The following is a 72,089-nucleotide window of genomic DNA, read 5'->3' as shown; positions in this document are numbered from 1 at the left end:
ATGAGTGTCAAAGAGTAGTGATAGACATTGGTTTTAAAGAAATAAGCTTGAAAAGAATTCAAACTACTTTTTTTGTGGTAGTTGCATGTATTTATTTTATATATTTAATAGATGAGTCTCATTAGTAGTGATAAACATTGGTTTTCAAGAAATTAGGATGAAAAGACTTGAAACTAGTTCTTTTGTGATAGTTGCATGAATTTATTGATATATATTATAGTAGTAATAAACATTGGTTTTCAAGAAGTTAGCATGAAATGACATGAAACTAGCTTTTTTCTGGTAGTTGCCTGAATTTATTGTATAAATTTGATAGAGGAGTGTCAAGGAGTAGTGATAGACGTTAGTTTTCAAGAAATTAGCTTGAAAAGACTTGAAACTACTTTTTTTTGTGGTAGTTGCATGTATTTATTGTATATATTTGATAGATGAGTGTCTATAGCAGTGATAAACATTGGTTTTCTAGAAATTAGCATGAAAAGTCTTGAATGTAGTTTTTTTGAGGTAGTTGCATGAATATATTGTATATATTTGATAGATGAGTGTCAAAGAGTAGTGATAGACATTGGTTTTAAAGAAATAAGCTTGAAAAGAATTCAAACTACTTTTTTTGTGGTAGTTGCATGTATTTATTTTATATATTTAATAGATGAGTCTCATTAGTAGTGATAAACATTGGTTTTCAAGAAATTAGGATGAAAAGACTTGAAACTAGTTCTTTTGTGATAGTTGCATGAATTTATTGATATATATTATAGTAGTAATAAACATTGGTTTTCAAGAAGTTAGCATGAAATGACATGAAACTAGCTTTTTTCTGGTAGTTGCCTGAATTTATTGTATAAATTTGATAGAGGAGTGTCAAGGAGTAGTGATAGACGTTAGTTTTCAAGAAATTAGCTTGAAAAGACTTGAAACTACTTTTTTTTGTGGTAGTTGCATGTATTTATTGTATATATTTGATAGATGAGTGTCTATAGCAGTGATAAACATTGGTTTTCTAGAAATTAGCATGAAAAGTCTTGAATGTAGTTTTTTTGAGGTAGTTGCATGAATATATTGTATATATTTGATAGATGAGTGTCAAAGAGTAGTGATAGACATTGGTTTTAAAGAAATAAGCTTGAAAAGAATTCAAACTACTTTTTTTGTGGTAGTTGCATGTATTTATTTTATATATTTAATAGATGAGTCTCATTAGTAGTGATAAACATTGGTTTTCAAGAAATTAGGATGAAAAGACTTGAAACTAGTTCTTTTGTGATAGTTGCATGAATTTATTGATATATATTATAGTAGTAATAAACATTGGTTTTCAAGAAGTTAGCATGAAATGACATGAAACTAGCTTTTTTCTGGTAGTTGCCTGAATTTATTGTATAAATTTGATAGAGGAGTGTCAAGGAGTAGTGATAGACGTTAGTTTTCAAGAAATTAGCTTGAAAAGACTTGAAACTACTTTTTTTTGTGGTAGTTGCATGTATTTATTGTATATATTTGATAGATGAGTGTCTATAGCAGTGATAAACATTGGTTTTCTAGAAATTAGCATGAAAAGTCTTGAATGTAGTTTTTTTGAGGTAGTTGCATGAATATATTGTATATATTTGATAGATGAGTGTCAAAGAGTAGTGATAGACATTGGTTTTAAAGAAATAAGCTTGAAAAGAATTCAAACTACTTTTTTTGTGGTAGTTGCATGTATTTATTTTATATATTTAATAGATGAGTCTCATTAGTAGTGATAAACATTGGTTTTCAAGAAATTAGGATGAAAAGACTTGAAACTAGTTCTTTTGTGATAGTTGCATGAATTTATTGATATATATTATAGTAGTAATAAACATTGGTTTTCAAGAAGTTAGCATGAAATGACATGAAACTAGCTTTTTTCTGGTAGTTGCCTGAATTTATTGTATAAATTTGATAGAGGAGTGTCAAGGAGTAGTGATAGACGTTAGTTTTCAAGAAATTAGCTTGAAAAGACTTGAAACTACTTTTTTTTGTGGTAGTTGCATGTATTTATTGTATATATTTGATAGATGAGTGTCTATAGCAGTGATAAACATTGGTTTTCTAGAAATTAGCATGAAAAGTCTTGAATGTAGTTTTTTTGAGGTAGTTGCATGAATATATTGTATATATTTGATAGATGAGTGTCAAAGAGTAGTGATAGACATTGGTTTTAAAGAAATAAGCTTGAAAAGAATTCAAACTACTTTTTTTGTGGTAGTTGCATGTATTTATTTTATATATTTAATAGATGAGTCTCATTAGTAGTGATAAACATTGGTTTTCAAGAAATTAGGATGAAAAGACTTGAAACTAGTTCTTTTGTGATAGTTGCATGAATTTATTGATATATATTATAGTAGTAATAAACATTGGTTTTCAAGAAGTTAGCATGAAATGACATGAAACTAGCTTTTTTCTGGTAGTTGCCTGAATTTATTGTATAAATTTGATAGAGGAGTGTCAAGGAGTAGTGATAGACGTTAGTTTTCAAGAAATTAGCTTGAAAAGACTTGAAACTACTTTTTTTTGTGGTAGTTGCATGTATTTATTGTATATATTTGATAGATGAGTGTCTATAGCAGTGATAAACATTGGTTTTCTAGAAATTAGCATGAAAAGTCTTGAATGTAGTTTTTTTGAGGTAGTTGCATGAATATATTGTATATATTTGATAGATGAGTGTCAAAGAGTAGTGATAGACATTGGTTTTAAAGAAATAAGCTTGAAAAGAATTCAAACTACTTTTTTTGTGGTAGTTGCATGTATTTATTTTATATATTTAATAGATGAGTCTCATTAGTAGTGATAAACATTGGTTTTCAAGAAATTAGGATGAAAAGACTTGAAACTAGTTCTTTTGTGATAGTTGCATGAATTTATTGATATATATTATAGTAGTAATAAACATTGGTTTTCAAGAAGTTAGCATGAAATGACATGAAACTAGCTTTTTTCTGGTAGTTGCCTGAATTTATTGTATAAATTTGATAGAGGAGTGTCAAGGAGTAGTGATAGACGTTAGTTTTCAAGAAATTAGCTTGAAAAGACTTGAAACTACTTTTTTTTGTGGTAGTTGCATGTATTTATTGTATATATTTGATAGATGAGTGTCTATAGCAGTGATAAACATTGGTTTTCTAGAAATTAGCATGAAAAGTCTTGAATGTAGTTTTTTTGAGGTAGTTGCATGAATATATTGTATATATTTGATAGATGAGTGTCAAAGAGTAGTGATAGACATTGGTTTTAAAGAAATAAGCTTGAAAAGAATTCAAACTACTTTTTTTGTGGTAGTTGCATGTATTTATTTTATATATTTAATAGATGAGTCTCATTAGTAGTGATAAACATTGGTTTTCAAGAAATTAGGATGAAAAGACTTGAAACTAGTTCTTTTGTGATAGTTGCATGAATTTATTGATATATATTATAGTAGTAATAAACATTGGTTTTCAAGAAGTTAGCATGAAATGACATGAAACTAGCTTTTTTCTGGTAGTTGCCTGAATTTATTGTATAAATTTGATAGAGGAGTGTCAAGGAGTAGTGATAGACGTTAGTTTTCAAGAAATTAGCTTGAAAAGACTTGAAACTACTTTTTTTTGTGGTAGTTGCATGTATTTATTGTATATATTTGATAGATGAGTGTCTATAGCAGTGATAAACATTGGTTTTCTAGAAATTAGCATGAAAAGTCTTGAATGTAGTTTTTTTGAGGTAGTTGCATGAATATATTGTATATATTTGATAGATGAGTGTCAAAGAGTAGTGATAGACATTGGTTTTAAAGAAATAAGCTTGAAAAGAATTCAAACTACTTTTTTTGTGGTAGTTGCATGTATTTATTTTATATATTTAATAGATGAGTCTCATTAGTAGTGATAAACATTGGTTTTCAAGAAATTAGGATGAAAAGACTTGAAACTAGTTCTTTTGTGATAGTTGCATGAATTTATTGATATATATTATAGTAGTAATAAACATTGGTTTTCAAGAAGTTAGCATGAAATGACATGAAACTAGCTTTTTTCTGGTAGTTGCCTGAATTTATTGTATAAATTTGATAGAGGAGTGTCAAGGAGTAGTGATAGACGTTAGTTTTCAAGAAATTAGCTTGAAAAGACTTGAAACTACTTTTTTTTGTGGTAGTTGCATGTATTTATTGTATATATTTGATAGATGAGTGTCTATAGCAGTGATAAACATTGGTTTTCTAGAAATTAGCATGAAAAGTCTTGAATGTAGTTTTTTTGAGGTAGTTGCATGAATATATTGTATATATTTGATAGATGAGTGTCAAAGAGTAGTGATAGACATTGGTTTTAAAGAAATAAGCTTGAAAAGAATTCAAACTACTTTTTTTGTGGTAGTTGCATGTATTTATTTTATATATTTAATAGATGAGTCTCATTAGTAGTGATAAACATTGGTTTTCAAGAAATTAGGATGAAAAGACTTGAAACTAGTTCTTTTGTGATAGTTGCATGAATTTATTGATATATATTATAGTAGTAATAAACATTGGTTTTCAAGAAGTTAGCATGAAATGACATGAAACTAGCTTTTTTCTGGTAGTTGCCTGAATTTATTGTATAAATTTGATAGAGGAGTGTCAAGGAGTAGTGATAGACGTTAGTTTTCAAGAAATTAGCTTGAAAAGACTTGAAACTACTTTTTTTTGTGGTAGTTGCATGTATTTATTGTATATATTTGATAGATGAGTGTCTATAGCAGTGATAAACATTGGTTTTCTAGAAATTAGCATGAAAAGTCTTGAATGTAGTTTTTTTGAGGTAGTTGCATGAATATATTGTATATATTTGATAGATGAGTGTCAAAGAGTAGTGATAGACATTGGTTTTAAAGAAATAAGCTTGAAAAGAATTCAAACTACTTTTTTTGTGGTAGTTGCATGTATTTATTTTATATATTTAATAGATGAGTCTCATTAGTAGTGATAAACATTGGTTTTCAAGAAATTAGGATGAAAAGACTTGAAACTAGTTCTTTTGTGATAGTTGCATGAATTTATTGATATATATTATAGTAGTAATAAACATTGGTTTTCAAGAAGTTAGCATGAAATGACATGAAACTAGCTTTTTTCTGGTAGTTGCCTGAATTTATTGTATAAATTTGATAGAGGAGTGTCAAGGAGTAGTGATAGACGTTAGTTTTCAAGAAATTAGCTTGAAAAGACTTGAAACTACTTTTTTTTGTGGTAGTTGCATGTATTTATTGTATATATTTGATAGATGAGTGTCTATAGCAGTGATAAACATTGGTTTTCTAGAAATTAGCATGAAAAGTCTTGAATGTAGTTTTTTTGAGGTAGTTGCATGAATATATTGTATATATTTGATAGATGAGTGTCAAAGAGTAGTGATAGACATTGGTTTTAAAGAAATAAGCTTGAAAAGAATTCAAACTACTTTTTTTGTGGTAGTTGCATGTATTTATTTTATATATTTAATAGATGAGTCTCATTAGTAGTGATAAACATTGGTTTTCAAGAAATTAGGATGAAAAGACTTGAAACTAGTTCTTTTGTGATAGTTGCATGAATTTATTGATATATATTATAGTAGTAATAAACATTGGTTTTCAAGAAGTTAGCATGAAATGACATGAAACTAGCTTTTTTCTGGTAGTTGCCTGAATTTATTGTATAAATTTGATAGAGGAGTGTCAAGGAGTAGTGATAGACGTTAGTTTTCAAGAAATTAGCTTGAAAAGACTTGAAACTACTTTTTTTTGTGGTAGTTGCATGTATTTATTGTATATATTTGATAGATGAGTGTCTATAGCAGTGATAAACATTGGTTTTCTAGAAATTAGCATGAAAAGTCTTGAATGTAGTTTTTTTGAGGTAGTTGCATGAATATATTGTATATATTTGATAGATGAGTGTCAAAGAGTAGTGATAGACATTGGTTTTAAAGAAATAAGCTTGAAAAGAATTCAAACTACTTTTTTTGTGGTAGTTGCATGTATTTATTTTATATATTTAATAGATGAGTCTCATTAGTAGTGATAAACATTGGTTTTCAAGAAATTAGGATGAAAAGACTTGAAACTAGTTCTTTTGTGATAGTTGCATGAATTTATTGATATATATTATAGTAGTAATAAACATTGGTTTTCAAGAAGTTAGCATGAAATGACATGAAACTAGCTTTTTTCTGGTAGTTGCCTGAATTTATTGTATAAATTTGATAGAGGAGTGTCAAGGAGTAGTGATAGACGTTAGTTTTCAAGAAATTAGCTTGAAAAGACTTGAAACTACTTTTTTTTGTGGTAGTTGCATGTATTTATTGTATATATTTGATAGATGAGTGTCTATAGCAGTGATAAACATTGGTTTTCTAGAAATTAGCATGAAAAGTCTTGAATGTAGTTTTTTTGAGGTAGTTGCATGAATATATTGTATATATTTGATAGATGAGTGTCAAAGAGTAGTGATAGACATTGGTTTTAAAGAAATAAGCTTGAAAAGAATTCAAACTACTTTTTTTGTGGTAGTTGCATGTATTTATTTTATATATTTAATAGATGAGTCTCATTAGTAGTGATAAACATTGGTTTTCAAGAAATTAGGATGAAAAGACTTGAAACTAGTTCTTTTGTGATAGTTGCATGAATTTATTGATATATATTATAGTAGTAATAAACATTGGTTTTCAAGAAGTTAGCATGAAATGACATGAAACTAGCTTTTTTCTGGTAGTTGCCTGAATTTATTGTATAAATTTGATAGAGGAGTGTCAAGGAGTAGTGATAGACGTTAGTTTTCAAGAAATTAGCTTGAAAAGACTTGAAACTACTTTTTTTTGTGGTAGTTGCATGTATTTATTGTATATATTTGATTGATGAGTGTCTATAGCAGTGATAAACATTGGTTTTCTAGAAATTAGCATGAAAAGTCTTGAATGTAGTTTTTTTGAGGTAGTTGCATGAATATATTGTATATATTTGATAGATGAGTGTCAAAGAGTAGTGATAGACATTGGTTTTAAAGAAATAAGCTTGAAAAGAATTCAAACTACTTTTTTTGTGGTAGTTGCATGTATTTATTTTATATATTTAATAGATGAGTCTCATTAGTAGTGATAAACATTGGTTTTCAAGAAATTAGGATGAAAAGACTTGAAACTAGTTCTTTTGTGATAGTTGCATGAATTTATTGATATATATTATAGTAGTAATAAACATTGGTTTTCAAGAAGTTAGCATGAAATGACATGAAACTAGCTTTTTTCTGGTAGTTGCCTGAATTTATTGTATAAATTTGATAGAGGAGTGTCAAGGAGTAGTGATAGACGTTAGTTTTCAAGAAATTAGCTTGAAAAGACTTGAAACTACTTTTTTTGTGGTAGTTGCATGTATTTATTGTATATATTTGATAGATGAGTGTCTATAGCAGTGATAAACATTGGTTTTCTAGAAATTAGCATGAAAAGTCTTGAATGTAGTTTTTTTGAGGTAGTTGCATGAATATATTGTATATATTTGATAGATGAGTGTCAAAGAGTAGTGATAGACATTGGTTTTAAAGAAATAAGCTTGAAAAGAATTCAAACTACTTTTTTTGTGGTAGTTGCATGTATTTATTTTATATATTTAATAGATGAGTCTCATTAGTAGTGATAAACATTGGTTTTCAAGAAATTAGGATGAAAAGACTTGAAACTAGTTCTTTTGTGATAGTTGCATGAATTTATTGATATATATTATAGTAGTAATAAACATTGGTTTTCAAGAAGTTAGCATGAAATGACATGAAACTAGCTTTTTTCTGGTAGTTGCCTGAATTTATTGTATAAATTTGATAGAGGAGTGTCAAGGAGTAGTGATAGACGTTAGTTTTCAAGAAATTAGCTTGAAAAGACTTGAAACTACTTTTTTTTGTGGTAGTTGCATGTATTTATTGTATATATTTGATAGATGAGTGTCTATAGCAGTGATAAACATTGGTTTTCTAGAAATTAGCATGAAAAGTCTTGAATGTAGTTTTTTTGAGGTAGTTGCATGAATATATTGTATATATTTGATAGATGAGTGTCAAAGAGTAGTGATAGACATTGGTTTTAAAGAAATAAGCTTGAAAAGAATTCAAACTACTTTTTTTGTGGTAGTTGCATGTATTTATTTTATATATTTAATAGATGAGTCTCATTAGTAGTGATAAACATTGGTTTTCAAGAAATTAGGATGAAAAGACTTGAAACTAGTTCTTTTGTGATAGTTGCATGAATTTATTGATATATATTATAGTAGTAATAAACATTGGTTTTCAAGAAGTTAGCATGAAATGACATGAAACTAGCTTTTTTCTGGTAGTTGCCTGAATTTATTGTATAAATTTGATAGAGGAGTGTCAAGGAGTAGTGATAGACGTTAGTTTTCAAGAAATTAGCTTGAAAAGACTTGAAACTACTTTTTTTTGTGGTAGTTGCATGTATTTATTGTATATATTTGATAGATGAGTGTCTATAGCAGTGATAAACATTGGTTTTCTAGAAATTAGCATGAAAAGTCTTGAATGTAGTTTTTTTGAGGTAGTTGCATGAATATATTGTATATATTTGATAGATGAGTGTCAAAGAGTAGTGATAGACATTGGTTTTAAAGAAATAAGCTTGAAAAGAATTCAAACTACTTTTTTTGTGGTAGTTGCATGTATTTATTTTATATATTTAATAGATGAGTCTCATTAGTAGTGATAAACATTGGTTTTCAAGAAATTAGGATGAAAAGACTTGAAACTAGTTCTTTTGTGATAGTTGCATGAATTTATTGATATATATTATAGTAGTAATAAACATTGGTTTTCAAGAAGTTAGCATGAAATGACATGAAACTAGCTTTTTTCTGGTAGTTGCCTGAATTTATTGTATAAATTTGATAGAGGAGTGTCAAGGAGTAGTGATAGACGTTAGTTTTCAAGAAATTAGCTTGAAAAGACTTGAAACTACTTTTTTTTGTGGTAGTTGCATGTATTTATTGTATATATTTGATAGATGAGTGTCTATAGCAGTGATAAACATTGGTTTTCTAGAAATTAGCATGAAAAGTCTTGAATGTAGTTTTTTTGAGGTAGTTGCATGAATATATTGTATATATTTGATAGATGAGTGTCAAAGAGTAGTGATAGACATTGGTTTTAAAGAAATAAGCTTGAAAAGAATTCAAACTACTTTTTTTGTGGTAGTTGCATGTATTTATTTTATATATTTAATAGATGAGTCTCATTAGTAGTGATAAACATTGGTTTTCAAGAAATTAGGATGAAAAGACTTGAAACTAGTTCTTTTGTGATAGTTGCATGAATTTATTGATATATATTATAGTAGTAATAAACATTGGTTTTCAAGAAGTTAGCATGAAATGACATGAAACTAGCTTTTTTCTGGTAGTTGCCTGAATTTATTGTATAAATTTGATAGAGGAGTGTCAAGGAGTAGTGATAGACGTTAGTTTTCAAGAAATTAGCTTGAAAAGACTTGAAACTACTTTTTTTTGTGGTAGTTGCATGTATTTATTGTATATATTTGATAGATGAGTGTCTATAGCAGTGATAAACATTGGTTTTCTAGAAATTAGCATGAAAAGTCTTGAATGTAGTTTTTTTGAGGTAGTTGCATGAATATATTGTATATATTTGATAGATGAGTGTCAAAGAGTAGTGATAGACATTGGTTTTAAAGAAATAAGCTTGAAAAGAATTCAAACTACTTTTTTTGTGGTAGTTGCATGTATTTATTTTATATATTTAATAGATGAGTCTCATTAGTAGTGATAAACATTGGTTTTCAAGAAATTAGGATGAAAAGACTTGAAACTAGTTCTTTTGTGATAGTTGCATGAATTTATTGATATATATTATAGTAGTAATAAACATTGGTTTTCAAGAAGTTAGCATGAAATGACATGAAACTAGCTTTTTTCTGGTAGTTGCCTGAATTTATTGTATAAATTTGATAGAGGAGTGTCAAGGAGTAGTGATAGACGTTAGTTTTCAAGAAATTAGCTTGAAAAGACTTGAAACTACTTTTTTTTGTGGTAGTTGCATGTATTTATTGTATATATTTGATAGATGAGTGTCTATAGCAGTGATAAACATTGGTTTTCTAGAAATTAGCATGAAAAGTCTTGAATGTAGTTTTTTTGAGGTAGTTGCATGAATATATTGTATATATTTGATAGATGAGTGTCAAAGAGTAGTGATAGACATTGGTTTTAAAGAAATAAGCTTGAAAAGAATTCAAACTACTTTTTTTGTGGTAGTTGCATGTATTTATTTTATATATTTAATAGATGAGTCTCATTAGTAGTGATAAACATTGGTTTTCAAGAAATTAGGATGAAAAGACTTGAAACTAGTTCTTTTGTGATAGTTGCATGAATTTATTGATATATATTATAGTAGTAATAAACATTGGTTTTCAAGAAGTTAGCATGAAATGACATGAAACTAGCTTTTTTCTGGTAGTTGCCTGAATTTATTGTATAAATTTGATAGAGGAGTGTCAAGGAGTAGTGATAGACGTTAGTTTTCAAGAAATTAGCTTGAAAAGACTTGAAACTACTTTTTTTTGTGGTAGTTGCATGTATTTATTGTATATATTTGATAGATGAGTGTCTATAGCAGTGATAAACATTGGTTTTCTAGAAATTAGCATGAAAAGTCTTGAATGTAGTTTTTTTGAGGTAGTTGCATGAATATATTGTATATATTTGATAGATGAGTGTCAAAGAGTAGTGATAGACATTGGTTTTAAAGAAATAAGCTTGAAAAGAATTCAAACTACTTTTTTTGTGGTAGTTGCATGTATTTATTTTATATATTTAATAGATGAGTCTCATTAGTAGTGATAAACATTGGTTTTCAAGAAATTAGGATGAAAAGACTTGAAACTAGTTCTTTTGTGATAGTTGCATGAATTTATTGATATATATTATAGTAGTAATAAACATTGGTTTTCAAGAAGTTAGCATGAAATGACATGAAACTAGCTTTTTTCTGGTAGTTGCCTGAATTTATTGTATAAATTTGATAGAGGAGTGTCAAGGAGTAGTGATAGACGTTAGTTTTCAAGAAATTAGCTTGAAAAGACTTGAAACTACTTTTTTTTGTGGTAGTTGCATGTATTTATTGTATATATTTGATAGATGAGTGTCTATAGCAGTGATAAACATTGGTTTTCTAGAAATTAGCATGAAAAGTCTTGAATGTAGTTTTTTTGAGGTAGTTGCATGAATATATTGTATATATTTGATAGATGAGTGTCAAAGAGTAGTGATAGACATTGGTTTTAAAGAAATAAGCTTGAAAAGAATTCAAACTACTTTTTTTGTGGTAGTTGCATGTATTTATTTTATATATTTAATAGATGAGTCTCATTAGTAGTGATAAACATTGGTTTTCAAGAAATTAGGATGAAAAGACTTGAAACTAGTTCTTTTGTGATAGTTGCATGAATTTATTGATATATATTATAGTAGTAATAAACATTGGTTTTCAAGAAGTTAGCATGAAATGACATGAAACTAGCTTTTTTCTGGTAGTTGCCTGAATTTATTGTATAAATTTGATAGAGGAGTGTCAAGGAGTAGTGATAGACGTTAGTTTTCAAGAAATTAGCTTGAAAAGACTTGAAACTACTTTTTTTTGTGGTAGTTGCATGTATTTATTGTATATATTTGATAGATGAGTGTCTATAGCAGTGATAAACATTGGTTTTCTAGAAATTAGCATGAAAAGTCTTGAATGTAGTTTTTTTGAGGTAGTTGCATGAATATATTGTATATATTTGATAGATGAGTGTCAAAGAGTAGTGATAGACATTGGTTTTAAAGAAATAAGCTTGAAAAGAATTCAAACTACTTTTTTTGTGGTAGTTGCATGTATTTATTTTATATATTTAATAGATGAGTCTCATTAGTAGTGATAAACATTGGTTTTCAAGAAATTAGGATGAAAAGACTTGAAACTAGTTCTTTTGTGATAGTTGCATGAATTTATTGATATATATTATAGTAGTAATAAACATTGGTTTTCAAGAAGTTAGCATGAAATGACATGAAACTAGCTTTTTTCTGGTAGTTGCCTGAATTTATTGTATAAATTTGATAGAGGAGTGTCAAGGAGTAGTGATAGACGTTAGTTTTCAAGAAATTAGCTTGAAAAGACTTGAAACTACTTTTTTTTGTGGTAGTTGCATGTATTTATTGTATATATTTGATAGATGAGTGTCTATAGCAGTGATAAACATTGGTTTTCTAGAAATTAGCATGAAAAGTCTTGAATGTAGTTTTTTTGAGGTAGTTGCATGAATATATTGTATATATTTGATAGATGAGTGTCAAAGAGTAGTGATAGACATTGGTTTTAAAGAAATAAGCTTGAAAAGAATTCAAACTACTTTTTTTGTGGTAGTTGCATGTATTTATTTTATATATTTAATAGATGAGTCTCATTAGTAGTGATAAACATTGGTTTTCAAGAAATTAGGATGAAAAGACTTGAAACTAGTTCTTTTGTGATAGTTGCATGAATTTATTGATATATATTATAGTAGTAATAAACATTGGTTTTCAAGAAGTTAGCATGAAATGACATGAAACTAGCTTTTTTCTGGTAGTTGCCTGAATTTATTGTATAAATTTGATAGAGGAGTGTCAAGGAGTAGTGATAGACGTTAGTTTTCAAGAAATTAGCTTGAAAAGACTTGAAACTACTTTTTTTTGTGGTAGTTGCATGTATTTATTGTATATATTTGATAGATGAGTGTCTATAGCAGTGATAAACATTGGTTTTCTAGAAATTAGCATGAAAAGTCTTGAATGTAGTTTTTTTGAGGTAGTTGCATGAATATATTGTATATATTTGATAGATGAGTGTCAAAGAGTAGTGATAGACATTGGTTTTAAAGAAATAAGCTTGAAAAGAATTCAAACTACTTTTTTTGTGGTAGTTGCATGTATTTATTTTATATATTTAATAGATGAGTCTCATTAGTAGTGATAAACATTGGTTTTCAAGAAATTAGGATGAAAAGACTTGAAACTAGTTCTTTTGTGATAGTTGCATGAATTTATTGATATATATTATAGTAGTAATAAACATTGGTTTTCAAGAAGTTAGCATGAAATGACATGAAACTAGCTTTTTTCTGGTAGTTGCCTGAATTTATTGTATAAATTTGATAGAGGAGTGTCAAGGAGTAGTGATAGACGTTAGTTTTCAAGAAATTAGCTTGAAAAGACTTGAAACTACTTTTTTTTGTGGTAGTTGCATGTATTTATTGTATATATTTGATTGATGAGTGTCTATAGCAGTGATAAACATTGGTTTTCTAGAAATTAGCATGAAAAGTCTTGAATGTAGTTTTTTTGAGGTAGTTGCATGAATATATTGTATATATTTGATAGATGAGTGTCAAAGAGTAGTGATAGACATTGGTTTTAAAGAAATAAGCTTGAAAAGAATTCAAACTACTTTTTTTGTGGTAGTTGCATGTATTTATTTTATATATTTAATAGATGAGTCTCATTAGTAGTGATAAACATTGGTTTTCAAGAAATTAGGATGAAAAGACTTGAAACTAGTTCTTTTGTGATAGTTGCATGAATTTATTGATATATATTATAGTAGTAATAAACATTGGTTTTCAAGAAGTTAGCATGAAATGACATGAAACTAGCTTTTTTCTGGTAGTTGCCTGAATTTATTGTATAAATTTGATAGAGGAGTGTCAAGGAGTAGTGATAGACGTTAGTTTTCAAGAAATTAGCTTGAAAAGACTTGAAACTACTTTTTTTGTGGTAGTTGCATGTATTTATTGTATATATTTGATAGATGAGTGTCTATAGCAGTGATAAACATTGGTTTTCTAGAAATTAGCATGAAAAGTCTTGAATGTAGTTTTTTTGAGGTAGTTGCATGAATATATTGTATATATTTGATAGATGAGTGTCAAAGAGTAGTGATAGACATTGGTTTTAAAGAAATAAGCTTGAAAAGAATTCAAACTACTTTTTTTGTGGTAGTTGCATGTATTTATTTTATATATTTAATAGATGAGTCTCATTAGTAGTGATAAACATTGGTTTTCAAGAAATTAGGATGAAAAGACTTGAAACTAGTTCTTTTGTGATAGTTGCATGAATTTATTGATATATATTATAGTAGTAATAAACATTGGTTTTCAAGAAGTTAGCATGAAATGACATGAAACTAGCTTTTTTCTGGTAGTTGCCTGAATTTATTGTATAAATTTGATAGAGGAGTGTCAAGGAGTAGTGATAGACGTTAGTTTTCAAGAAATTAGCTTGAAAAGACTTGAAACTACTTTTTTTTGTGGTAGTTGCATGTATTTATTGTATATATTTGATAGATGAGTGTCTATAGCAGTGATAAACATTGGTTTTCTAGAAATTAGCATGAAAAGTCTTGAATGTAGTTTTTTTGAGGTAGTTGCATGAATATATTGTATATATTTGATAGATGAGTGTCAAAGAGTAGTGATAGACATTGGTTTTAAAGAAATAAGCTTGAAAAGAATTCAAACTACTTTTTTTGTGGTAGTTGCATGTATTTATTTTATATATTTAATAGATGAGTCTCATTAGTAGTGATAAACATTGGTTTTCAAGAAATTAGGATGAAAAGACTTGAAACTAGTTCTTTTGTGATAGTTGCATGAATTTATTGATATATATTATAGTAGTAATAAACATTGGTTTTCAAGAAGTTAGCATGAAATGACATGAAACTAGCTTTTTTCTGGTAGTTGCCTGAATTTATTGTATAAATTTGATAGAGGAGTGTCAAGGAGTAGTGATAGACGTTAGTTTTCAAGAAATTAGCTTGAAAAGACTTGAAACTACTTTTTTTTGTGGTAGTTGCATGTATTTATTGTATATATTTGATAGATGAGTGTCTATAGCAGTGATAAACATTGGTTTTCTAGAAATTAGCATGAAAAGTCTTGAATGTAGTTTTTTTGAGGTAGTTGCATGAATATATTGTATATATTTGATAGATGAGTGTCAAAGAGTAGTGATAGACATTGGTTTTAAAGAAATAAGCTTGAAAAGAATTCAAACTACTTTTTTTGTGGTAGTTGCATGTATTTATTTTATATATTTAATAGATGAGTCTCATTAGTAGTGATAAACATTGGTTTTCAAGAAATTAGGATGAAAAGACTTGAAACTAGTTCTTTTGTGATAGTTGCATGAATTTATTGATATATATTATAGTAGTAATAAACATTGGTTTTCAAGAAGTTAGCATGAAATGACATGAAACTAGCTTTTTTCTGGTAGTTGCCTGAATTTATTGTATAAATTTGATAGAGGAGTGTCAAGGAGTAGTGATAGACGTTAGTTTTCAAGAAATTAGCTTGAAAAGACTTGAAACTACTTTTTTTTGTGGTAGTTGCATGTATTTATTGTATATATTTGATAGATGAGTGTCTATAGCAGTGATAAACATTGGTTTTCTAGAAATTAGCATGAAAAGTCTTGAATGTAGTTTTTTTGAGGTAGTTGCATGAATATATTGTATATATTTGATAGATGAGTGTCAAAGAGTAGTGATAGACATTGGTTTTAAAGAAATAAGCTTGAAAAGAATTCAAACTACTTTTTTTGTGGTAGTTGCATGTATTTATTTTATATATTTAATAGATGAGTCTCATTAGTAGTGATAAACATTGGTTTTCAAGAAATTAGGATGAAAAGACTTGAAACTAGTTCTTTTGTGATAGTTGCATGAATTTATTGATATATATTATAGTAGTAATAAACATTGGTTTTCAAGAAGTTAGCATGAAATGACATGAAACTAGCTTTTTTCTGGTAGTTGCCTGAATTTATTGTATAAATTTGATAGAGGAGTGTCAAGGAGTAGTGATAGACGTTAGTTTTCAAGAAATTAGCTTGAAAAGACTTGAAACTACTTTTTTTTGTGGTAGTTGCATGTATTTATTGTATATATTTGATAGATGAGTGTCTATAGCAGTGATAAACATTGGTTTTCTAGAAATTAGCATGAAAAGTCTTGAATGTAGTTTTTTTGAGGTAGTTGCATGAATATATTGTATATATTTGATAGATGAGTGTCAAAGAGTAGTGATAGACATTGGTTTTAAAGAAATAAGCTTGAAAAGAATTCAAACTACTTTTTTTGTGGTAGTTGCATGTATTTATTTTATATATTTAATAGATGAGTCTCATTAGTAGTGATAAACATTGGTTTTCAAGAAATTAGGATGAAAAGACTTGAAACTAGTTCTTTTGTGATAGTTGCATGAATTTATTGATATATATTATAGTAGTAATAAACATTGGTTTTCAAGAAGTTAGCATGAAATGACATGAAACTAGCTTTTTTCTGGTAGTTGCCTGAATTTATTGTATAAATTTGATAGAGGAGTGTCAAGGAGTAGTGATAGACGTTAGTTTTCAAGAAATTAGCTTGAAAAGACTTGAAACTACTTTTTTTTGTGGTAGTTGCATGTATTTATTGTATATATTTGATAGATGAGTGTCTATAGCAGTGATAAACATTGGTTTTCTAGAAATTAGCATGAAAAGTCTTGAATGTAGTTTTTTTGAGGTAGTTGCATGAATATATTGTATATATTTGATAGATGAGTGTCAAAGAGTAGTGATAGACATTGGTTTTAAAGAAATAAGCTTGAAAAGAATTCAAACTACTTTTTTTGTGGTAGTTGCATGTATTTATTTTATATATTTAATAGATGAGTCTCATTAGTAGTGATAAACATTGGTTTTCAAGAAATTAGGATGAAAAGACTTGAAACTAGTTCTTTTGTGATAGTTGCATGAATTTATTGATATATATTATAGTAGTAATAAACATTGGTTTTCAAGAAGTTAGCATGAAATGACATGAAACTAGCTTTTTTCTGGTAGTTGCCTGAATTTATTGTATAAATTTGATAGAGGAGTGTCAAGGAGTAGTGATAGACGTTAGTTTTCAAGAAATTAGCTTGAAAAGACTTGAAACTACTTTTTTTTGTGGTAGTTGCATGTATTTATTGTATATATTTGATTGATGAGTGTCTATAGCAGTGATAAACATTGGTTTTCTAGAAATTAGCATGAAAAGTCTTGAATGTAGTTTTTTTGAGGTAGTTGCATGAATATATTGTATATATTTGATAGATGAGTGTCAAAGAGTAGTGATAGACATTGGTTTTAAAGAAATAAGCTTGAAAAGAATTCAAACTACTTTTTTTGTGGTAGTTGCATGTATTTATTTTATATATTTAATAGATGAGTCTCATTAGTAGTGATAAACATTGGTTTTCAAGAAATTAGGATGAAAAGACTTGAAACTAGTTCTTTTGTGATAGTTGCATGAATTTATTGATATATATTATAGTAGTAATAAACATTGGTTTTCAAGAAGTTAGCATGAAATGACATGAAACTAGCTTTTTTCTGGTAGTTGCCTGAATTTATTGTATAAATTTGATAGAGGAGTGTCAAGGAGTAGTGATAGACGTTAGTTTTCAAGAAATTAGCTTGAAAAGACTTGAAACTACTTTTTTTGTGGTAGTTGCATGTATTTATTGTATATATTTGATAGATGAGTGTCTATAGCAGTGATAAACATTGGTTTTCTAGAAATTAGCATGAAAAGTCTTGAATGTAGTTTTTTTGAGGTAGTTGCATGAATATATTGTATATATTTGATAGATGAGTGTCAAAGAGTAGTGATAGACATTGGTTTTAAAGAAATAAGCTTGAAAAGAATTCAAACTACTTTTTTTGTGGTAGTTGCATGTATTTATTTTATATATTTAATAGATGAGTCTCATTAGTAGTGATAAACATTGGTTTTCAAGAAATTAGGATGAAAAGACTTGAAACTAGTTCTTTTGTGATAGTTGCATGAATTTATTGATATATATTATAGTAGTAATAAACATTGGTTTTCAAGAAGTTAGCATGAAATGACATGAAACTAGCTTTTTTCTGGTAGTTGCCTGAATTTATTGTATAAATTTGATAGAGGAGTGTCAAGGAGTAGTGATAGACGTTAGTTTTCAAGAAATTAGCTTGAAAAGACTTGAAACTACTTTTTTTTGTGGTAGTTGCATGTATTTATTGTATATATTTGATAGATGAGTGTCTATAGCAGTGATAAACATTGGTTTTCTAGAAATTAGCATGAAAAGTCTTGAATGTAGTTTTTTTGAGGTAGTTGCATGAATATATTGTATATATTTGATAGATGAGTGTCAAAGAGTAGTGATAGACATTGGTTTTAAAGAAATAAGCTTGAAAAGAATTCAAACTACTTTTTTTGTGGTAGTTGCATGTATTTATTTTATATATTTAATAGATGAGTCTCATTAGTAGTGATAAACATTGGTTTTCAAGAAATTAGGATGAAAAGACTTGAAACTAGTTCTTTTGTGATAGTTGCATGAATTTATTGATATATATTATAGTAGTAATAAACATTGGTTTTCAAGAAGTTAGCATGAAATGACATGAAACTAGCTTTTTTCTGGTAGTTGCCTGAATTTATTGTATAAATTTGATAGAGGAGTGTCAAGGAGTAGTGATAGACGTTAGTTTTCAAGAAATTAGCTTGAAAAGACTTGAAACTACTTTTTTTGTGGTAGTTGCATGTATTTATTGTATATATTTGATAGATGAGTGTCTATAGCAGTGATAAACATTGGTTTTCTAGAAATTAGCATGAAAAGTCTTGAATGTAGTTTTTTTGAGGTAGTTGCATGAATATATTGTATATATTTGATAGATGAGTGTCAAAGAGTAGTGATAGACATTGGTTTTAAAGAAATAAGCTTGAAAAGAATTCAAACTACTTTTTTTGTGGTAGTTGCATGTATTTATTTTATATATTTAATAGATGAGTCTCATTAGTAGTGATAAACATTGGTTTTCAAGAAATTAGGATGAAAAGACTTGAAACTAGTTCTTTTGTGATAGTTGCATGAATTTATTGATATATATTATAGTAGTAATAAACATTGGTTTTCAAGAAGTTAGCATGAAATGACATGAAACTAGCTTTTTTCTGGTAGTTGCCTGAATTTATTGTATAAATTTGATAGAGGAGTGTCAAGGAGTAGTGATAGACGTTAGTTTTCAAGAAATTAGCTTGAAAAGACTTGAAACTACTTTTTTTTGTGGTAGTTGCATGTATTTATTGTATATATTTGATAGATGAGTGTCTATAGCAGTGATAAACATTGGTTTTCTAGAAATTAGCATGAAAAGTCTTGAATGTAGTTTTTTTGAGGTAGTTGCATGAATATATTGTATATATTTGATAGATGAGTGTCAAAGAGTAGTGATAGACATTGGTTTTAAAGAAATAAGCTTGAAAAGAATTCAAACTACTTTTTTTGTGGTAGTTGCATGTATTTATTTTATATATTTAATAGATGAGTCTCATTAGTAGTGATAAACATTGGTTTTCAAGAAATTAGGATGAAAAGACTTGAAACTAGTTCTTTTGTGATAGTTGCATGAATTTATTGATATATATTATAGTAGTAATAAACATTGGTTTTCAAGAAGTTAGCATGAAATGACATGAAACTAGCTTTTTTCTGGTAGTTGCCTGAATTTATTGTATAAATTTGATAGAGGAGTGTCAAGGAGTAGTGATAGACGTTAGTTTTCAAGAAATTAGCTTGAAAAGACTTGAAACTACTTTTTTTTGTGGTAGTTGCATGTATTTATTGTATATATTTGATAGATGAGTGTCTATAGCAGTGATAAACATTGGTTTTCTAGAAATTAGCATGAAAAGTCTTGAATGTAGTTTTTTTGAGGTAGTTGCATGAATATATTGTATATATTTGATAGATGAGTGTCAAAGAGTAGTGATAGACATTGGTTTTAAAGAAATAAGCTTGAAAAGAATTCAAACTACTTTTTTTGTGGTAGTTGCATGTATTTATTTTATATATTTAATAGATGAGTCTCATTAGTAGTGATAAACATTGGTTTTCAAGAAATTAGGATGAAAAGACTTGAAACTAGTTCTTTTGTGATAGTTGCATGAATTTATTGATATATATTATAGTAGTAATAAACATTGGTTTTCAAGAAGTTAGCATGAAATGACATGAAACTAGCTTTTTTCTGGTAGTTGCCTGAATTTATTGTATAAATTTGATAGAGGAGTGTCAAGGAGTAGTGATAGACGTTAGTTTTCAAGAAATTAGCTTGAAAAGACTTGAAACTACTTTTTTTTGTGGTAGTTGCATGTATTTATTGTATATATTTGATAGATGAGTGTCTATAGCAGTGATAAACATTGGTTTTCTAGAAATTAGCATGAAAAGTCTTGAATGTAGTTTTTTTGAGGTAGTTGCATGAATATATTGTATATATTTGATAGATGAGTGTCAAAGAGTAGTGATAGACATTGGTTTTAAAGAAATAAGCTTGAAAAGAATTCAAACTACTTTTTTTGTGGTAGTTGCATGTATTTATTTTATATATTTAATAGATGAGTCTCATTAGTAGTGATAAACATTGGTTTTCAAGAAATTAGGATGAAAAGACTTGAAACTAGTTCTTTTGTGATAGTTGCATGAATTTATTGATATATATTATAGTAGTAATAAACATTGGTTTTCAAGAAGTTAGCATGAAATGACATGAAACTAGCTTTTTTCTGGTAGTTGCCTGAATTTATTGTATAAATTTGATAGAGGAGTGTCAAGGAGTAGTGATAGACGTTAGTTTTCAAGAAATTAGCTTGAAAAGACTTGAAACTACTTTTTTTTGTGGTAGTTGCATGTATTTATTGTATATATTTGATAGATGAGTGTCTATAGCAGTGATAAACATTGGTTTTCTAGAAATTAGCATGAAAAGTCTTGAATGTAGTTTTTTTGAGGTAGTTGCATGAATATATTGTATATATTTGATAGATGAGTGTCAAAGAGTAGTGATAGACATTGGTTTTAAAGAAATAAGCTTGAAAAGAATTCAAACTACTTTTTTTGTGGTAGTTGCATGTATTTATTTTATATATTTAATAGATGAGTCTCATTAGTAGTGATAAACATTGGTTTTCAAGAAATTAGGATGAAAAGACTTGAAACTAGTTCTTTTGTGATAGTTGCATGAATTTATTGATATATATTATAGTAGTAATAAACATTGGTTTTCAAGAAGTTAGCATGAAATGACATGAAACTAGCTTTTTTCTGGTAGTTGCCTGAATTTATTGTATAAATTTGATAGAGGAGTGTCAAGGAGTAGTGATAGACGTTAGTTTTCAAGAAATTAGCTTGAAAAGACTTGAAACTACTTTTTTTTGTGGTAGTTGCATGTATTTATTGTATATATTTGATAGATGAGTGTCTATAGCAGTGATAAACATTGGTTTTCTAGAAATTAGCATGAAAAGTCTTGAATGTAGTTTTTTTGAGGTAGTTGCATGAATATATTGTATATATTTGATAGATGAGTGTCAAAGAGTAGTGATAGACATTGGTTTTAAAGAAATAAGCTTGAAAAGAATTCAAACTACTTTTTTGTGGTAGTTGCATGTATTTATTTTATATATTTAATAGATGAGTCTCATTAGTAGTGATAAACATTGGTTTTCAAGAAATTAGGATGAAAAGACTTGAAACTAGTTCTTTTGTGATAGTTGCATGAATTTATTGATATATATTATAGTAGTAATAAACATTGGTTTTCAAGAAGTTAGCATGAAATGACATGAAACTAGCTTTTTTCTGGTAGTTGCCTGAATTTATTGTATAAATTTGATAGAGGAGTGTCAAGGAGTAGTGATAGACGTTAGTTTTCAAGAAATTAGCTTGAAAAGACTTGAAACTACTTTTTTTTGTGGTAGTTGCATGTATTTATTGTATATATTTGATAGATGAGTGTCTATAGCAGTGATAAACATTGGTTTTCTAGAAATTAGCATGAAAAGTCTTGAATGTAGTTTTTTTGAGGTAGTTGCATGAATATATTGTATATATTTGATAGATGAGTGTCAAAGAGTAGTGATAGACATTGGTTTTAAAGAAATAAGCTTGAAAAGAATTCAAACTACTTTTTTTGTGGTAGTTGCATGTATTTATTTTATATATTTAATAGATGAGTCTCATTAGTAGTGATAAACATTGGTTTTCAAGAAATTAGGATGAAAAGACTTGAAACTAGTTCTTTTGTGATAGTTGCATGAATTTATTGATATATATTATAGTAGTAATAAACATTGGTTTTCAAGAAGTTAGCATGAAATGACATGAAACTAGCTTTTTTCTGGTAGTTGCCTGAATTTATTGTATAAATTTGATAGAGGAGTGTCAAGGAGTAGTGATAGACGTTAGTTTTCAAGAAATTAGCTTGAAAAGACTTGAAACTACTTTTTTTTGTGGTAGTTGCATGTATTTATTGTATATATTTGATTGATGAGTGTCTATAGCAGTGATAAACATTGGTTTTCTAGAAATTAGCATGAAAAGTCTTGAATGTAGTTTTTTTGAGGTAGTTGCATGAATATATTGTATATATTTGATAGATGAGTGTCAAAGAGTAGTGATAGACATTGGTTTTAAAGAAATAAGCTTGAAAAGAATTCAAACTACTTTTTTTGTGGTAGTTGCATGTATTTATTTTATATATTTAATAGATGAGTCTCATTAGTAGTGATAAACATTGGTTTTCAAGAAATTAGGATGAAAAGACTTGAAACTAGTTCTTTTGTGATAGTTGCATGAATTTATTGATATATATTATAGTAGTAATAAACATTGGTTTTCAAGAAGTTAGCATGAAATGACATGAAACTAGCTTTTTTCTGGTAGTTGCCTGAATTTATTGTATAAATTTGATAGAGGAGTGTCAAGGAGTAGTGATAGACGTTAGTTTTCAAGAAATTAGCTTGAAAAGACTTGAAACTACTTTTTTTTGTGGTAGTTGCATGTATTTATTGTATATATTTGATAGATGAGTGTCTATAGCAGTGATAAACATTGGTTTTCTTAGAAATTAGCATGAAAAGTCTTGAAAGTAGTTTTTTTGAGGTAGTTGCATGAATATATTGTATATATTTGATAGATGAGTGTCTAGAGTAGTGATAGACATTGGTTTTAAAGAAATAAGCTTGAAAACAATTGAAACTACTTTTTTTTTGTGGTAGTTGCATGTATTTATTTTATATATTTGATAGATGACTCTCACTAGTAGTGATAAACATTGGTTTTCAAGAAATTAGGATGAAAAGACTTGAAACTAGTTCTTTTGTGATAGTTGCATGTATTTATTGATATATTATAGTAGTAATAAACATTGGTTTTCAAGAAGTTAGCATGAAATGACATGAAACTAGCTTTTTTCTGGTAGTTGCCTGAATTTATTGTATAAATTTGATAGAGGAGTGTCAAGGAGTAGTGATAGACATTGGTTTTCAAGAAATTAGCTTGAAAAGACTTGAAACTACTTTTTTTGTGGTAGTTGCATGTATTTATTGTATATATTTGATTGATGAGTGTCAAAGAGTAGTGATAGACATTGGTTTTAAAGAAATTAGCTTGAAACTACTTTTTTTTGTGGTAGTTGCGTGTATTTATTGTATATATTTGATAGATGAGTGTCTATAGCAGTGATAAACATTGGTTTTCTAGAAATTAGCATGAAAAGTCTTGAAAGTAGTTTTTTTGAGGTAGTTGCATGAATATATTGTATATATTTGATAGATGAGTGTCTAGAGTAGTGATAGACATTGGTTTTAAAGAAATAAGCTTGAAAACAATTGAAACTACTTTTCTTTTGTGGTAGTTGCATGTATTTATTTTATATATTTGATAGATGACTCTCACTAGTAGTGAGAAACATTGGTTTTCAAGAAATTAGGATGAAAATACTTGAAACTAGTTCTTTTGTGATAGTTGCATGAATTTATTGATATATTATAGTAGTAATAAACATTGGTTTTCAAGAAGTTAGCATGAAATGACATGAAACTAGCTTTTTTCTGGTAGTTGCCTGAATTTATTGTATAAATTTGATAGAGGAGTGTCAAGGAGTAGTGATAGACATTGGTTTTCAAGAAATTAGCTTGAAAAGACTTGAAACTACTTTTTTTGTGGTAGTTGCATGTATTTATTGTATATATTTGATTGATGAGTGTCAAAGAGTAGTGATAGACATTGGTTTTCAAGAAATTAGCTTGAAACTACTTTTTTTTGTGGTAGTTGCATGTATTTATTGTATATATTTGATAGATGAGTGTCTATAGCAGTGATAAACATTGGTTTTCTTAGAAATTAGCATGAAAAGTCTTGAAAGTTGTTTTTTTGAGGTAGTTGCATGAATATATTGTATATATTTGATAGATGAGTGTCTAGAGTAGTGATAGACATTGGTTTTAAAGAAATAAGCTTGAAAACAATTGAAACTACTTTTTTTTTTGTGGTAGTTGCATGTATTTATTTTATATATTTGATAGATGACTCTCACTAGTAGTGATAAACATTGGTTTTCACGAAATTAGGATGAAAAGACTTGAAACTAGTTCTTTTGTGATAGTTGCATGAATTTATTGATATATTATAGTAGTAATAAACATTGGTTTTCAAGAAGTTAGCATGAAATGACATGAAACTAGCTTTTTTCTGGTAGTTGCCTGAATTTATTGTATAAATTTGATAGAGGAGTGTCAAGGAGTAGTGATAGACATTGGTTTTCAAGAAATTAGCTTGAAAAGACTTGAAACTACTTTTTTTGTGGTAGTTGCATGTATTTATTGTATATATTTGATTGATGAGTGTCAAAGAGTTGTGATAGACATTGGTTTTCAAGAAATTAGCTTGAAACTACATTTTTTTGTGGTAGTTGCATGTATTTATTGTATATATTTGATAGATGAGTGTCTATAGCAGTGATAAACATTGGTTTTCTTAGAAATTAGCATGAAAAGTCTTGAAAGTAGTTTTTTTGAGGTAGTTGCATGAATATATTGTATATATTTGATAGATGAGTGTCTAGAGTAGTGATAGACATTGGTTTTAAAGAAATAAGCTTGAAAACAATTGAAACTACTTTTTTTTTGTGGTAGTTGCATGTATTTATTTTATATATTTGATAGATGACTCTCACTAGTAGTGATAAACATTGGTTTTCAAGAAATTAGGATGAAAAGACTTGAAACTAGTTCTTTTGTGATAGTTGCATGAATTTATTGATATATTATAGTAGTAATAAACATTGGTTTTCAAGAAGTTAGCATGAAATGACATGAAACTAGCTTTTTTCTGGTAGTTGCCTGAATTTATTGTATAAATTTGATAGAGGAGTGTCAAGGAGTAGTGATAGACATTGGTTTTCAAGAAATTAGCTTGAAAAGACTTGAAACTACTTTTTTTGTGGTAGTTGCATGTATTTATTGTATATATTTGATTGATGAGTGTCAAAGAGTAGTGATAGACATTGGTTTTAAAGAAATTAGCTTGAAACTACTTTTTTTTGTGGTAGTTGCGTGTATTTATTGTATATATTTGATAGATGAGTGTCTATAGCAGTGATAAACATTGGTTTTCTAGAAATTAGCATGAAAAGTCTTGAAAGTAGTTTTTTTGAGGTAGTTGCATGAATATATTGTATATATTTGATAGATGAGTGTCTAGAGTAGTGATAGACATTGGTTTTAAAGAAATAAGCTTGAAAACAATTGAAACTACTTTTTTTGTGGTAGTTGCGTGTATTTATTTTATATATTTGATAGATGACTCTCACTAGTAGTGATAAACATTGGTTTTCAAGAAATTAGGATGAAAAGACTTGAAACTAGTTCTTTTGTGATAGTTGCATGAATTTATTGATATATTATAGTAGTAATAAACATTGGTTTTCAAGAAGTTAGCATGAAATGACATGAAACTAGCTTTTTTCTGGTAGTTGCCTGAATTTATTGTATAAATTTGATAGAGGAGTGTCAAGGAGTAGTGATAGACATTGGTTTTCAAGAAATTAGCTTGAAAAGACTTGAAACTACTTTTTTTGTGGTAGTTGCATGTATTTATTGTATATATTTGATTGATGAGTGTCAAAGAGTAGTGATAGACATTGGTTTTCAAGAAATTAGCTTGAAACTACTTTTTTTTGTGGTAGTTGCATGTATTTATTGTATATATTTGATAGATGAGTGTCTATAGCAGTGATAAACATTGGTTTTCTTAGAAATTAGCATGAAAAGTCTTGAAAGTTGTTTTTTTGAGGTAGTTGCATGAATATATTGTATATATTTGATAGATGAGTGTCAAAGAGTAGTGATAGACATTGGTTTTAAAGAAATAAGCTTGAAAACAATTGAAACTACTTTTTTTTTTGTGGTAGTTGCATGTATTTATTTTATATATTTGATAGATGACTCTCACTAGTAGTGATAAACATTGGTTTTCACGAAATTAGGATGAAAAGACTTGAAACTAGTTCTTTTGTGATAGTTGCATGAATTTATTGATATATTATAGTAGTAATAAACATTGGTTTTCAAGAAGTTAGCATGAAATGACATGAAACTAGCTTTTTTCTGGTAGTTGCCTGAATTTATTGTATAAATTTGATAGAGGAGTGTCAAGGAGTAGTGATAGACATTGGTTTTCAAGAAATTAGCTTGAAAAGACTTGAAACTACTTTTTTTGTGGTAGTTGCATGTATTTATTGTATATATTTGATTGATGAGTGTCAAAGAGTAGTGATAGACATTGGTTTTCAAGAAATTAGCTTGAAACTACTTTTTTTTGTGGTAGTTGCGTGTATTTATTGTATATATTTGATAGATGAGTGTCTATAGCAGTGATAAACATTGGTTTTCTAGAAATTAGCATGAAAAGTCTTGAAAGTAGTTTTTCTGAGGTAGTTGCATGAATATATTGTATATATTTGATAGATGAGTGTCTAGAGTAGTGATAGACATTGGTTTTAAAGAAATAAGCTTGAAAACAATTGAAACTACTTTTTTTTTGTGGTAGTTGCATGTATTTATTTTATATATTTGATAGATGACTCTCACTAGTAGTAATAAACATTGGTTTTCAAGAAATTAGGATGAAAATACTTGAAACTAGTTCTTTTGTGATAGTTGCATGAATTTATTGATATATTATAGTAGTAATAAACATTGGTTTTCAAGAAGTTAGCATGAAATGACATGAAACTAGCTTTTTTCTGGTAGTTGCCTGAATTTATTGTATAAATTTGATAGAGGAGTGTCAAGGAGTAGTGATAGACATTGGTTTTCAAGAAATTAGCTTGAAAAGACTTGAAACTACTTTTTTTTGTGGTAGTTGCATGTATTTATTGTATATATTTGATTGATGAGTGTCAAAGAGTAGTGATAGACATTGGTTTTCAAGAAATTAGCTTGAAACTACTTTTTTTTGTGGTAGTTGCCTGTATTTATTGTATATATTTGATAGATGAGTGTCTATAGCAGTGATAAACATTGGTTTTCTTACAAATTAGCATGAAAAGTCTTGAAAGTAGTTTTTTTGAGGTAGTTGCATGAATATATTGTATATATTTGATAGATGAGTGTCTAGAGTAGTGATAGACATTGGTTTTAAAGAAATAAGCTTGAAAACAATTGAAACTACTTTTTTTTTTGTGGTAGTTGCATGTATTTATTTTATATATTTGATAGATGACTCTCACTAGTAGTGATAAACATTGGTTTTCACGAAATTAGGATGAAAAGACTTGAAACTAGTTCTTTTGTGATAGTTGCATGAATTTATTGATATATTATAGTAGTAATAAACATTGGTTTTCAAGAAGTTAGCATGAAATGACATGAAACTAGCTTTTTTCTGGTAGTTGCCTGAATTTATTGTATAAATTTGATAGAGGAGTGTCAAGGAGTAGTGATAGACATTGGTTTTCAAGAAATTAGCTTGAAAAGACTTGAAACTACTTTTTTTGTGGTAGTTGCATGTATTTATTGTATATATTTGATTGATGAGTGTCAAAGAGTAGTGATAGACATTGGTTTTCAAGAAATTAGCTTGAAACTACTTTTTTTTGTGGTAGTTGCGTGTATTTATTGTATATATTTGATAGATGAGTGTCTATAGCAGTGATAAACATTGGTTTTCTAGAAATTAGCATGAAAAGTCTTGAAAGTAGTTTTTCTGAGGTAGTTGCATGAATATATTGTATATATTTGATAGATGAGTGTCTAGAGTAGTGATAGACATTGGTTTTAAAGAAATAAGCTTGAAAACAATTGAAACTACTTTTTTTTTGTGGTAGTTGCATGTATTTATTTTATATATTTGATAGATGACTCTCACTAGTAGTAATAAACATTGGTTTTCAAGAAATTAGGATGAAAATACTTGAAACTAGTTCTTTTGTGATAGTTGCATGAATTTATTGATATATTATAGTAGTAATAAACATTGGTTTTCAAGAAGTTAGCATGAAATGACATGAAACTAGCTTTTTTCTGGTAGTTGCCTGAATTTATTGTATAAATTTGATAGAGGAGTGTCAAGGAGTAGTGATAGACATTGGTTTTCAAGAAATTAGCTTGAAAAGACTTGAAACTACTTTTTTTTGTGGTAGTTGCATGTATTTATTGTATATATTTGATTGATGAGTGTCAAAGAGTAGTGATAGACATTGGTTTTCAAGAAATTAGCTTGAAACTACTTTTTTTTGTGGTAGTTGCCTGTATTTATTGTATATATTTGATAGATGAGTGTCTATAGCAGTGATAAACATTGGTTTTCTTACAAATTAGCATGAAAAGTCTTGAAAGTAGTTTTTTTGAGGTAGTTGCATGAATATATTGTATATATTTGATAGATGAGTGTCTAGAGTAGTGATAGACATTGGTTTTAAAGAAATAAGCTTGAAAACAATTGAAACTACTTTTTTTTTTGTGGTAGTTGCATGTATTTATTTTATATATTTGATAGATGACTCTCACTAGTAGTGATAAACATTGGTTTTCACGAAATTAGGATGAAAAGACTTGAAACTAGTTCTTTTGTGATAGTTGCATGAATTTATTGATATATTATAGTAGTAATAAACATTGGTTTTCAAGAAGTTAGCATGAAATGACATGAAACTAGCTTTTTTCTGGTAGTTGCCTGAATTTATTGTATAAATTTGATAGAGGAGTGTCAAGGAGTAGTGATAGACATTGGTTTTCAAGAAATTAGCTTGAAAAGACTTGAAACTACTTTTTTGTGGTAGTTGCATGTATTTATTGTATATATTTGATTGATGAGTGTCAAAGAGTTGTGATAGACATTGGTTTTCAAGAAATTAGCTTGAAACTACATTTTTTTGTGGTAGTTGCATGTATTTATTGTATATATTTGATAGATGAGTGTCTATAGCAGTGATAAACATTGGTTTTCTTAGAAATTAGCATGAAAAGTCTTGAAAGTAGTTTTTTTGAGGTAGTTGCATGAATATATTGTATATATTTGATAGATGAGTGTCTAGAGTAGTGATAGACATTGGTTTTAAAGAAATAAGCTTGAAAACAATTGAAACTACTTTTTTTTTGTGGTAGTTGCATGTATTTATTTTATATATTTGATAGATGACTCTCACTAGTAGTGATAAACATTGGTTTTCAAGAAATTAGGATGAAAAGACTTGAAACTAGTTCTTTTGTGATAGTTGCATGAATTTATTGATATATTATAGTAGTAATAAACATTGGTTTTCAAGAAGTTAGCATGAAATGACATGAAACTAGCTTTTTTCTGGTAGTTGCCTGAATTTATTGTATAAATTTGATAGAGGAGTGTCAAGGAGTAGTGATAGACATTGGTTTTCAAGAAATTAGCTTGAAAAGACTTGAAACTACTTTTTTTGTGGTAGTTGCATGTATTTATTGTATATATTTGATTGATGAGTGTCAAAGAGTAGTGATAGACATTGGTTTTAAAGAAATTAGCTTGAAACTACTTTTTTTTGTGGTAGTTGCGTGTATTTATTGTATATATTTGATAGATGAGTGTCTATAGCAGTGATAAACATTGGTTTTCTAGAAATTAGCATGAAAAGTCTTGAAAGTAGTTTTTTTGAGGTAGTTGCATGAATATATTGTATATATTTGATAGATGAGTGTCTAGAGTAGTGATAGACATTGGTTTTAAAGAAATAAGCTTGAAAACAATTGAAACTACTTTTTTTTTGTGGTAGTTGCATGTATTTATTTTATATATTTGATAGATGACTCTCACTAGTAGTGATAAACATTGGTTTTCAAGAAATTAGGATGAAAATACTTGAAACTAGTTCTTTTGTGATAGTTGCATGAATTTATTGATATATTATAGTAGTAATAAACATTGGTTTTCAAGAAGTTAGCATGAAATGACATGAAACTAGCTTTTTTCTGGTAGTTGCCTGAATTTATTGTATAAATTTGATAGAGGAGTGTCAAGGAGTAGTGATAGACATTGGTTTTCAAGAAATTAGCTTGAAAAGACTTGAAACTACTTTTTTTGTGGTAGTTGCATGTATTTATTGTATATATTTGATAGATGAGTGTCTATAGCAGTGATAAACATTGGTTTTCTAGAAATTAGCATGAAAAGTCTTGAATGTAGTTTTTTTGAGGTAGTTGCATGAATATATTGTATATATTTGATAGATGAGTGTCAAAGAGTAGTGATAGACATTGGTTTTAAAGAAATAAGCTTGAAAAGAATTCAAACTACTTTTTTTGTGGTAGTTGCATGTATTTATTTTATATATTTAATAGATGAGTCTCATTAGTAGTGATAAACATTGGTTTTCAAGAAATTAGGATGAAAAGACTTGAAACTAGTTCTTTTGTGATAGTTGCATGAATTTATTGATATATATTATAGTAGTAATAAACATTGGTTTTCAAGAAGTTAGCATGAAATGACATGAAACTAGCTTTTTTCTGGTAGTTGCCTGAATTTATTGTATAAATTTGATAGAGGAGTGTCAAGGAGTAGTGATAGACGTTAGTTTTCAAGAAATTAGCTTGAAAAGACTTGAAACTACTTTTTTTTGTGGTAGTTGCATGTATTTATTGTATATATTTGATTGATGAGTGTCTATAGCAGTGATAAACATTGGTTTTCTAGAAATTAGCATGAAAAGTCTTGAATGTAGTTTTTTTGAGGTAGTTGCATGAATATATTGTATATATTTGATAGATGAGTGTCAAAGAGTAGTGATAGACATTGGTTTTAAAGAAATAAGCTTGAAAAGAATTCAAACTACTTTTTTTGTGGTAGTTGCATGTATTTATTTTATATATTTAATAGATGAGTCTCATTAGTAGTGATAAACATTGGTTTTCAAGAAATTAGGATGAAAAGACTTGAAACTAGTTCTTTTGTGATAGTTGCATGAATTTATTGATATATATTATAGTAGTAATAAACATTGGTTTTCAAGAAGTTAGCATGAAATGACATGAAACTAGCTTTTTTCTGGTAGTTGCCTGAATTTATTGTATAAATTTGATAGAGGAGTGTCAAGGAGTAGTGATAGACGTTAGTTTTCAAGAAATTAGCTTGAAAAGACTTGAAACTACTTTTTTTGTGGTAGTTGCATGTATTTATTGTATATATTTGATAGATGAGTGTCTATAGCAGTGATAAACATTGGTTTTCTAGAAATTAGCATGAAAAGTCTTGAATGTAGTTTTTTTGAGGTAGTTGCATGAATATATTGTATATATTTGATAGATGAGTGTCAAAGAGTAGTGATAGACATTGGTTTTAAAGAAATAAGCTTGAAAAGAATTCAAACTACTTTTTTTGTGGTAGTTGCATGTATTTATTTTATATATTTAATAGATGAGTCTCATTAGTAGTGATAAACATTGGTTTTCAAGAAATTAGGATGAAAAGACTTGAAACTAGTTCTTTTGTGATAGTTGCATGAATTTATTGATATATATTATAGTAGTAATAAACATTGGTTTTCAAGAAGTTAGCATGAAATGACATGAAACTAGCTTTTTTCTGGTAGTTGCCTGAATTTATTGTATAAATTTGATAGAGGAGTGTCAAGGAGTAGTGATAGACGTTAGTTTTCAAGAAATTAGCTTGAAAAGACTTGAAACTACTTTTTTTTGTGGTAGTTGCATGTATTTATTGTATATATTTGATAGATGAGTGTCTATAGCAGTGATAAACATTGGTTTTCTAGAAATTAGCATGAAAAGTCTTGAATGTAGTTTTTTTGAGGTAGTTGCATGAATATATTGTATATATTTGATAGATGAGTGTCAAAGAGTAGTGATAGACATTGGTTTTAAAGAAATAAGCTTGAAAAGAATTCAAACTACTTTTTTTGTGGTAGTTGCATGTATTTATTTTATATATTTAATAGATGAGTCTCATTAGTAGTGATAAACATTGGTTTTCAAGAAATTAGGATGAAAAGACTTGAAACTAGTTCTTTTGTGATAGTTGCATGAATTTATTGATATATATTATAGTAGTAATAAACATTGGTTTTCAAGAAGTTAGCATGAAATGACATGAAACTAGCTTTTTTCTGGTAGTTGCCTGAATTTATTGTATAAATTTGATAGAGGAGTGTCAAGGAGTAGTGATAGACGTTAGTTTTCAAGAAATTAGCTTGAAAAGACTTGAAACTACTTTTTTTGTGGTAGTTGCATGTATTTATTGTATATATTTGATAGATGAGTGTCTATAGCAGTGATAAACATTGGTTTTCTAGAAATTAGCATGAAAAGTCTTGAATGTAGTTTTTTTGAGGTAGTTGCATGAATATATTGTATATATTTGATAGATGAGTGTCAAAGAGTAGTGATAGACATTGGTTTTAAAGAAATAAGCTTGAAAAGAATTCAAACTACTTTTTTTGTGGTAGTTGCATGTATTTATTTTATATATTTAATAGATGAGTCTCATTAGTAGTGATAAACATTGGTTTTCAAGAAATTAGGATGAAAAGACTTGAAACTAGTTCTTTTGTGATAGTTGCATGAATTTATTGATATATATTATAGTAGTAATAAACATTGGTTTTCAAGAAGTTAGCATGAAATGACATGAAACTAGCTTTTTTCTGGTAGTTGCCTGAATTTATTGTATAAATTTGATAGAGGAGTGTCAAGGAGTAGTGATAGACGTTAGTTTTCAAGAAATTAGCTTGAAAAGACTTGAAACTACTTTTTTTTGTGGTAGTTGCATGTATTTATTGTATATATTTGATAGATGAGTGTCTATAGCAGTGATAAACATTGGTTTTCTAGAAATTAGCATGAAAAGTCTTGAATGTAGTTTTTTTGAGGTAGTTGCATGAATATATTGTATATATTTGATAGATGAGTGTCAAAGAGTAGTGATAGACATTGGTTTTAAAGAAATAAGCTTGAAAAGAATTCAAACTACTTTTTTTGTGGTAGTTGCATGTATTTATTTTATATATTTAATAGATGAGTCTCATTAGTAGTGATAAACATTGGTTTTCAAGAAATTAGGATGAAAAGACTTGAAACTAGTTCTTTTGTGATAGTTGCATGAATTTATTGATATATATTATAGTAGTAATAAACATTGGTTTTCAAGAAGTTAGCATGAAATGACATGAAACTAGCTTTTTTCTGGTAGTTGCCTGAATTTATTGTATAAATTTGATAGAGGAGTGTCAAGGAGTAGTGATAGACGTTAGTTTTCAAGAAATTAGCTTGAAAAGACTTGAAACTACTTTTTTTTGTGGTAGTTGCATGTATTTATTGTATATATTTGATAGATGAGTGTCTATAGCAGTGATAAACATTGGTTTTCTAGAAATTAGCATGAAAAGTCTTGAATGTAGTTTTTTTGAGGTAGTTGCATGAATATATTGTATATATTTGATAGATGAGTGTCAAAGAGTAGTGATAGACATTGGTTTTAAAGAAATAAGCTTGAAAAGAATTCAAACTACTTTTTTTGTGGTAGTTGCATGTATTTATTTTATATATTTAATAGATGAGTCTCATTAGTAGTGATAAACATTGGTTTTCAAGAAATTAGGATGAAAAGACTTGAAACTAGTTCTTTTGTGATAGTTGCATGAATTTATTGATATATATTATAGTAGTAATAAACATTGGTTTTCAAGAAGTTAGCATGAAATGACATGAAACTAGCTTTTTTCTGGTAGTTGCCTGAATTTATTGTATAAATTTGATAGAGGAGTGTCAAGGAGTAGTGATAGACGTTAGTTTTCAAGAAATTAGCTTGAAAAGACTTGAAACTACTTTTTTTTGTGGTAGTTGCATGTATTTATTGTATATATTTGATAGATGAGTGTCTATAGCAGTGATAAACATTGGTTTTCTAGAAATTAGCATGAAAAGTCTTGAATGTAGTTTTTTTGAGGTAGTTGCATGAATATATTGTATATATTTGATAGATGAGTGTCAAAGAGTAGTGATAGACATTGGTTTTAAAGAAATAAGCTTGAAAAGAATTCAAACTACTTTTTTTGTGGTAGTTGCATGTATTTATTTTATATATTTAATAGATGAGTCTCATTAGTAGTGATAAACATTGGTTTTCAAGAAATTAGGATGAAAAGACTTGAAACTAGTTCTTTTGTGATAGTTGCATGAATTTATTGATATATATTATAGTAGTAATAAACATTGGTTTTCAAGAAGTTAGCATGAAATGACATGAAACTAGCTTTTTTCTGGTAGTTGCCTGAATTTATTGTATAAATTTGATAGAGGAGTGTCAAGGAGTAGTGATAGACGTTAGTTTTCAAGAAATTAGCTTGAAAAGACTTGAAACTACTTTTTTTTGTGGTAGTTGCATGTATTTATTGTATATATTTGATAGATGAGTGTCTATAGCAGTGATAAACATTGGTTTTCTAGAAATTAGCATGAAAAGTCTTGAATGTAGTTTTTTTGAGGTAGTTGCATGAATATATTGTATATATTTGATAGATGAGTGTCAAAGAGTAGTGATAGACATTGGTTTTAAAGAAATAAGCTTGAAAAGAATTCAAACTACTTTTTTTGTGGTAGTTGCATGTATTTATTTTATATATTTAATAGATGAGTCTCATTAGTAGTGATAAACATTGGTTTTCAAGAAATTAGGATGAAAAGACTTGAAACTAGTTCTTTTGTGATAGTTGCATGAATTTATTGATATATATTATAGTAGTAATAAACATTGGTTTTCAAGAAGTTAGCATGAAATGACATGAAACTAGCTTTTTTCTGGTAGTTGCCTGAATTTATTGTATAAATTTGATAGAGGAGTGTCAAGGAGTAGTGATAGACGTTAGTTTTCAAGAAATTAGCTTGAAAAGACTTGAAACTACTTTTTTTTGTGGTAGTTGCATGTATTTATTGTATATATTTGATAGATGAGTGTCTATAGCAGTGATAAACATTGGTTTTCTAGAAATTAGCATGAAAAGTCTTGAATGTAGTTTTTTTGAGGTAGTTGCATGAATATATTGTATATATTTGATAGATGAGTGTCAAAGAGTAGTGATAGACATTGGTTTTAAAGAAATAAGCTTGAAAAGAATTCAAACTACTTTTTTGTGGTAGTTGCATGTATTTATTTTATATATTTAATAGATGAGTCTCATTAGTAGTGATAAACATTGGTTTTCAAGAAATTAGGATGAAAAGACTTGAAACTAGTTCTTTTGTGATAGTTGCATGAATTTATTGATATATATTATAGTAGTAATAAACATTGGTTTTCAAGAAGTTAGCATGAAATGACATGAAACTAGCTTTTTTCTGGTAGTTGCCTGAATTTATTGTATAAATTTGATAGAGGAGTGTCAAGGAGTAGTGATAGACGTTAGTTTTCAAGAAATTAGCTTGAAAAGACTTGAAACTACTTTTTTTTGTGGTAGTTGCATGTATTTATTGTATATATTTGATAGATGAGTGTCTATAGCAGTGATAAACATTGGTTTTCTAGAAATTAGCATGAAAAGTCTTGAATGTAGTTTTTTTGAGGTAGTTGCATGAATATATTGTATATATTTGATAGATGAGTGTCAAAGAGTAGTGATAGACATTGGTTTTAAAGAAATAAGCTTGAAAAGAATTCAAACTACTTTTTTTGTGGTAGTTGCATGTATTTATTTTATATATTTAATAGATGAGTCTCATTAGTAGTGATAAACATTGGTTTTCAAGAAATTAGGATGAAAAGACTTGAAACTAGTTCTTTTGTGATAGTTGCATGAATTTATTGATATATATTATAGTAGTAATAAACATTGGTTTTCAAGAAGTTAGCATGAAATGACATGAAACTAGCTTTTTTCTGGTAGTTGCCTGAATTTATTGTATAAATTTGATAGAGGAGTGTCAAGGAGTAGTGATAGACGTTAGTTTTCAAGAAATTAGCTTGAAAAGACTTGAAACTACTTTTTTTTGTGGTAGTTGCATGTATTTATTGTATATATTTGATTGATGAGTGTCTATAGCAGTGATAAACATTGGTTTTCTAGAAATTAGCATGAAAAGTCTTGAATGTAGTTTTTTTGAGGTAGTTGCATGAATATATTGTATATATTTGATAGATGAGTGTCAAAGAGTAGTGATAGACATTGGTTTTAAAGAAATAAGCTTGAAAAGAATTCAAACTACTTTTTTTGTGGTAGTTGCATGTATTTATTTTATATATTTAATAGATGAGTCTCATTAGTAGTGATAAACATTGGTTTTCAAGAAATTAGGATGAAAAGACTTGAAACTAGTTCTTTTGTGATAGTTGCATGAATTTATTGATATATATTATAGTAGTAATAAACATTGGTTTTCAAGAAGTTAGCATGAAATGACATGAAACTAGCTTTTTTCTGGTAGTTGCCTGAATTTATTGTATAAATTTGATAGAGGAGTGTCAAGGAGTAGTGATAGACGTTAGTTTTCAAGAAATTAGCTTGAAAAGACTTGAAACTACTTTTTTTTGTGGTAGTTGCATGTATTTATTGTATATATTTGATAGATGAGTGTCTATAGCAGTGATAAACATTGGTTTTCTTAGAAATTAGCATGAAAAGTCTTGAAAGTAGTTTTTTTGAGGTAGTTGCATGAATATATTGTATATATTTGATAGATGAGTGTCTAGAGTAGTGATAGACATTGGTTTTAAAGAAATAAGCTTGAAAACAATTGAAACTACTTTTTTTTTGTGGTAGTTGCATGTATTTATTTTATATATTTGATAGATGACTCTCACTAGTAGTGATAAACATTGGTTTTCAAGAAATTAGGATGAAAAGACTTGAAACTAGTTCTTTTGTGATAGTTGCATGTATTTATTGATATATTATAGTAGTAATAAACATTGGTTTTCAAGAAGTTAGCATGAAATGACATGAAACTAGCTTTTTTCTGGTAGTTGCCTGAATTTATTGTATAAATTTGATAGAGGAGTGTCAAGGAGTAGTGATAGACATTGGTTTTCAAGAAATTAGCTTGAAAAGACTTGAAACTACTTTTTTTGTGGTAGTTGCATGTATTTATTGTATATATTTGATTGATGAGTGTCAAAGAGTAGTGATAGACATTGGTTTTAAAGAAATTAGCTTGAAACTACTTTTTTTTGTGGTAGTTGCGTGTATTTATTGTATATATTTGATAGATGAGTGTCTATAGCAGTGATAAACATTGGTTTTCTAGAAATTAGCATGAAAAGTCTTGAAAGTAGTTTTTTTGAGGTAGTTGCATGAATATATTGTATATATTTGATAGATGAGTGTCTAGAGTAGTGATAGACATTGGTTTTAAAGAAATAAGCTTGAAAACAATTGAAACTACTTTTCTTTTGTGGTAGTTGCATGTATTTATTTTATATATTTGATAGATGACTCTCACTAGTAGTGAGAAACATTGGTTTTCAAGAAATTAGGATGAAAATACTTGAAACTAGTTCTTTTGTGATAGTTGCATGAATTTATTGATATATTATAGTAGTAATAAACATTGGTTTTCAAGAAGTTAGCATGAAATGACATGAAACTAGCTTTTTTCTGGTAGTTGCCTGAATTTATTGTATAAATTTGATAGAGGAGTGTCAAGGAGTAGTGATAGACATTGGTTTTCAAGAAATTAGCTTGAAAAGACTTGAAACTACTTTTTTTGTGGTAGTTGCATGTATTTATTGTATATATTTGATTGATGAGTGTCAAAGAGTAGTGATAGACATTGGTTTTCAAGAAATTAGCTTGAAACTACTTTTTTTTGTGGTAGTTGCATGTATTTATTGTATATATTTGATAGATGAGTGTCTATAGCAGTGATAAACATTGGTTTTCTTAGAAATTAGCATGAAAAGTCTTGAAAGTTGTTTTTTTGAGGTAGTTGCATGAATATATTGTATATATTTGATAGATGAGTGTCTAGAGTAGTGATAGACATTGGTTTTAAAGAAATAAGCTTGAAAACAATTGAAACTACTTTTTTTTTTGTGGTAGTTGCATGTATTTATTTTATATATTTGATAGATGACTCTCACTAGTAGTGATAAACATTGGTTTTCACGAAATTAGGATGAAAAGACTTGAAACTAGTTCTTTTGTGATAGTTGCATGAATTTATTGATATATTATAGTAGTAATAAACATTGGTTTTCAAGAAGTTAGCATGAAATGACATGAAACTAGCTTTTTTCTGGTAGTTGCCTGAATTTATTGTATAAATTTGATAGAGGAGTGTCAAGGAGTAGTGATAGACATTGGTTTTCAAGAAATTAGCTTGAAAAGACTTGAAACTACTTTTTTTGTGGTAGTTGCATGTATTTATTGTATATATTTGATTGATGAGTGTCAAAGAGTTGTGATAGACATTGGTTTTCAAGAAATTAGCTTGAAACTACATTTTTTTGTGGTAGTTGCATGTATTTATTGTATATATTTGATAGATGAGTGTCTATAGCAGTGATAAACATTGGTTTTCTTAGAAATTAGCATGAAAAGTCTTGAAAGTAGTTTTTTTGAGGTAGTTGCATGAATATATTGTATATATTTGATAGATGAGTGTCTAGAGTAGTGATAGACATTGGTTTTAAAGAAATAAGCTTGAAAACAATTGAAACTACTTTTTTTTTGTGGTAGTTGCATGTATTTATTTTATATATTTGATAGATGACTCTCACTAGTAGTGATAAACATTGGTTTTCAAGAAATTAGGATGAAAAGACTTGAAACTAGTTCTTTTGTGATAGTTGCATGAATTTATTGATATATTATAGTAGTAATAAACATTGGTTTTCAAGAAGTTAGCATGAAATGACATGAAACTAGCTTTTTTCTGGTAGTTGCCTGAATTTATTGTATAAATTTGATAGAGGAGTGTCAAGGAGTAGTGATAGACATTGGTTTTCAAGAAATTAGCTTGAAAAGACTTGAAACTACTTTTTTTGTGGTAGTTGCATGTATTTATTGTATATATTTGATTGATGAGTGTCAAAGAGTAGTGATAGACATTGGTTTTAAAGAAATTAGCTTGAAACTACTTTTTTTTGTGGTAGTTGCGTGTATTTATTGTATATATTTGATAGATGAGTGTCTATAGCAGTGATAAACATTGGTTTTCTAGAAATTAGCATGAAAAGTCTTGAAAGTAGTTTTTTTGAGGTAGTTGCATGAATATATTGTATATATTTGATAGATGAGTGTCTAGAGTAGTGATAGACATTGGTTTTAAAGAAATAAGCTTGAAAACAATTGAAACTACTTTTTTTGTGGTAGTTGCGTGTATTTATTTTATATATTTGATAGATGACTCTCACTAGTAGTGATAAACATTGGTTTTCAAGAAATTAGGATGAAAAGACTTGAAACTAGTTCTTTTGTGATAGTTGCATGAATTTATTGATATATTATAGTAGTAATAAACATTGGTTTTCAAGAAGTTAGCATGAAATGACATGAAACTAGCTTTTTTCTGGTAGTTGCCTGAATTTATTGTATAAATTTGATAGAGGAGTGTCAAGGAGTAGTGATAGACATTGGTTTTCAAGAAATTAGCTTGAAAAGACTTGAAACTACTTTTTTTGTGGTAGTTGCATGTATTTATTGTATATATTTGATTGATGAGTGTCAAAGAGTAGTGATAGACATTGGTTTTCAAGAAATTAGCTTGAAACTACTTTTTTTTGTGGTAGTTGCATGTATTTATTGTATATATTTGATAGATGAGTGTCTATAGCAGTGATAAACATTGGTTTTCTTAGAAATTAGCATGAAAAGTCTTGAAAGTTGTTTTTTTGAGGTAGTTGCATGAATATATTGTATATATTTGATAGATGAGTGTCAAAGAGTAGTGATAGACATTGGTTTTAAAGAAATAAGCTTGAAAACAATTGAAACTACTTTTTTTTTTGTGGTAGTTGCATGTATTTATTTTATATATTTGATAGATGACTCTCACTAGTAGTGATAAACATTGGTTTTCACGAAATTAGGATGAAAAGACTTGAAACTAGTTCTTTTGTGATAGTTGCATGAATTTATTGATATATTATAGTAGTAATAAACATTGGTTTTCAAGAAGTTAGCATGAAATGACATGAAACTAGCTTTTTTCTGGTAGTTGCCTGAATTTATTGTATAAATTTGATAGAGGAGTGTCAAGGAGTAGTGATAGACATTGGTTTTCAAGAAATTAGCTTGAAAAGACTTGAAACTACTTTTTTTGTGGTAGTTGCATGTATTTATTGTATATATTTGATTGATGAGTGTCAAAGAGTAGTGATAGACATTGGTTTTCAAGAAATTAGCTTGAAACTACTTTTTTTTGTGGTAGTTGCGTGTATTTATTGTATATATTTGATAGATGAGTGTCTATAGCAGTGATAAACATTGGTTTTCTAGAAATTAGCATGAAAAGTCTTGAAAGTAGTTTTTCTGAGGTAGTTGCATGAATATATTGTATATATTTGATAGATGAGTGTCTAGAGTAGTGATAGACATTGGTTTTAAAGAAATAAGCTTGAAAACAATTGAAACTACTTTTTTTTTGTGGTAGTTGCATGTATTTATTTTATATATTTGATAGATGACTCTCACTAGTAGTAATAAACATTGGTTTTCAAGAAATTAGGATGAAAATACTTGAAACTAGTTCTTTTGTGATAGTTGCATGAATTTATTGATATATTATAGTAGTAATAAACATTGGTTTTCAAGAAGTTAGCATGAAATGACATGAAACTAGCTTTTTTCTGGTAGTTGCCTGAATTTATTGTATAAATTTGATAGAGGAGTGTCAAGGAGTAGTGATAGACATTGGTTTTCAAGAAATTAGCTTGAAAAGACTTGAAACTACTTTTTTTTGTGGTAGTTGCATGTATTTATTGTATATATTTGATTGATGAGTGTCAAAGAGTAGTGATAGACATTGGTTTTCAAGAAATTAGCTTGAAACTACTTTTTTTTGTGGTAGTTGCCTGTATTTATTGTATATATTTGATAGATGAGTGTCTATAGCAGTGATAAACATTGGTTTTCTTACAAATTAGCATGAAAAGTCTTGAAAGTAGTTTTTTTGAGGTAGTTGCATGAATATATTGTATATATTTGATAGATGAGTGTCTAGAGTAGTGATAGACATTGGTTTTAAAGAAATAAGCTTGAAAACAATTGAAACTACTTTTTTTTTTGTGGTAGTTGCATGTATTTATTTTATATATTTGATAGATGACTCTCACTAGTAGTGATAAACATTGGTTTTCACGAAATTAGGATGAAAAGACTTGAAACTAGTTCTTTTGTGATAGTTGCATGAATTTATTGATATATTATAGTAGTAATAAACATTGGTTTTCAAGAAGTTAGCATGAAATGACATGAAACTAGCTTTTTTCTGGTAGTTGCCTGAATTTATTGTATAAATTTGATAGAGGAGTGTCAAGGAGTAGTGATAGACATTGGTTTTCAAGAAATTAGCTTGAAAAGACTTGAAACTACTTTTTTTGTGGTAGTTGCATGTATTTATTGTATATATTTGATTGATGAGTGTCAAAGAGTAGTGATAGACATTGGTTTTCAAGAAATTAGCTTGAAACTACTTTTTTTTGTGGTAGTTGCGTGTATTTATTGTATATATTTGATAGATGAGTGTCTATAGCAGTGATAAACATTGGTTTTCTAGAAATTAGCATGAAAAGTCTTGAAAGTAGTTTTTCTGAGGTAGTTGCATGAATATATTGTATATATTTGATAGATGAGTGTCTAGAGTAGTGATAGACATTGGTTTTAAAGAAATAAGCTTGAAAACAATTGAAACTACTTTTTTTTTGTGGTAGTTGCATGTATTTATTTTATATATTTGATAGATGACTCTCACTAGTAGTAATAAACATTGGTTTTCAAGAAATTAGGATGAAAATACTTGAAACTAGTTCTTTTGTGATAGTTGCATGAATTTATTGATATATTATAGTAGTAATAAACATTGGTTTTCAAGAAGTTAGCATGAAATGACATGAAACTAGCTTTTTTCTGGTAGTTGCCTGAATTTATTGTATAAATTTGATAGAGGAGTGTCAAGGAGTAGTGATAGACATTGGTTTTCAAGAAATTAGCTTGAAAAGACTTGAAACTACTTTTTTTTGTGGTAGTTGCATGTATTTATTGTATATATTTGATTGATGAGTGTCAAAGAGTAGTGATAGACATTGGTTTTCAAGAAATTAGCTTGAAACTACTTTTTTTTGTGGTAGTTGCCTGTATTTATTGTATATATTTGATAGATGAGTGTCTATAGCAGTGATAAACATTGGTTTTCTTACAAATTAGCATGAAAAGTCTTGAAAGTAGTTTTTTTGAGGTAGTTGCATGAATATATTGTATATATTTGATAGATGAGTGTCTAGAGTAGTGATAGACATTGGTTTTAAAGAAATAAGCTTGAAAACAATTGAAACTACTTTTTTTTTTGTGGTAGTTGCATGTATTTATTTTATATATTTGATAGATGACTCTCACTAGTAGTGATAAACATTGGTTTTCACGAAATTAGGATGAAAAGACTTGAAACTAGTTCTTTTGTGATAGTTGCATGAATTTATTGATATATTATAGTAGTAATAAACATTGGTTTTCAAGAAGTTAGCATGAAATGACATGAAACTAGCTTTTTTCTGGTAGTTGCCTGAATTTATTGTATAAATTTGATAGAGGAGTGTCAAGGAGTAGTGATAGACATTGGTTTTCAAGAAATTAGCTTGAAAAGACTTGAAACTACTTTTTTGTGGTAGTTGCATGTATTTATTGTATATATTTGATTGATGAGTGTCAAAGAGTTGTGATAGACATTGGTTTTCAAGAAATTAGCTTGAAACTACATTTTTTTGTGGTAGTTGCATGTATTTATTGTATATATTTGATAGATGAGTGTCTATAGCAGTGATAAACATTGGTTTTCTTAGAAATTAGCATGAAAAGTCTTGAAAGTAGTTTTTTTGAGGTAGTTGCATGAATATATTGTATATATTTGATAGATGAGTGTCTAGAGTAGTGATAGACATTGGTTTTAAAGAAATAAGCTTGAAAACAATTGAAACTACTTTTTTTTTGTGGTAGTTGCATGTATTTATTTTATATATTTGATAGATGACTCTCACTAGTAGTGATAAACATTGGTTTTCAAGAAATTAGGATGAAAAGACTTGAAACTAGTTCTTTTGTGATAGTTGCATGAATTTATTGATATATTATAGTAGTAATAAACATTGGTTTTCAAGAAGTTAGCATGAAATGACATGAAACTAGCTTTTTTCTGGTAGTTGCCTGAATTTATTGTATAAATTTGATAGAGGAGTGTCAAGGAGTAGTGATAGACATTGGTTTTCAAGAAATTAGCTTGAAAAGACTTGAAACTACTTTTTTTGTGGTAGTTGCATGTATTTATTGTATATATTTGATTGATGAGTGTCAAAGAGTAGTGATAGACATTGGTTTTAAAGAAATTAGCTTGAAACTACTTTTTTTTGTGGTAGTTGCGTGTATTTATTGTATATATTTGATAGATGAGTGTCTATAGCAGTGATAAACATTGGTTTTCTAGAAATTAGCATGAAAAGTCTTGAAAGTAGTTTTTTTGAGGTAGTTGCATGAATATATTGTATATATTTGATAGATGAGTGTCTAGAGTAGTGATAGACATTGGTTTTAAAGAAATAAGCTTGAAAACAATTGAAACTACTTTTTTTTTGTGGTAGTTGCATGTATTTATTTTATATATTTGATAGATGACTCTCACTAGTAGTGATAAACATTGGTTTTCAAGAAATTAGGATGAAAATACTTGAAACTAGTTCTTTTGTGATAGTTGCATGAATTTATTGATATATTATAGTAGTAATAAACATTGGTTTTCAAGAAGTTAGCATGAAATGACATGAAACTAGCTTTTTTCTGGTAGTTGCCTGAATTTATTGTATAAATTTGATAGAGGAGTGTCAAGGAGTAGTGATAGACATTGGTTTTCAAGAAATTAGCTTGAAAAGACTTGAAACTACTTTTTTTGTGGTAGTTGCATGTATTTATTGTATATATTTGATTGATGAGTGTCAAAGAGTAGTGATAGACATTGGTTTTCAAGAAATTAGCTTGAAACTACTTTTTTTTGTGGTAGTTGCATGTATTTATTGTATATATTTGATAGATGAGTGTCTATAGCAGTGATAAACATTGGTTTTCTTAGAAATTAGCATGAAAAGTCTTGAAAGTAGTTTTTTTGAGGTAGTTGCATGAATATATTGTATATATTTGATAGATGAGTGTCTAGAGTAGTGATAGACATTGGTTTTAAAGAAATAAGCTTGAAAACAATTGAAACTACTTTTTTTTTTGTGGTAGTTGCATGTATTTATTTTATATATTTGATAGATGACTCTCACTAGTAGTGATAAACATTGGTTTTCACGAAATTAGGATGAAAAGACTTGAAACTAGTTCTTTTGTGATAGTTGCATGAATTTATTGATATATTATAGTAGTAATAAACATTGGTTTTCAAGAAGTTAGCATGAAATGACATGAAACTAGCTTTTTTCTGGTAGTTGCCTGAATTTATTGTATAAATTTGATAGAGGAGTGTCAAGGAGTAGTGATAGACATTGGTTTTCAAGAAATTAGCTTGAAAAGACTTGAAACTACTTTTTTTGTGGTAGTTGCATGTATTTATTGTATATATTTGATTGATGAGTGTCAAAGAGTTGTGATAGACATTGGTTTTCAAGAAATTAGCTTGAAACTACATTTTTTTGTGGTAGTTGCATGTATTTATTGTATATATTTGATAGATGAGTGTCTATAGCAGTGATAAACATTGGTTTTCTTAGAAATTAGCATGAAAAGTCTTGAAAGTAGTTTTTTTGAGGTAGTTGCATGAATATATTGTATATATTTGATAGATGAGTGTCTAGAGTAGTGATAGACATTGGTTTTAAAGAAATAAGCTTGAAAACAATTGAAACTACTTTTTTTTTGTGGTAGTTGCATGTATTTATTTTATATATTTGATAGATGACTCTCACTAGTAGTGATAAACATTGGTTTTCAAGAAATTAGGATGAAAAGACTTGAAACTAGTTCTTTTGTGATAGTTGCATGAATTTATTGATATATTATAGTAGTAATAAACATTGGTTTTCAAGAAGTTAGCATGAAATGACATGAAACTAGCTTTTTTCTGGTAGTTGCCTGAATTTATTGTATAAATTTGATAGAGGAGTGTCAAGGAGTAGTGATAGACATTGGTTTTCAAGAAATTAGCTTGAAAAGACTTGAAACTACTTTTTTTGTGGTAGTTGCATGTATTTATTGTATATATTTGATTGATGAGTGTCAAAGAGTAGTGATAGACATTGGTTTTCAAGAAATTAGCTTGAAACTACTTTTTTTTGTGGTAGTTGCGTGTATTTATTGTATATATTTGATAGATGAGTGTCTATAGCAGTGATAAACATTGGTTTTCTAGAAATTAGCATGAAAAGTCTTGAAAGTAGTTTTTTTGAGGTAGTTGCATGAATATATTGTATATATTTGATAGATGAGTGTCTAGAGTAGTGATAGACATTGGTTTTAAAGAAATAAGCTTGAAAACAATTGAAACTACTTTTTTTTTGTGGTAGTTGCATGTATTTATTTTATATATTTGATAGATGACTCTCACTAGTAGTGATAAACATTGGTTTTCAAGAAATTAGGATGAAAAGACTTGAAACTAGTTCTTTTGTGATAGTTGCATGAATTTATTGATATATTATAGTAGTAATAAACATTGGTTTTCAAGAAGTTAGCATGAAATGACATGAAACTAGCTTTTTTCTGGTAGTTGCCTGAATTTATTGTATAAATTTGATAGAGGAGTGATGTGATTCCAATAGCCACATAGAACAAGATTCTTGACACTTTGAGGAATCACCTTGAGCTGGAAAATGTAGAGGCACTTTCTTAGAAGTTGGATCATAGTTCTAAGATTAAGAACTCACCAAAACAAGTACCAAATCCCAAACTCATTTGGATGAACCAAATATTGTCAAATTGAATCAACAAAGGAGAAGGAAAAGAGCAAACCGAACAGAAATTAAAAAACTAAACAGAAAATAGATGCTGGAAAATTAAAGAAACCGAACAAAAACAACTCAAAACTCAAGGAAAACAAGAACAAATTGAAGAAGAAGAAAGGAAGGAGAAGAGAATGCTCATGAAGATGGAGGAATGGTTGGATGATCACGCCACTAGAAGAATGGATGCTCCTAGATGAGTGTGGAAGCCGCCACTTGAGGAAACCATGGTCCTTCAAGATAAGACTAGAGAAGAAGCTCAAAGCTCTCCAAATGCTCACTCCAAGTTTGAGTATAGTTTCTTTAGATAAAATTCAAATCTGAATTTTACAAAGGAAGCACCTCTATTTATAGCCTAAGGTGCTGAAAAATAGGTGGGAAATTTCAAATAAACTCATTTGAAATTCCCACCAAAAACAAGTCACATGGGAGGTGTGACCTTTTTCTACTATGACACCTCCCAAAAACTACACCTACACCTATCTACTAATACACCCCCCTAAAGGTCCTATTTAAAACCTAAAAGATGCTATAACAAAAGAGGTTTCTAAGGTTTCCCTCTAAGCACCTTCAACTAAAGACACTACAAAAAGAGAAAATAAATGTCCTCTTGCTCCCAAGGCTTTGAACATGCTTCTTGTAATCCTTTGAGGTGGACTTTGACCTCCATGGGCATCCTCCATTTGTGCCTCCACCTCTTCTTGAGCTTGATGAGTGGCCTCCATGTTCTCTTGGGCTTGATCTCCATCATACTCCCCGAGTTGGAGAGAATTCGACCACGAATTCTGGAGACCTACAGAAAAAGGAGTTAGATCGCTGACATTAAAAGTATGACTACCTAAGAATGTATCAGGCATATCTAACTCATAAGCATTGTCATTAATCCTCTTGAGGACTTGGAAAGGTCCATCCCCTCGAGGCATTAGTTTGGACTTCCTTTGAGTAGGAAAACGATCCTTCCTCAAGTGAAGCCAAACCCAATCGCCCTCATCAAACAACAATGCTTTTCTCCTCTTATTGGCAAGTTCAGCATACTTGCCAACCTTCTTCTCAATTCTCTTCTTGATGTCTTTATGCAAAGTTTTCACAAAAGAAGCCTTTTCATCCCCATCTTTGCACAAGACATCGTCAAGAAGGGGAATAGGAAGAAGATCAAGAGGTGTTAGGGGATTAAACCCATAGACCACCTCAAAAGGAGAATGGGAGGTGGTAGAATTTACTACTCGGTTATATGCAAACTCAACATGGGGTAGTAAATTCTCCCACACTCTAGGATTCCCCGAAATAAAGCATCTCAATAGTTGTCCCAAAGTTCTATTTACCACCTCGGTTTGACCATCGGTTTGTGGGTGGCAAGTGGTAGAAAATAAAAGCTTAGTTCCAAGCTTGCCCCACAAGGTCTTCCAAAAGTGACTCAAGAACTTAGGATCTCTATCGGACACTATAGACCTAGGAATCCCATGCAAGCGAACCACTTCTTGGAAGAAGAGGTTTGCAATGTGGCATGCATCATCCACTTTGTGGCAAGGAATAAAGTGAGCCATTTTTGAAAAACGATCCACTACCACAAAAATGGAGTCCTTTCCCTTTGATGTCTTGGGTAAGCCTAAGATGAAATCCATAGATATATCTACCCAAGGCATTGAAGGGATAGGAAGAGGAGTATAAAGACCATGGGGATGCATTTTAGATTTAGCTTTGCGGCAAGCTATGCATTTATCACACAAACTATGAACATGTTTATGCATATGAGGCCAAAAGAAATGTTCATGCAACACATCCAAAGTTTTAGCAACCCCAAAATGTCCCATTAAGCCCCCCTCATGAGCTTCTCTAACAAGAGATAATCTAATAGAGCATTGGGGAACACAAAGACGTTTTCCTTTAAAAAGAAAGCCATCTTGAATAAAAAAATCTTTGTGTCCTCCCTTAAGACACTCTTGATAGAGGAGAGAAAAATCAAGGTCATCATGATAAAGTTCCTTAATGTGATCAAAACCAAGATATTGAGAGGTTAAAAGATTTAGCAAGGTGTATCTTCTAGAAAGAGCATCCGCCACAATATTTATTTTGCCTTGCTTGTGTTTGATCACATAAGGAAATTGCTCAATGAATTCCACCCACTTAGCATGCCTCTTGTTAAGTTTGTTTTGGCTTTTCAAATATTTAAGAGATTCATGATCACTATGTATCACAAACTCTTTGGGAAAAAGATAGTGTTGCCAAGTAAACAAAGCCCTAACAAGTGCATATAATTCCTTATCATAGGTGGAATAGTTGAGATGACTTCCCTTCAATTTCTCACTAAAATAGGCTATGGGGTGGCCCTCTTGAAGGAGAACAGCCCCAATACCTATGCTTGAAGCATCACACTCAATCTCAAATGTCTTAGTGAAATTAGGAAGGGCCAAGATGGGAGCATTAGTCAATTTTTCTTTCAAAGTATCAAAAGCATTTTGTTGTGCTTCTCCCCAATGAAAGACCACATCCTTTTTCACTATGTCATTGAGTGGTGCGGCAATGGTACCAAAGTTTGGGACAAATCTTCTATAGAAAGAAGCAAGCCCATGAAAACTTCGGACCTCATTCAAAGATTTCGGTGTAGGCCACTTTTGAATGGCCACCACCTTGGTTTTGTCCACATGGACCCCTTTACAACTCACAACAAACCCTAGGAATTCTATATGATCAAGAGCAAACATACATTTAGCAAGGTTAGCATACAAATGTTCCTTCCTAAGGGTTTCCAAAACTTGCCTAACATGCAACCTATGGTCATTCAAAGATAAGCTATAAATGAGAATGTCATCAAAGTAAACCACAACAAACTTACCAATGAAAGGTCTAAGAACATGATGCATGAGGCGCATGAAGGTACTTGGTGCATTAGTTAAACCAAAAGGCATAACTAACCACTCATATAAACCAAAGTTGGTCTTAAAAGCCGTCTTCCATTCATCACCCGGTTTGATACGGATTTGATTGTAGCCGCTTTTAAGATCAATCTTTGAAAAGATTTTTGAACCATGTAATTCATCCAACAAATCATCTAATCTAGGTATGGGATGCCTATACTTAATGGTTATGTTATTTATGGCCCTACAATCCGAACACATTCGCCATGTGCCATCCTTTTTTGGCACTAAGATGATAGGCATAGCACAAGGACTCATGCTATCTTGCACCCACCCTTTTTCAATCAAAGCCTCAACTTGTTGGCGAATTTCCTTGGTTTCACTTGGATTGGTCCTATATGCGGGACGATTTGGTAAAGAAGAGCCCGGTATCAAATCAATTTGGTGCTCAATCCCTCTCAAAGGTGGAAGGCCATTTGGAGGATCTTGAAACACATCTTTGAACTCTTCTACCAAATTTTCCAAGCAATGAGGACTATCAACAAGTGTTTCTATGCTAAGAGTTCTAGGGATGGCTAAAAAAAGAGGATGATGAGCCACTATTTCCCTTTCAATGTCACGCCTAGACACAAGGAGTGTAGGCTTAGAACTCTTATCTTTTTTATCTTTTTTATCTTTTTCACTCTCCCTCTTTTTCTTCATGATAACTTGGTCCTCATGGACTTCTCTTGGAGAGAGAGATTTTAAAGTAACCTTGTGACCATGGAATTCAAAAGATAATTTGTTGGTAAAGCCATCATGTAAAACTTTTCTATCAAATTGCCAAGGCCTTCCCAAAAGAACATGAGTGGCTTCCATGGGCACAACATCACATAATACCTCATCTTTGTATTTTCCAATGGAGAAATGGATGAGGACTTGTTTATTAACAATTATTTCTCCTACTTCACTAAGCCATTGTAATTTGTAGGGCTTTGTATGAGAGATAGTAGGCAATCCAAGCTTATCTACTACTCTTGTACTAGCCACATTTGCACAACTACCCCCATCCACTATCAAGGAACAAATGTTGTTTTGAATAAGACATCTTGTATGGAAAATATTTTCCCTTTGACTTTCATCAAAAGGTTGTGAAACTTGTCCAAGAAGTCTTCTCACAACTAACAAGTCCCCTTCAAGTGGACATTCACTCTCTTCCTCACTAGATGCATGAGAATGCAATGAATGCTTTGAAGAATCCGAATCATGCTCACTAACTACAATGCCCTCATGCATGTACATACTTCGTTTTGAAGGACAATTTGCAGCAATATGACCATAACCCATACATTTAAAGCATTTAGTGTTAGATGTTCTAGTGGGAGACTTAGGTCTAGATGTTGATGGCTTAGATTCCTTGGGTTTGAAAGAAGAATCTTTGGAAGGATGTTTTGAAAAAGAAGTTTTGTTTCTCCAAGACTTGGAGTAGTATCCATTATTGGAAGCATTTTTAAAAGAGTTTTTCTTAGCAAGTTGGGCTTCCACCTTCATTGCAAGATGAACTAAAGAGCCCAATGATGAATACTCTTGTAACTCAACAATGTCTTGGATATCCTTCCTAAGACCACTCACAAACCTAGCAACCATGGCTTCTTCACTTTCTTCTAATTCAATTTTAAGCACAAGCGTCTCAAGCTCCTTATAATATTCATCCACATTTAGCGTGCCTTGTTGAAACCGTTGGAGTCTCAACATGAGGTCTTTCCTAAAATGTGGGGGCACAAACCTAGCGCGCATATGATCCTTTAAAGAGTTCCAAGAGTCCACGGGAGGACCCTTGTGATAGATAATGTCCTTTACAATCCCATGCCACCATTTCATGGCATAATCACTAAACTCTAGGGTGGCTAGCTTGAGCTTATGCTCATCTTGGATCTCATGGATCTCAAAAATTTGTTCACACTTAGCCTCCCAATCTAAATACACATTTGGATCACTAGAACCATTAAAACAAGGTAGTTTGACCGAAGGAAGCTTGGACTTTGCATCATGGTAGAAGCCATTGCCGTAGTGAATTCTTTCCCCTTGGTGATGATGTCTTTGTCCATGGACTTGGGGTGGAGGTCTCCTTCTCCTATGCTCATCTTCACGGCCAACATCATTTGAAGAAGCTCTTGAAGATGGTCTATGAGAATGATGTCCATCATGGATAGAAGGAGATGGTCTAGTTTGTTTGACCTCCATCTTTTGCAATTTCTCTTCCAACCTTCTAATTGTTCTTTGAGCTTCATGTAATTCACCAAGAATTGAAGCTTTGGAAGGAGAATTCTGCTTGGAGGATGCATCACTTGAAGATCCAGCCATTTGTAATTAAAAAACAGCAAACACACAAAACAGCAAACAAGTTAAAAATTAGCAAAAACAGTGAGCTTTCCAATTGAAACTGCCGAAGTGAATTTAAGGCTGAAAAGATATCACTCTCAAAGAAATAATGTTCTTGCACCAATCTGATCTTGAGGCCTTGGAATCCTCAAATGAAATATGTCAAAGCAAGCACACCAATCTTAAGAGCAAACCACCACAAAACCAAAGAAACAATAAAGACAAACAAGAAAAGGTATAAGCAAGGAAAGGTAATTGCAAAAGGAATACTATATGTAAGACAAACTCAAAGAGTAAGAATGAAAGACAATCAAGAAAATAAAGAACTCAATGAGAAAAGTAGGCACACAAAAGATTACCTAAGGAAAAGCACTAGAGTAGATGAAGAAAACAAAAAAAAAATTTAGCTACTGGAAATTTTTTTTTTTTTATGCAAACTGTGTTTGATATTCACTGATTTAACTGGAACGTTGTAGAGCGAACTGGATTATGAAATTTTTACCACAGAAACTTCAAGATGTTAACTCAAAAATGGCACTGGAATCAATTAAAAACAGTAAGCCAATTGAGAGAAATAAATTTTTTAAAATCACTGCCAGATTACCGTATTTTTTTCGGCAGGAATGTACACTTTTTTTATTTTATTTATCATTTTTTGTGTACTTCATATTTTTGAATGATTCTTTTTTCTATTCTTTTCTAACACTTTGAATATCTCAAATCCAGAATTTCAGAATTTTACAGTACGTAAATCAGTTGCAATAAGGAAAAACAGTAAGCACTTTTTTCAGAAACAGAGGAATCCTAATAGGAATAAAAAACAGAATGATGAACTAGCAAAGACATAATAGAAAATGATGTATTGGAACTTGTATAGGTCTAGAATACAAGTATGAACTCAATTCTAAAAAGAAAATGCACAAAGGATCAACATCAATTCAGAAAATTATATGACACTAAAGCAAGAAACAATCAAAACAATAAAAGTACTACTAGAAGTAATGACATATATGGAATAACATGACTAAGACAAAACTTAACAAGATTCAAAAATTAAAAGACACAACACAAATTGTAACAAGTGGAAGGAAGCTTAAGGTAAACTCTAGGAAGGATAATGCCATTCCAAAAGAGCAACCATACTCATAAGAATTATGAGTGCCATAAACCTTTCCACAAACACTTGGAGCAAAAGAAAAACAGCAAGAATACTCAATTAAAATTCTAAAACAGAAACTTAAATTGCAAGAAAAATTAAAGAGCTCTTGAAATAAAGTGCACACAACTCAACAATTAAACAAGAATGAACCTAAGACTCATGATACCACATGATGTGATTCCAATAGCCACATAGAACAAGATTCTTGACACTTTGAGGAATCACCTTGAGCTGGAAAATGTAGAGGCACTTTCTTAGAAGTTGGATCATAGTTCTAAGATTAAGAACTCACCAAAACAAGTACCAAATCCCAAACTCATTTGGATGAACCAAATATTGTCAAATTGAATCAACAAAGGAGAAGGAAAAGAGCAAACCGAACAGAAATTAAAAAACTAAACAGAAAATAGATGCTGGAAAATTAAAGAAACCGAACAAAAACAACTCAAAACTCAAGGAAAACAAGAACAAATTGAAGAAGAAGAAAGGAAGGAGAAGAGAATGCTCATGAAGATGGAGGAATGGTTGGATGATCACGCCACTAGAAGAATGGATGCTCCTAGATGAGTGTGGAAGCCGCCACTTGAGGAAACCATGGTCCTTCAAGATAAGACTAGAGAAGAAGCTCAAAGCTCTCCAAATGCTCACTCCAAGTTTGAGTATAGTTTCTTTAGATAAAATTCAAATCTGAATTTTACAAAGGAAGCACCTCTATTTATAGCCTAAGGTGCTGAAAAATAGGTGGGAAATTTCAAATAAACTCATTTGAAATTCCCACCAAAAACAAGTCACATGGGAGGTGTGACCTTTTTCTACTATGACACCTCCCAAAAACTACACCTACACCTATCTACTAATACACCCCCCTAAAGGTCCTATTTAAAACCTAAAAGATGCTATAACAAAAGAGGTTTCTAAGGTTTCCCTCTAAGCACCTTCAACTAAAGACACTACAAAAAGAGAAAATAAATGTCCTCTTGCTCCCAAGGCTTTGAACATGCTTCTTGTAATCCTTTGAGGTGGACTTTGACCTCCATGGGCATCCTCCATTTGTGCCTCCACCTCTTCTTGAGCTTGATGAGTGGCCTCCATGTTCTCTTGGGCTTGATCTCCATCAAGGAGTGTCAAGGAGTAGTGATAGACATTGGTTTTCAAGAAATTAGCTTGGAAAGACTTGAAACTACTTTTTTTGTGGTAGTTGCATGTATTTATTGTATATATTTGATTGATGAGTGTCAAAGAGTAGTGATAGACATTGGTTTTCAAGAAATTAGCTTGAAACTACTTTTTTTTGTGGTAGTTGCATGTATTTATTGTATATATTTGATAGATGAGTGTCTATAGCAGTGATAAACATTGGTTTTCTTAGAAATTAGCATGAAAAGTCTTGAAAGTAGTTTTTTTGAGGTAGTTGCATGAATATATTGTATATATTTGATAGATGAGTGTCTAGAGTAGTGATAGACATTGGTTTTAAAGAAATAAGCTTGAAAACAATTGAAACTACTTTTTTTTTGTGGTAGTTGCATGTATTTATTTTATATATTTGATAGATGACTCTCACTAGTAGTGATAAACATTGGTTTTCAAGAAATTAGGATGAAAAGACTTGAAACTAGTTCTTTTGTGATAGTTGCATGAATTTATTGATATATTATAGTAGTAATAAACATTGGTTTTCAAGAAGTTAGCATGAAATGACATGAAACTAGCTTTTTTCTGGTAGTTGCCTGAATTTATTGTATAAATTTGATAGAGGAGTGTCAAAGAGTAGTGATAGACATTGGTTTTCAAGAAATTAGCTTGAAAAGACTTGAAACTACTTTTTTTGTGGTAGTTGCATGTATTTATTGTATATATTTGATTGATGAGTGTCAAAGAGTTGTGATAGACATTGGTTTTCAAGAAATTAGCTTGAAACTACATTTTTTTGTGGTAGTTGCATGTATTTATTGTATATATTTGATAGATGAGTGTCTATAGCAGTGATAAACATTGGTTTTCTTAGAAATTAGCATGAAAAGTCTTGAAAGTAGTTTTTTTGAGGTAGTTGCATGAATATATTGTATATATTTGATAGATGAGTGTCTAGAGTAGTGATAGACATTGGTTTTAAAGAAATAAGCTTGAAAACAATTGAAACTACTTTTTTTTTGTGGTAGTTGCATGTATTTATTTTATATATTTGATAGATGACTCTCACTAGTAGTGATAAACATTGGTTTTCAAGAAATTAGGATGAAAAGACTTGAAACTAGTTCTTTTGTGATAGTTGCATGAATTTATTGATATATTATAGTAGTAATAAACATTGGTTTTCAAGAAGTTAGCATGAAATGACATGAAACTAGCTTTTTTCTGGTAGTTGCCTGAATTTATTGTATAAATTTGATAGAGGAGTGTCAAGGAGTAGTGATAGACATTGGTTTTCAAGAAATTAGCTTGAAAAGACTTGAAACTACTTTTTTTGTGGTAGTTGCATGTATTTATTGTATATATTTGATTGATGAGTGTCAAAGAGTAGTGATAGACATTGGTTTTCAAGACATTAGCTTGAAACTACTTTTTTTTGTGGTAGTTGCATGTATTTATTGTATAGATTTGATAGATGAGTGTCTATAGCAGTGATAAACATTGGTTTTCTTAGAAATTAGCATGAAAAGTCTTGAAAGTAGTTTTTTTGAGGTAGTTGCATGAATATATTGTATATATTTGATAGATGAGTGTCTAGAGTAGTGATAGACATTGGTTTTAAAGAAATAAGCTTGAAAACAATTGAAACTACTTTTTTTTGTGGTAGTTGCATGTATTTATTTTATATATTTGATAGATGACTCTCACTAGTAGTGATAAACATTGGTTTTCAAGAAATTAGGATGAAAATACTTGAAACTAGTTCTTTTGTGATAGTTGCATGAATTTATTGATATATTATAGTAGTAATAAACATTGGTTTTCAAGAAGTTAGCATGAAATGACATGAAACTAGCTTTTTTCTGGTACTTGCCTGAATTTATTGTATAAATTTGATAGAGGAGTGTCAAGGAGTAGTGATAGACATTGGTTTTCAAGAAATTAGCTTGAAAAGACTTGAAACTACTTTTTTTGTGGTAGTTGCATGTATTTATTGTATATATTTGATTGATGAGTGTCAAAGAGTAGTGATAGACATTGGTTTTCAAGAAATTAGCTTGAAACTACTTTTTTTTGTGGTAGTTGCGTGTATTTATTGTATATATTTTATAGATGAGTGTCTATAGCAGTGATAAACATTGGTTTTCTAGAAATTAGCATGAAAAGTCTTGAAAGTAGTTTTTTTGAGGTAGTTGCATGAATATATTGTATATATTTGATAGATGAGTGTCTAGAGTAGTGATAGACATTGGTTTTAAAGAAATAAGCTTGAAAACAATTGAAACTACTTTTTTTTTGTGGTAGTTGCGTGTATTTATTTTATATATTTGATAGATGACTCTCACTAGTAGTGATAAACATTGGTTTTCAAGAAATTAGGATGAAAAGACTTGAAACTAGTTCTTTTGTGATAGTTGCATGAATTTATTGATATATTATAGTAGTAATAAACATTGGTTTTCAAGAAGTTAGCATGAAATGACATGAAACTAGCTTTTTTCTGGTAGTTGCCTGAATTTATTGTATAAATTTGATAGAGGAGTGTCAAGGAGTAGTGATAGACATTGGTTTTCAAGAAATTAGCTTGAAAAGACTTGAAACTACTTTTTTGTGGTAGTTGCATGTATTTATTGTATATATTTGATTGATGAGTGTCAAAGAGTAGTGATAGACATTGGTTTTCAAGAAATTAGCTTGAAACTACTTTTTTTTGTGGTAGTTGCGTGTATTTATTGTATATATTTGATAGATGAGTGTCTATAGCAGTGATAAACATTGGTTTTCTAGAAATTAGCATGAAAAGTCTTGAAAGTAGTTTTTTTGAGGTAGTTGCATGAATATATTGTATATATTTGATAGATGAGTGTCTAGAGTAGTGATAGACATTGGTTTTAAAGAAATAAGCTTGAAAACAATTGAAACTACTTTTTTTTTGTGGTAGTTGCATGTATTTATTTTATATATTTGATAGATGACTCTCACTAGTAGTAATAAACATTGGTTTTCAAGAAATTAGGATGAAAATACTTGAAACTAGTTCTTTTGTGATAGTTGCATGAATTTATTGATATATTATAGTAGTAATAAACATTGGTTTTCAAGAAGTTAGCATGAAATGACATGAAACTAGCTTTTTTCTGGTAGTTGCCTGAATTTATTGTATAAATTTGATAGAGGAGTGTCAAGGAGTAGTGATAGACATTGGTTTTCAAGAAATTAGCTTGAAAAGACTTGAAACTACTTTTTTTTTGTGGTAGTTGCATGTATTTATTGTATATATTTGATTGATGAGTGTCAAAGAGTAGTGATAGACATTGGTTTTCAAGAAATTAGCTTGAAACTACTTTTTTTTGTGGTAGTTGCATGTATTTATTGTATATATTTGATAGATGAGTGTCTATAGCAGTGATAAACATTGGTTTTCAAGAAATTAGGATGAAAAGACTTGAAACTAGTTCTTTTGTGATAGTTGCATGAATTTATTGATATATTATAGTAGTAATAAACATTGGTTTTCAAGAAGTTAGCATGAAATGACATGAAACTAGCTTTTTTCTGGTAGTTGCCTGAATTTATGTATAAATTTGATAGAGGAGTGTCAAGGAGTAGTGATAGACATTGGTTTTCAAGAAATTAGCTTGAAAAGACTTGAAACTACTTTTTTTGTGGTAGTTGCATGTATTTATTGTATATATTTGATTGATGACTGTCAAAGAGTAGTGATAGACATTGGTTTTCAAGAAATTAGCTTGAAACTACTTTTTTTTTGGTAGTTGCGTGTATTTATTGTATATATTTGATAGATGAGTGTCTATAGCAGTGATAAACATTGGTTTTCTAGAAATTAGCATGAAAAGTCTTGAAAGTAGTTTTTTTGAGGTAGTTGCATGAATATATTGTATATATTTGATAGATGAGTGTCTAGAGTAGTGATAGACATTGGTTTTAAAGAAATAAGCTTGAAAACAATTGAAACTACTTTTTTTTTGTGGTAGTTGCATGTATTTATTTTATATATTTGATAGATGACTCTCACTAGTAGTGATAAACATTGGTTTTCAAGAAATTAGGATGAAAAGACTTGAAACTAGTTCTTTTGTGATAGTTGCATGAATTTATTGATATATTATAGTAGTAATAAACATTGGTTTTCAAGAAGTTAGCATGAAATGACATGAAACTAGCTTTTTTCTGGTAGTTGCCTGAATTTATTGTATAAATTTGATAGAGGAGTGTCAAGGAGTAGTGATAGACATTGGTTTTAAAGAAATTAGCTTGAAACTACTTTTTTTTGTGGTAGTTGCGTGTATTTATTGTATATATTTGATAGATGAGTGTCTATAGCAGTGATAAACATTGGTTTTCTAGAAATTAGCACGAAAAGTCTTGAAAGTAGTTTTTTTGAGGTAGTTGCATGAATATATTGTATATATTTGATAGATGAGTGTCTAGAGTAGTGATAGACATTGGTTTTAAAGAAATAAGCTTGAAAACAATTGAAACTACTTTTTTTTGTGGTAGTTGCATGTATTTATTTTATATATTTGATAGATGACTCTCACTAGTAGTGATAAACATGGTTTTCAAGAAATTAGGATGAAAAGACCTGAAACTAGTTCTTTTGTGATAGTTGCATGAATTTATTGATATATTATAGTAGTAATAAACATTGGTTTTCAAGAAGTTAGCATGAAATGACATGAAACTAGCTTTTTTCTGGTAGTTGCCTGAATTTATTGTATAAATTTGATAGAGGAGTGTCAAGGAGTAGTGATAGACATTGGTTTTCAAGAAATTAGCTTGAAAAGACTTGAAACTACTTTTTTTGTGGTAGTTGCATGTATTTATTGTATATATTTGATTGATGAGTGTCAAAGAGTTGTGATAGACATTGGTTTTCAAGAAATTAGCTTGAAACTACATTTTTTTGTGGTAGTTGCATGTATTTATTGTATATATTTGATAGATGAGTGTCTATAGCAGTGATAAACATTGGTTTTCTTAGAAATTAGCATGAAAAGTCTTGAAAGTAGTTTTTTTGAGGTAGTTGCATGAATATATTGTATATATTTGATAGATGAGTGTCTAGAGTAGTGATAGACATTGGTTTTAAAGAAATAAGCTTGAAAACAATTGAAACTACTTTTTTTTTGTGGTAGTTGCATGTATTTATTTTATATATTTGATAGATGACTCTCACTAGTAGTAATAAACATTGGTTTTCAAGAAATTAGGATGAAAATACTTGAAACTAGTTCTTTTGTGATAGTTGCATGAATTTATTGATATATTATAGTAGTAATAAACATTGGTTTTCAAGAAGTTAGCATGAAATGACATGAAACTAGCTTTTTTCTGGTAGTTGCCTGAATTTATTGTATAAATTTGATAGAGGAGTGTCAAGGAGTAGTGATAGACATTGGTTTTCAAGAAATTAGCTTGAAAAGACTTGAAACTACTTTTTTTGTGGTAGTTGCATGTATTTATTGTATATATTTGATTGATGAGTGTCAAAGAGTAGTGATAGACATTGGTTTTCAAGAAATTAGCTTGAAACTACTTTTTTTTGTGGTAGTTGCATGTAGTTATTGTATATATTTGATAGATGAGTGTCTATAGCAGTGATAAACATTGGTTTTCTTAGAAATTAGCATGAAAAGTCTTGAAAGTAGTTTTTTTGAGGTAGTTGCATGAATATATTGTATATATTTGATAGATGAGTGTCTAGAGTAGTGATAGACATTGGTTTTAAAGAAATAAGCTTGAAAACAATTGAAACTACTTTTTTTTTGTGGTAGTTGCATGTATTTATTTTATATATTTGATAGATGACTCTCACTAGTAGTGATAAACATTGGTTTTCAAGAAATTAGGATGAAAAGACTTGAAACTAGTTCTTTTGTGATAGTTGCATGAATTTATTGATATATTATAGTAGTAATAAACATTGGTTTTCAAGAAGTTAGCATGAAATGACATGAAACTAGCTTTTTTCTGGTAGTTGCCTGAATTTATGTATAAATTTGATAGAGGAGTGTCAAGGAGTAGTGATAGACATTGGTTTTCAAGAAATTAGCTTGAAAAGACTTGAAACTACTTTTTTTGTGGTAGTTGCATGTATTTATTGTATATATTTGATTGATGACTGTCAAAGAGTAGTGATAGACATTGGTTTTCAAGAAATTAGCTTGAAACTACTTTTTTTTTGGTAGTTGCGTGTATTTATTGTATATATTTGATAGATGAGTGTCTATAGCAGTGATAAACATTGGTTTTCTAGAAATTAGCATGAAAAGTCTTGAAAGTAGTTTTTTTGAGGTAGTTGCATGAATATATTGTATATATTTGATAGATGAGTGTCTAGAGTAGTGATAGACATTGGTTTTAAAGAAATAAGCTTGAAAACAATTGAAACTACTTTTTTTTTGTGGTAGTTGCATGTATTTATTTTATATATTTGATAGATGACTCTCACTAGTAGTGATAAACATTGGTTTTCAAGAAATTAGGATGAAAAGACTTGAAACTAGTTCTTTTGTGATAGTTGCATGAATTTATTGATATATTATAGTAGTAATAAACATTGGTTTTCAAGAAGTTAGCATGAAATGACATGAAACTAGCTTTTTTCTGGTAGTTGCCTGAATTTATTGTATAAATTTGATAGAGGAGTGTCAAGGAGTAGTGATAGACATTGGTTTTCAAGAAATTAGCTTGAAAAGACTTGAAACTACTTTTTTTGTGGTAGTTGCATGTATTTATTGTATATATTTGATTGATGAGTGTCAAAGAGTAGTGATAGACATTGGTTTTCAAGAAATTAGCTTGAAACTACTTTTTTTTGTGGTAGTTGCATGTATTTACTTTATATATTTGATAGATGACTCTCACTAGTAGTGATAAACATTGGTTTTCAAGAAATTAGGATGAAAAGACTTGAAACTAGTTCTTTTGTGATAGTTGCATGAATTTATTGATATATTATAGTAGTAATAAACATTGGTTTTCAAGAAGTTAGCATGAAATGACATGAAACTAGCTTTTTTCTGGTAGTTGCCTGAATTTATTGTATAAATTTGATAGAGGAGTGTCAAGGAGTAGTGATAGACATTGGTTTTCAAGAAATTAGCTTGAAAAGACTTGAAACTACTTTTTTTGTGGTAGTTGCATGTATTTATTGTATATATTTGATTGATGAGTGTCAAAGAGTAGTGATAGACATTGGTTTTAAAGAAATTAGCTTGAAACTACTTTTTTTTGTGGTAGTTGCGTGTATTTATTGTATATATTTGATAGATGAGTGTCTATAGCAGTGATAAACATTGGTTTTCTAGAAATTAGCATGAAAAGTCTTGAAAGTAGTTTTTTTGAGGTAGTTGCATGAATATATTGTATATATTTGATAGATGAGTGTCTAGAGTAGTGATAGACATTGGTTTTAAAGAAATAAGCTTGAAAACAATTGAAACTACTTTTTTTTTGTGGTAGTTGCATGTATTTATTTTATATATTTGATAGATGACTCTCACTAGTAGTGATAAACATTGGTTTTCAAGAAATTAGGATGAAAATACTTGAAACTAGTTCTTTTGTGATAGTTGCATGAATTTATTGATATATTATAGTAGTAATAAACATTGGTTTTCAAGAAGTTAGCATGAAATGACATGAAACTAGCTTTTTTCTGGTAGTTGCCTGAATTTATTGTATAAATTTGATAGAGGAGTGTCAAGGAGTAGTGATAGACATTGGTTTTCAAGAAATTAGCTTGAAAAGACTTGAAACTACTTTTTTGTGGTAGTTGCATGTATTTATTTTATATATTTGATTAATGAGTGTCAAAGAGTAGTGATAGACATTGGTTTTCAAGAAATTAGCTTGAAACTACTTTTTTTTGTGGTAGTTGCATGTATTTATTGTATATATTTGATAGATGAGTGTCTATAGCAGTGATAAACATTGGTTTTCTTAGAAATTAGCATGAAAAGTCTTGAAAGTTGTTTTTTTGAGGTAGTTCCATGAATATATTGTATATATTTGATAGATGAGTGTCTAGAGTAGTGATAGACATTGGTTTTAAAGAAATAAGCTTGAAAACAATTGAAACTACCTTTTTTTTTGTGGTAGTTGCATGTATTTATTTTATATATTTGATAGATGACTCTCACTAGTAGTGATAAACATTGGTTTTCACGAAATTAGGATGAAAAGACTTGAAACTAGTTCTTTTGTGATAGTTGCATGAATTTATTGATATATTATAGTAGTAATAAACATTGGTTTTCAAGAAGTTAGCATGAAATGACATGAAACTAGCTTTTTTCTGGTAGTTGCCTGAATTTATTGTATAAATTTGATAGAGGAGTGTCAAGGAGTAGTGATAGACATTGGTTTTCAAGAAATTAGCTTGAAAAGACTTGAAACTACTTTTTTTGTGGTAGTTGCATGTATTTATTGTATATATTTGATTGATGAGTGTCAAAGAGTAGTGATAGACATTGGTTTTCAAGAAATTAGCTTGAAACTACTTTTTTTTGTGGTAGTTGCATGTATTTACTTTATATATTTGATAGATGACTCTCACTAGTAGTGATAAACATTGGTTTTCAAGAAATTAGGATGAAAAGACTTGAAACTAGTTCTTTTGTGATAGTTGCATGAATTTATTGATATATTATAGTAGTAATAAACATTGGTTTTCAAGAAGTTAGCATGAAATGACATGAAACTAGCTTTTTTCTGGTAGTTGCCTGAATTTATTGTATAAATTTGATAGAGGAGTGTCAAGGAGTAGTGATAGACATTGGTTTTCAAGAAATTAGCTTGAAAAGACTTGAAACTACTTTTTTTGTGGTAGTTGCATGTATTTATTGTATATATTTGATTGATGAGTGTCAAAGAGTAGTGATAAACATTGGTTTTCAAGAAATTAGCTTGAAACTACTTTTTTTGTGGTAGTTGCCTGTATTTATTGTATATATTTGATAGATGAGTGTCTATAGCAGTGATAAACATTGGTTTTCTTAGAAATTAGCATGAAAAGTCTTGAAAGTAGTTTTTTTGAGGTAGTTGCATGAATATATTGTATATATTTGATAGATGAGTGTCTAGAGTAGTGATAGACATTGGTTTTAAAGAAATAAGCTTGAAAACAATTGAAACTACTTTTCTTTTTGTGGTAGTTGCATGTATTTATTTTATATATTTGATAGATGACTCTCACTAGTAGTGATAAACATTGGTTTTCAAGAAATTAGGATGAAAAGACTTGAAACTAGTTCTTTTGTGATAGTTGCATGAATTTATTGATATATTATAGTAGTAATAAACATTGGTTTTCAAGAAGTTAGCATGAAATGACATGAAACTAGCTTTTTTCTGGTAGTTGCCTGAATTTATTGTATAAATTTGATAGAGGAGTGTCAAGGAGTAGTGATAGACATTGGTTTTCAAGAAATTAGCTTGAAAAGACTTGAAACTACTTTTTTTGTGGTAGTTGCATGTATTTATTGTATATATTTGATTGATGAGTGTCAAAGAGTAGTGATAGACATTGGTTTTCAAGAAATTAGCTTGAAACTACTTTTTTTTGTGGTAGTTGCGTGTATTTATTGTATATATTTGATAGATGAGTGTCTATAGCAGTGATAAACATTGGTTTTCTAGAAATTAGCATGAAAAGTCTTGAAAGTAGTTTTTTTGAGGTAGTTGCATGAATATATTGTATATATTTGATAGATGAGTGTCTAGAGTAGTGATAGACATTGGTTTTAAAGAAATAAGCTTGAAAACAATTGAAACTACTTTTTTTTTGTGGTAGTTGCATGTATTTATTTTATATATTTGATAGATGACTCTCACTAGTAGTTATAAACATTGGTTTTCAAGAAATTAGGATGAAAATACTTGAAACTAGTTCTTTTGTGATAGTTGCATGAATTTATTGATATATTATAGTAGTAATAAACATTGGTTTTCAAGAAGTTAGCATGAAATGACATGAAACTAGCTTTTTTCTGGTAGTTGCCTGAATTTATTGTATAAATTTGATAGAGGAGTGTCAAGGAGTAGTGATAGACATTGGTTTTCAAGAAATTAGCTTGAAAAGACTTGAAACTACTTTTTTTGTGGTAGTTGCATGTATTTATTGTATATATTTGATTGATGAGTGTCAAAGAGTAGTGATAGACATTGGTTTTCAAGAAATTAGCTTGAAACTACTTTTTTTTGTGGTAGTTGCATGTATTTATTGTATATATTTGATAGATGAGTGTCTATAGCAGTGATAAACATTGGTTTTCTTAGAAATTAGCATGAAAAGTCTTGAAAGTAGTTTTTTTGAGGTAGTTGCATGAATATATTGTATATATTTGATAGATGAGTGTCTAGAGTAGTGATAGACATTGGTTTTAAAGAAATAAGCTTGAAAACAATTGAAACTACTTTTTTTTTTGTGGTAGTTGCATGTATTTATTTTATATATTTGATAGATGACTCTCACTAGTAGTGATAAACATTGGTTTTCACGAAATTAGGATGAAAAGACTTGAAACTAGTTCTTTTGTGATAGTTGCATGAATTTATTGATATATTATAGTAGTAATAAACATTGGTTTTCAAGAAGTTAGCATGAAATGACATGAAACTAGCTTTTTTCTGGTAGTTGCCTGAATTTATTGTATAAATTTGATAGAGGAGTGTCAAGGAGTAGTGATAGACATTGGTTTTCAAGAAATTAGCTTGAAAAGACTTGAAACTACTTTTTTTTTGTGGTAGTTGCATGTATTTATTGTATATATTTGATTGATGAGTGTCAAAGAGTAGTGATAGACATTGGTTTTCAAGAAATTAGCTTGAAACTACTTTTTTTTGTGGTAGTTGCATGTATTTATTGTATATATTTGATAGATGAGTGTCTATAGCAGTGATAAACATTGGTTTTCTTAGAAATTAGCATGAAAAGTCTTGAAAGTAGTTTTTTTGAGGTAGTTGCATGAATATATTGTATATATTTGATAGATGAGTGTCTAGAGTAGTGATAGACATTGGTTTTAAAGAAATAAGCTTGAAAACAATTGAAACTACTTTTTTTTTTGTGGTAGTTGCATGTATTTATTTTATATATTTGATAGATGACTCTCACTAGTAGTGATAAACATTGGTTTTCACGAAATTAGGATGAAAAGACTTGAAACTAGTTCTTTTGTGATAGTTGCATGAATTTATTGATATATTATAGTAGTAATAAACATTGGTTTTCAAGAAGTTAGCATGAAATGACATGAAACTAGCTTTTTTCTGGTAGTTGCCTGAATTTATTGTATAAATTTGATAGAGGAGTGTCAAGGAGTAGTGATAGACATTGGTTTTCAAGAAATTAGCTTGAAAAGACTTGAAACTACTTTTTTTGTGGTAGTTGCATGTATTTATTGTATATATTTGATTGATGAGTGTCAAAGAGTTGTGATAGACATTGGTTTTCAAGAAATTAGCTTGAAACTACATTTTTTTGTGGTAGTTGCATGTATTTATTGTATATATTTGATAGATGAGTGTCTATAGCAGTGATAAACATTGGTTTTCTTAGAAATTAGCATGAAAAGTCTTGAAAGTAGTTTTTTTGAGGTAGTTGCATGAATATATTGTATATATTTGATAGATGAGTGTCTAGAGTAGTGATAGACATTGGTTTTAAAGAAATAAGCTTGAAAACAATTGAAACTACTTTTTTTTTGTGGTAGTTGCATGTATTTATTTTATATATTTGATAGATGACTCTCACTAGTAGTGATAAACATTGGTTTTCAAGAAATTAGGATGAAAAGACTTGAAACTAGTTCTTTTGTGATAGTTGCATGAATTTATTGATATATTATAGTAGTAATAAACATTGGTTTTCAAGAAGTTAGCATGAAATGACATGAAACTAGCTTTTTTCTGGTAGTTGCCTGAATTTATTGTATAAATTTGATAGAGGAGTGTCAAGGAGTAGTGATAGACATTGGTTTTCAAGAAATTAGCTTGAAAAGACTTGAAACTACTTTTTTTGTGGTAGTTGCATGTATTTATTGTATATATTTGATTGATGAGTGTCAAAGAGTAGTGATAGACATTGGTTTTAAAGAAATTAGCTTGAAACTACTTTTTTTTGTGGTAGTTGCGTGTATTTATTGTATATATTTGATAGATGAGTGTCTATAGCAGTGATAAACATTGGTTTTCTAGAAATTAGCATGAAAAGTCTTGAAAGTTGTTTTTTTGAGGTAGTTGCATGAATATATTGTATATATTTGATAGATGAGTGTCTAGAGTAGTGATAGACATTGGTTTTAAAGAAATAAGCTTGAAAACAATTGAAAGTACTTTTTTTTGTGGTAGTTGCATGTATTTATTTTATATATTTGATAGATGACTCTCACTAGTAGTGATAAACATTGGTTTTCAAGAAATTAGGATGAAAATACTTGAAACTAGTTCTTTTGTGATAGTTGCATGAATTTATTGATATATTATAGTAGTAATAAACATTGGTTTTCAAGAAGTTAGCATGAAATGACATGAAACTAGCTTTTTTCTGGTAGTTGCCTGAATTTATTGTATAAATTTGATAGAGGAGTGTCAAGGAGTAGTGATAGACATTGGTTTTCAAGAAATTAGCTTGAAAAGACTTGAAACTACTTTTTTGTGGTAGTTGCATGTATTTATTGTATATATTTGATTGATGAGTGTCAAAGAGTAGTGATAGACATTGGTTTTCAAGAAATTAGCTTGAAACTACTTTTTTTTGTGGTAGTTGCATGTATTTATTGTATATATTTGATAGATGAGTGTCTATAGCAGTGATAAACATTGGTTTTCTTAGAAATTAGCATGAAAAGTCTTGAAAGTAGTTTTTTTGAGGTAGTTGCATGAATATATTGTATATATTTGATAGATGAGTGTCTAGAGTAGTGATAGACATTGGTTTTAAAGAAATAAGCTTGAAAACAATTGAAACTACTTTTTTTTTTGTGGTAGTTGCATGTATTTATTTTATATATTTGATAGATGACTCTCACTAGTAGTGATAAACATTGGTTTTCACGAAATTAGGATGAAAAGACTTGAAACTAGTTCTTTTGTGATAGTTGCATGAATTTATTGATATATTATAGTAGTAATAAACATTGGTTTTCAAGAAGTTAGCATGAAATGACATGAAACTAGCTTTTTTCTGGTAGTTGCCTGAATTTATTGTATAAATTTGATAGAGGAGTGTCAAGGAGTAGTGATAGACATTGGTTTTCAAGAAATTAGCTTGAAAAGACTTGAAACTACTTTTTTTGTGGTAGTTGCATGTATTTATTGTATATATTTGATTGATGAGTGTCAAAGAGTTGTGATAGACATTGGTTTTCAAGAAATTAGCTTGAAACTACATTTTTTTGTGGTAGTTGCATGTATTTATTGTATATATTTGATAGATGAGTGTCTATAGCAGTGATAAACATTGGTTTTCTTAGAAATTAGCATGAAAAGTCTTGAAAGTAGTTTTTTTGAGGTAGTTGCATGAATATATTGTATATATTTGATAGATGAGTGTCTAGAGTAGTGATAGACATTGGTTTTAAAGAAATAAGCTTGAAAACAATTGAAACTACTTTTTTTTTGTGGTAGTTGCATGTATTTATTTTATATATTTGATAGATGACTCTCACTAGTAGTGATAAACATTGGTTTTCAAGAAATTAGGATGAAAAGACTTGAAACTAGTTCTTTTGTGATAGTTGCATGAATTTATTGATATATTATAGTAGTAATAAACATTGGTTTTCAAGAAGTTAGCATGAAATGACATGAAACTAGCTTTTTTCTGGTAGTTGCCTGAATTTATTGTATAAATTTGATAGAGGAGTGTCAAGGAGTAGTGATAGACATTGGTTTTCAAGAAATTAGCTTGAAAAGACTTGAAACTACTTTTTTTGTGGTAGTTGCATGTATTTATTGTATATATTTGATTGATGAGTGTCAAAGAGTAGTGATAGACATTGGTTTTCAAGAAATTAGCTTGAAACTACTTTTTTTTGTGGTAGTTGCGTGTATTTATTGTATATATTTGATAGATGAGTGTCTATAGCAGTGATAAACATTGGTTTTCTAGAAATTAGCATGAAAAGTCTTGAAAGTAGTTTTTTTGAGGTAGTTGCATGAATATATTGTATATATTTGATAGATGAGTGTCTAGAGTAGTGATAGACATTGGTTTTAAAGAAATAAGCTTGAAAACAATTGAAACTACTTTTTTTTTGTGGTAGTTGCATGTATTTATTTTATATATTTGATAGATGACTCTCACTAGTAGTGATAAACATTGGTTTTCAAGAAATTAGGATGAAAAGACTTGAAACTAGTTCTTTTGTGATAGTTGCATGAATTTATTGATATATTATAGTAGTAATAAACATTGGTTTTCAAGAAGTTAGCATGAAATGACATGAAACTAGCTTTTTTCTGGTAGTTGCCTGAATTTATTGTATAAATTTGATAGAGGAGTGTCAAGGAGTAGTGATAGACATTGGTTTTCAAGAAATTAGCTTGAAAAGACTTGAAACTACTTTTTTTGTGGTAGTTGCATGTATTTATTGTATATATTTGATTGATGAGTGTCAAAGAGTAGTGATAGACATTGGTTTTAAAGAAATTAGCTTGAAACTACTTTTTTTTGTGGTAGTTGCGTGTATTTATTGTATATATTTGATAGATGAGTGTCTATAGCAGTGATAAACATTGGTTTTCTAGAAATTAGCATGAAAAGTCTTGAAAGTAGTTTTTTTGAGGTAGTTGCATGAATATATTGTATATATTTGATAGATGAGTGTCTAGAGTAGTGATAGACATTGGTTTTAAAGAAATAAGCTTGAAAACAATTGAAACTACTTTTTTTTTGTGGTAGTTGCATGTATTTATTTTATATATTTGATAGATGACTCTCACTAGTAGTGATAAACATTGGTTTTCACGAAATTAGGATGAAAAGACTTGAAACTAGTTCTTTTGTGATAGTTGCATGAATTTATTGATATATTATAGTAGTAATAAACATTGGTTTTCAAGAAGTTAGCATGAAATGACATGAAACTAGCTTTTTTCTGGTAGTTGCCTGAATTTATTGTATAAATTTGATAGAGGAGTGTCAAGGAGTAGTGATAGACATTGGTTTTCAAGAAATTAGCTTGAAAAGACTTGAAACTACTTTTTTGTGGTAGTTGCATGTATTTATTGTATATATTTGATTGATGAGTGTCAAAGAGTAGTGATAGACATTGGTTTTCAAGAAATTAGCTTGAAACTACTTTTTTTTGTGGTAGTTGCATGTATTTATTGTATATATTTGATAGATGAGTGTCTATAGCAGTGATAAACATTGGTTTTCTAGAAATTAGCATGAAAAGTCTTGAAAGTAGTTTTTTTGAGGTAGTTGCATGAATATATTGTATATATTTGATAGATGAGTGTCTAGAGTAGTGATAGACATTGGTTTTAAAGAAATAAGCTTGAAAACAATTGAAACTACTTTTTTTTTGTGGTAGTTGCATGTATTTATTTTATATATTTGATAGATGACTCTCACTAGTAGTGATAAACATTGGTTTTCAAGAAATTAGGATGAAAAGACTTGAAACTAGTTCTTTTGTGATAGTTGCATGAATTTATTGATATATTATAGTAGTAATAAACATTGGTTTTCAAGAAGTTAGCATGAAATGACATGAAACTAGCTTTTTTCTGGTAGTTGCCTGAATTTATTGTATAAATTTGATAGAGGAGTGTCAAGGAGTAGTGATAGACATTGGTTTTCAAGAAATTAGCTTGAAAAGACTTGAAACTACTTTTTTTGTGGTAGTTGCATGTATTTATTGTATATATTTGATTGATGAGTGTCAAAGAGTAGTGATAGACATTGGTTTTCAAGAAATTAGCTTGAAACTACTTTTTTTTGTGGTAGTTGCATGTATTTATTGTATATATTTGATAGATGAGTGTCTATAGCAGTGATAAACATTGGTTTTCTAGAAATTAGCATGAAAAGTCTTGAAAGTAGTTTTTTTGAGGTAGTTGCATGAATATATTGTATATATTTGATAGATGAGTGTCTAGAGTAGTGATAGACATTGGTTTTAAAGAAATAAGCTTGAAAACAATTGAAACTACTTTTTTTTTGTGGTAGTTGCATGTATTTATTTTATATATTTGATAGATGACTCTCACTAGTAGTGATAAACATTGGTTTTCAAGAAATTAGGATGAAAAGACTTGAAACTAGTTCTTTTGTGATAGTTGCATGAATTTATTGATATATTATAGTAGTAATAAACATTGGTTTTCAAGAAGTTAGCATGAAATGACATGAAACTAGCTTTTTTCTGGTAGTTGCCTGAATTTATTGTATAAATTTGATAGAGGAGTGTCAAGGAGTAGTGATAGACATTGGTTTTCAAGAAATTAGCTTGAAAAGACTTGAAACTACTTTTTTTGTGGTAGTTGCATGTATTTATTGTATATATTTGATTGATGAGTGTCAAAGAGTAGTGATAGACATTGGTTTTCAAGACATTAGCTTGAAACTACTTTTTTGTGTGGTAGTTGCATGTATTTATTGTATAGATTTGATAGATGAGTGTCTATAGCAGTGATAAACATTGGTTTTCTTAGAAATTAGCATGAAAAGTCTTGAAAGTAGTTTTTTTGAGGTAGTTGCATGAATATATTGTATATATTTGATAGATGAGTGTCTAGAGTAGTGATAGACATTGGTTTTAAAGAAATAAGCTTGAAAACAATTGAAACTACTTTTTTTTTATGGTAGTTGCATGTATTTATTTTATATATTTGATAGATGACTCTCACTAGTAGTGATAAACATTGGTTTTCAAGAAATTAGGATGAAAAGACTTGAAACTAGTTCTTTTGTGATAGTTGCATGAATTTATTGATATATTATAGTAGTAATAAACATTGGTTTTCAAGAAGTTAGCATGAAATGACATGAAACTAGCTTTTTTTGGTAGTTGCCTGAATTTATGTATAAATTTGATAGAGGAGTGTCAAGGAGTAGTGATAGACATTGGTTTTCAAGAAATTAGCTTGAAAAGACTTGAAACTACTTTTTTTGTGGTAGTTGCATGTATTTATTGTATATATTTGATTGATGACTGTCAAAGAGTAGTGATAGACATTGGTTTTCAAGAAATTAGCTTGAAACTACTTTTTTTTTGGTAGTTGCGTGTATTTATTGTATATATTTGATAGATGAGTGTCTATAGCAGTGATAAACATTGGTTTTCCAGAAATTAGCATGAAAAGTCTTGAAAGTAGTTTTTTTGAGGTAGTTGCATGAATATATTGTATATATTTGATAGATGAGTGTCTAGAGTAGTGATAGACATTGGTTTTAAAGAAATAAGCTTGAAAACAATTGAATTGAAACTACTTTTTTTTTGTGGTAGTTGCATGTATTTATTTTATATATTTGATAGATGACTCTCACTAGTAGTGATAAACATTGGTTTTCAAGAAATTAGGATGAAAAGACTTGAAACTAGTTCTTTTGTGATAGTTGCATGAATTTATTGATATATTATAGTAGTAATAAACATTGGTTTTCAAGAAGTTAGCATGAAATGACATGAAACTAGCTTTTTTCTGGTAGTTGCCTGAATTTATTGTATAAATTTGATAGAGGAGTGTCAAGGAGTAGTGATAGACATTGGTTTTCAAGAAATTAGCTTGAAAAGACTTGAAACTACTTTTTTTGTGGTAGTTGCATGTATTTATTGTATATATTTGATTGATGAGTGTCAAAGAGTAGTGATAGACATTGGTTTTCAAGAAATTAGCTTGAAACTACTTTTTTTTGTGGTAGTTGCATGTATTTACTTTATATATTTGATAGATGACTCTCACTAGTAGTGATAAACATTGGTTTTCAAG

The sequence above is a fragment of the Phaseolus vulgaris genome, chromosome 11 (assembly GCF_051622355.1).
Source record: "Phaseolus vulgaris cultivar YP4 chromosome 11, ASM5162235v1, whole genome shotgun sequence".
NCBI classification, from domain to species: Eukaryota; Viridiplantae; Streptophyta; class Magnoliopsida; order Fabales; family Fabaceae; genus Phaseolus; species Phaseolus vulgaris.
Note: the sequence above shows the minus strand (reverse complement) of the source record.